Below are 72,089 nucleotides of genomic sequence, written 5' to 3'. Positions count from 1 at the left end.
AAATATGAATGATCACATTTTGGTTATAAAAAAATCAGAACAGGTGGTTTTAAAGTTCCTATTTCACAGGTTCTATATGATTAAGTCCAATTAGTCACTTTAAACCTACGAAATTGTCACTTTAAAAACCATCCAATTTGTTATCGTTCACATTTTGGTAATTAAAATGAACATTGAGCCTGAATCGTAAATTCATCAAAAGTATATCACTTTTTCGTAAATATCCCAAACATACATCCTAAATCTATTTTGCTTGGGTAAATAGTAAATTTAAGTGAATTACAAATTTGTCCGTATTACTTAATTTTAAGGGTATGTTTGATTGCACATGAAAAATAGTATGGAAAATGACAGTTTTCATGGTTTAATTGCATTTTTCATAGAAAATTATTTTTTCACCCACATCCAAAATTCAAACAAAAAAAAAAAAAAGTTGTATTAGACTTTCCTACCGATATAAGTGGAAAAATAAAATCCACCTCTGTTTTCCATCCCCAAGTTATAATTCTAATTTATCTATTCTTCTTCTCCATCACCACCACTACCATATCCACCATCACACTCAACCTCAACCTCACCATTATCGTCACCGTCAGCATTTTTGTCGTCAGTCAGCTTCTTTTTCCTCTCTCTCTCTCTCTCTCCTTCTTTTTCTTCCCTCACCTTCAATGCCGCCACCGCCAACATGTCCTCCCTTCCCTCCCTCTTATTCCTCATCTTCTTTTCTTCTCTTTTTTTTTTCCTTGTTATTTTTTAAAAAAAAATATCAAACAATGAATTCAATTTTTTCCATCCTAATCATTTTTCCATGAAATCAAACACATCCTAAATCCAATTTTAGTGTATCTTGGTGAAAAGTAATTTTTGACTTTTTGGGGATTTCTTAGGACTTTCAGTTCAGATCCTGAAATTAGGGCATGAATGGATTTGATTCCTTGGAATATATCCGATTTAAAAAATGGGTCTAATATGGGTTGATGTCCCTTGACCTAAGTTAGATCTTTATCAATTGGATCTAGGTCAAATACAAATCCATCCCTATATTTGAATGATATATTGCTTTGAAAATTATATTTTTATATTTTTTCAATAAACCTTCCTTCTACTAATATGAATTCTTATTAAAAAATATATATATGAATTATAATGGTAAAATATAATAGTATATCAATTACAAAAGAAATATAGAAGAAAAAAAAAAAAGGTTGAAAGATCCGAAATTATCTAACCCGACTTACCCGAATTAAGTAATTTGGTTGGGTCAGATCCAGATCTGGGTTTAGTGAAAGCTAAATGGTTCGAATGCAGTTTTAACTAATTGAATCCAAGGGCTTTAAGCCCTACCTAAAGTCCATGACCATGAGCAGTAAAAAAAAATTAGTTTGTGGTTGTTGAAATTACAATATTGACCATTTAATCATATTTATTTACTTTGTTGGGATGATTTTTCCTATAACACCATCTCCCAATGGAAATCAATGAAAGCACTACAGGTAAAATCCAGGTTTCTAAAGTTCTAAACTCATCAACTCGACTCATTTTGAATGAATTTTAGTATAGTAACTAAGTTCAAATTCTGTAATTAGTCAGTAGGGATTCAATTTGACTAATTCACGTAAATTCCAAAAGAAAAATTAAAAAAATGTAAAAAAAAATCGAGAAAACCTTGAAAAATATATAAATGATGTTTTCGGATTTCTTACCAAAACCCACCGTCTTCAACCTCTTTAAAGTTTAAAATCGTTTTCAAGATTTTAATGTGAAAAAAAATTAAAATTTTGAGGGGAAAGAGTAAAATTGTTTTCATATTCAACCATTAATCAGAAACATTTCCAAAATTCAGAGAAATTTGGGATTATGAATTTGAGTAGACTAAGTAACCAAACTTGTTTAAACCTATTGTTGATATAGATTAAAAATTCAATTGAGTTATATGTGTGATGTTTAATGTTCCTTTTTTTTAAATAATAAAAATATTTTGATGTATTTCTTAGATTTAATAAATATTGATTTGAGTTCTTGAAATCGTCATGATGACCTATCGTAGTGGTACAGGGGTGTCAATGTGTCAATTCTGGTTTGGTACAACTGTTAATTTTTATCAATTCTGGTTGATATCAATTTCGATTCTCAAATTAATGGATTGAATTTGAGCATAGGAACAAAGTTCATGTACTCTAATTATTCGTGGAAGATTTAATTCGACTAATTCAGATAAATTTGAAAAATCTTTGCAGAAGAATTGAAAATTTTTGAAAAATATAGAAATGATGCTTTTGGATTTCTTAGCAAAACCCATCATCTTCAACCTCACGAAAAACCTTTTTCAAATTGTAATGTGGAAGAAAATGAAATTTTGAGGGGAAAGAGTAAAATTGTTTTCATTTTGTTGTGGATTTGCTAATTTCTTATTCAGAAAATTTTACAAAATTTTGAAAAAATTGGGAGAATTTTGGGACAATGAATTTGCGTAGACTCATTACCAAACTTGTTTAAGCTAATTGCTGATAAAAATTAGAAACTCAGCCAAGTTATATGTGTGATGTTTAATGTTCCTGTTTTTCAAATAACAAAAATATTTTCACATATTTATTATATTTGATATACATTTATTTGATTTCTTCAAATCGGCTTTGGTGACCTATCTTAGTGATCTAGAGGTGGCAATGGGTCAATTCTGGTTCGGTTCCTAAAGGATTAACTAGAATTAGAACCACAGCCATCAACTTTTATCGATTCTTGTTCCTATTGATTTCGATTATCAAATTAATGGAATCATGATCAAAATTGTCAGAATTAACTCCTTAAAAGATTTCAAATCTCCGTAAGTTTTGATTCTTAATTCGATTTCCAAGAGACCCGATTCTTATTGGCTCCAATAAAAAAGAATCCAAATCAAGGTTTAGGATTCTGATTCAGGTCAAATGGGTACCCAATGACACTCCTAGAGGGTGTGAGAGCTTTCAAGGCTTACGACATGAGTTAAATTTGAAATAAAATTAAAAATTGCTAATGTTGTTTTTCAATCCTACTAACCTCTAACATATGAGATTGAATATGAGCAGGCAGAGAAGAGGGTAAATGAGAGAAAGAAACTGAGTTGGGACTTCGTGCACATCAAGCTATAAAGAACTAGATACTTTCTATCACCATTGACGAGACTCGCTTATTATAAAAGCAATATTGGCCCTAGTGCTCCACTTCCGATGAGGATGTTTCGTTTCTAGTGTCAAGTCCGATGTGGCACAATGAATCAACAACAACAACAAAACCTTATCCCAAAGATTGTAGTTGGCTAAATAAATTTTATTCCTTCATTCTACCTTGTCCAAAGCCAAGTCTTTTGTTATTGAAAATATATTTATATTTATTTTCTCCATCTTCTTCTATATTTGTTTTTTATTATTTTTTTAATATAAGTAAAATTATATTATAATAAATTTTGGGTCTCCCTTTTGTCATGATAAGTTATTGTTGGAAATCTCCATCTCGTGATGACATTTATTACTTGATTTAAGATGACTGATTTTGGGAATAAAAAATCAACATAATTTTTTAGAAAGTAAAAGAATAATGAGAATTTGGGATAGAAATATCTAGAGTTTTTTCACAAAGGGTAAAGATTAGATTGAAAATGATGGATTGGAGATATGATTGAATAGACTAAATATAATATATCACATGATTAAAGAGTTTGATAATAACTAGTTTTGAAACGGGGGAGGGGGCTTCAGTCCTTTAAACGCAGACATCCATACCCACCCCATCATAAACTTCAAAAAATTTGTATAAAATGAGGTATTTAGGGTCATCAAATTGATTAGAAGGTTTTCTAATCGATCTCTCATCTAAGGGAGTCAACCAGTACCCAATTGCCCGATGTACCTAAAACCGATTAGTAGGTTTTGGGTCTATCAATATGGACTCAATCATTTTTGGGTCTGGTTCTAGGTAGTTATCGGGCCTCCTAAAATAGTAAATTTATGATATTATAATAAAATTTGTAATCTAATTAAATGCTTACAAAGACAAGTTTTAAAGTAAATATAGTTGAAGTAAAATCAAAATACGAAGAAAATGTGAAGTCTTTATTTTTTAACCTTTTCTCTACATCTACTCTTATTCATTTTTCATATTTTTACAATTTCAACAACAAATTAATGGTTCATACTATAATTTTCTATGATTTTAGTTTCAAAAGTTTGATTTACTTGAAGCATTTATTGTTGATCTTAACTTTCTATTGAAGAATTACAAGATAAATTGTTACATCTTATAAATATATAATTGTCTATTTTATTAGATGTTCATTTTTATTTTATTTTTCTTATTCAAAAATACATAATGCATCTTAGTGAGTACCCGAATAGTGTCGGGTATATGTTGGATCTGTTATTGTTCCAAGGATCTCATACCTGAAACCGAAATCAATAGGAATCAGAATCAAGATTTTATTTAGAGTTCGGTTTTGGGTATATGTGGAACCGACCCATTGATACCCCTACACCCGTCATTTCATCTGAATGTTTCTAAGTTTGTCACCTCGTCTTTCAAGAATCAACATCTTATACGTTGTTGCAAAAATTGACAACAAATAATAAACACCTAATAATGAAAAATAAAGAAGAAAACACAACAAAGATATTTAAGAAGTTCACCATTTTCTGATTTACGTCCTCGGAGGCTATTGATCTGCATTTGGCTACTGTTTTGCTAGTTACCTCCTTTTTGACAATCATTTATGTTTGCTACAGTATGAAATATATCTGCATTTGGATTCAATAATCATTCTGCGAGGCTTCAATTCGGTTAATTTGTGAAAATTTCGTATAAAAATCAACAAAAGTTTGAGAAATATTCAAATGTCGTTTCTGGTTTCCTATCCAAACCTATCATGTTCAACATCCCTAAAAATCCTATCTTGTTCTTGAGAAATGTTGAAGAAAATAATTTTTGAGGGGTGAAGAGTAAAAGTGTAAACTTATTTCGTGATTAGTCGATATAGATCATCGATTATTCAATTAATCTTTATGAATTTTTCATAATATGCAGGGAATTTTGTGACTGAATAGAACACTCTAGTTCTTAAAATCAACGATTGGGCAGATTCATGAGAAATCTAGATATTTGATGATAGCTATAACGTGGATACACTCTCTTTATCCTAAAATGTTCTTGATCTTCTTTGGAGGGTTTGTAGAGGTTTTACTTTTCTTAGGGCCTGGACTAGAATTATTAACATGGTTTTTCTTATGGAAGACTTGTGATGATTTTGATCTTCTCTGGAAGTTTTTCCTCCTCTTTGGACTTGAGCTTGATTGACTTGGTATAATTTCACTTTTAAAGAAGGGCTTGAAGGATTGATCTCTGTGGAGGCTTTGTAAAGGTTTTTCTTTACTTTCTGCTTAAGCTAATCCATCGAGATCAACCTCAAACTTTTGAGATACGGCTATGATGGAGATGATTTTTATTTTTTCTTGACTAATGCTGAAGTGACCTCAAGATTGTACTTCACATCGCACATCTTGACGTGAAAGTGCATAGGAACCACAGATGCTCTTTGACGCGTATCTATGGTTCCTACACACTTTCATGTTAAGATGTGCGATATGAGGTACAATTTTGAGGTCACTCAAGCACGACTCTTTTTTCTTATATTGATTGTTTGAATTTCTATTCCTCGGGATCAATTTATGCATTCAATTCAATGCGGGACCTATGATTACATCAAAAGAACATGGCTGGTCGAGGCTAAGAACACAATATCAATGAGTACATAATGGAGTTCCTTGCAAATGTGAGTGGAGAAAATGATGAGTTCTTCATCCTTAATCTTACAGGATTAGAATGTTTCTAGAGAACCAATTTTCTAGAAGAAAAGACTCTTATCTCGATCGATTAGCTTAAGCATGAAGTAAAGAAAAACCTTTACAAAGCCTCCACAGAGATCAAGCCTTCCAGTCCTCTAAAAGTGAAACTCTACTAAGCCAATCAAGATCAAGTCCAAAGAAGAGAAAAAACTTCCACAGAAGATCAAAATCATCACATGTCTTCCAAAAGAAAAATCACGTCAGTAATTCAAGTTCAGGCCCTAAGAAAAGAAAAACCTCTACAAAGCCTCCAAAGAAGATCAAGTCTGTAAACTTTCAAACACCAAATTTTTAAGGCCAAATCCAAAATCCAATTCATAATTAGTTCTTCATTGTTTTAGTTTCAATATTGAACAAGTTTTGTATGAATCAGTTCATTGTTTTTGTTTCAATATAGGACAAGTTTTGTTCTTTTGTTGTTTGAATAAAATTCCCCAATTTCGCTCGTTCCCACCTCAATTGGATCTAGTTTAGTACGTGCTTTACAAAATATTTATAATAATAAAAAATCATGATCAAGGAATCATTCAACACTGATTATTGTTGCAGAAGTTTTAAATATAAAACAAAACTCCAAAAGATGTAACAGTTTTCAGATCCATAAAAGAAGGTAATTATCCTATGTTACATAGAAAATCAACTAATCATGAAAGCAATTTACACTCGGCGATACATAAATGATACACTAATACTCAGCTCTCTTCACTCAAGGATAGTTGCAGAGCAGTCTCTGCTTCCTTCAGGAATAGGCGAGTGAGTTGTTTTTGCCCTCGTCGATAAATTATACTTGACAACCGGTTTCTGCTCATGAACTTTTCTGCACCCATACCTTCGTTACCACTGCGTCAATTTGTCAAAAATTATGAGCTTATCAGAAAAAAAACAAAGATGCATGAATTTGAAATCAAATAACATTTATTATAAGTTGGACAATGACAATGCATAAGCACCTAGAGCCATCACAGAACATTCATCATCGGCAAAGTATTTCCTATGGAATATCAACAAATTCACATTGTTTTCTACTTTCCATTAATGGCTTGGCCAAGTATTTATATTTTAAATTTTTCTGATTTTCTCAAATATGTGTTACATTTGAGAAGTATCATGATGATACATGCATCACAGATGTAGATTCAAATATTTGTATGAATCTGAAAATATATGTATGTGAAGGTCTAGATAATAGTTACATTACACATAATTGAGATAAGATTTAGATGATGTTTTTCAAATATATCAATAAAAAATAATAAAATATCATAGATGACTCATGAAACCTTCAACGGGTTTCTAAAAAAGAATTAGAACTTGCAAATTATCTTAAATGTCGGAAGAGTCTGTGTAGATTTGGATAAGATTTTCAAAACCACAGATGATTTGATTCAAAACTCAGAAAAGTCAACAGAATCCACAATTCCCTAATGGATTGTTTCACTTGGATGATCAATTCAATGAATCTAGCAACAATAGTCCTTTTGAAGGGAAAATCAAAGACTGAAGAATTCTCACATACCCTTCGAGGAGCTCCGTAACATGAGCCTTTTCAAGAAGCTCAGTGTCAAAAGCTTCTGTTCCAGAACCCTCTTCGAGCTCCATCATCCTGAAATTGAAACTTCTGTGAGTGACTGTAGGTGGAGACTGATTTATGCTTATAAAGTCATGATTTTAATTTAAGAAACTAAAACTAAAGAAAATTACAAGTAATGTGATATATTGTAAGTTTTAGTTCCTCTCTGAATTACTTCTCACTAAGGTTTATAAATGTAAAATAAGTGGGTTGTCACCATCTGACACACAAATGAAACTAGTAGAGAACATGTTTATGCCAATAATTCCTTCTGAGACTTACAAGTAGTTCTATTAACTCCACCAAATAGTGGCCTTCTGACCACATGAGCCCAACAATTGTCAAATTGAGTTCCTTTTAAATACCTTTTTACTTCCTACTTAGTTTGAACGGGAGATGAGTTAGTACAAGATTATAACCTATCTGAACTTTTTGGTCTATCTACCATTGAAATTGGAATAAACAAAGATCAAAGGGAAAGAAAATGAGTACTAAAGGAAGTTATTTAAAGAAGAGAGATTCTACTGCCACACGCCCTTTTGCTAACGTCACCCCAATTCATACATAAATCATGAAAGAAGTAGCACACATATACGGGTGGTGTTAGCAAAAGTTGATGTGGCAATAGAAGCTCTCCTATAGAATTAACAGGAAATAATATGGGATGCTGCCAGAGATTACTTCGTTTGAAGAAGATCAAAAAGCAATTGCAAAGCACCAGAATCCCCACAAGCCTCCCATATTGCTGCACGAACTTCTGTATCAGATGGTTGCCTCCCCTCTCCAGATTCAACAAGCTTAAAAGATAGAAAATTAAAGAAATGAGGATCAAGGACTGCACATAAAAGAACATGAGCACAGAACAAATAGCATGATCGGGAAAAGGATCAAAACTCCCTCCAAAGGCAGACAGAACTTCTATAACTACTTCACAGAAAATGGTATATCTGAGACTTTCTTAAACAGTTCTCCTGACAGTGGTGACAAAACTCTAATTGTCTTTGAAAAACTAGCCATGTAAATGGTAAGTATGAAGAAACATATACTTGTATGTGTGCCCCCCATTAAGATCCACTATCTCTAATAATTAACTACTTGACCAGCATAATTGATGGAGTTAAAGACAAGGAAACACATACTCGTGTTTGTGTGTGTGTGTGTGTAAAATAAAAATAAAATTTTCCAACTTTTTAGTAAAAATCCCAACTATTCAAATAGAAACTATTTTGAGGAAATGCACCTCTTCTAGCAATGATGAAACATTAAGCAGCTCCTCCTCTTTCATGGCTATGGTCCGTAAGGCAGTTAAGAAATCCTCAGGGAAAACTAGTTTGTCCAAATATGGAGGCATCTTGCGCTGACCACTCCAACTATAATCACACAACCGACCATTTGAGAACTTACAATTGTCTTCATTTTGTTGGAGGCCCGTTGAAAAAAATCCATGATCTAGTAATCTTCTAGGTAAAAGACATCTCATCTCACCCTTCTGCAAACACCAATCAGGTCTATCAAGGAAGAAAATTTATAAATAATTATGTCTGAGAAGAAATTAGTATGGATGCACCAATACATAATTTTAGCTATGTTAACTTGAAAACATATGAAAACCTAAATCCACTTAACAATATGGTGAGATGGATGACCTGTATTTCAAGAAGCTGCGCCTTGGAATCAACAAAAGGAACTCTCTGAAAAGCTTCGATGGGATAATGGACCTGTGTTTTTCAGTCAGATCCACTGATGGGCAATTTCATCTTAATAACTACGACAAGGAGGTGCTCAATTTAGGATATTCTTCTCACAACCAAACATGATTTAAAAGGTCAAAGAAAGACAAATATTAAGAGTAACTACTAAACATAAGAAACGTCATTCAAGGGCATTACCATAAGATAGTCGTCTGGATTATTATCAATGACAAATCCATAAAGATATAGTAATTCCTGCAACAAACGAGGAAATGAATGTAGAAGCTTGACTAAGGAATGCATTGCACAGTTATTTGATTTGTAATTGTTGAAAAAGGACACTTTGGAGAAATGAACCATCTATAAATAAAACCTCATTATAGATGACGTGCACATATTCATTTAAGAAAAAAAGGACTAAAATAAGAGAACGTTGAAGGTACCATGTTTTAACACAATGTAAAATAACACAAACTAAAAAAAATTGAAAAAAAGAGCATCCTTTCTTCAAGAATGAATACATTTTTATGCTAAGCAAGGAAGCGGGATTTCATCATAAAATTATTTACATGTGTTTTTGGGGGGACATACCCACTACGGAAAATTACAATCTGAAATTTGGGACATCCATAGAATCACCCAAACATTGCCTTCTAACTATTAGGGGAAGCTTTTCTATTGATGAATAAATTTTATCGGACTTCTTTGCAGTCATTCTTGCCAACGCATCTGCCACATAATTTCCTTCTCTATAAACATGCTTGACCGTCCATCTTACATTCTTTAAGACTTCATTTGACAACATTAACCAATGATCTACATCGTCCAGGGGTAATTAGCACGTTGTTAAACAGACATCAAAATTCCGATGTTCAAAAGTCTGTTCTTCCTCTTGAAGAAAACATATCTAGACACCAATTGAACCAATCTTCTTCTTCTTACCTCATCCACTCAACATGCTTTGTGGGGGATTTTCCAGTCAAATAGTTTAATTTTCAATGCAATCATACTGTTCTAGAAACCCCCCATTTTGTGTGGTCAAAGCTTGGGAACGAAATTGATTCCCGAGCTGATTTTGAAGAGAAATCACCATTTTCTACCGGTTTCCACACCACTCAACCATTCCCATGGTAATCATTTTTTGAGCAACTTCATTTGCTATTTCCCCCCAAATAGCTCCTTACCCTGTCGATGTTCCACTTTCCATCACATAAAATTTCTGATATCAAACATCATTATGGATTGATGGAAACCTTCCTACCAGCAGTCCCACTCCCGACCAGATGTGATGCATCAAGAACGTGCCCCTACCAACATTGATTTAATGTTTCAACAATTTCAGGGTATGCTCCCAATCTGTTGTGATGCATCAAGAACATGCCTCTACCAACATTAATTAAATTTTTTGGTATAAGAAATTAAGAATACTAGTCCCACTCTTTCACAGACTGAGGATTTTATTATTTGTTCTTGTGTTTTACTTGATCTTTTGAATGGGCATACACTTAGAAGTTCCAATGAAGATGCCAATTTGTTGGTCAAGGAGGGCTCACAAAATCATTGTACTTTTGAAACAGCCCTCTAGCATCCCTTTTGACATAATTTCCATACATTATTTATTTAATAAAAAACGATACGCCCAGACACACATGGAATGGACTCTTACTTGACAGCAGAAAGTACCTCATTTCCTTTGTTGCCATAACTAATGGATATCTCTTTGTCAATTTGGAAGGGACTCTGTTCAGCTTTACAATGGGTACAAAATGAATGACTAGTGGTTAGTTAGGTAATATAGATACTTGAACAAAAGCAACAATTAATATTGAACTTGATAAGAGTTGTGTTACTGTGGAAAAAAAAATAACAAATTAAATTGAAAAAAAAAAAAAAAAAACTACTCATAAAAGTTTGAGGAATTAACATCTATATAAATGTTACAACCACTAATGTTTATTTAAAAATAAATAAATATATAAATAAGTCAATAGGTGACCACACAGGTAACATCTTGGAAAGCATAAAATATTTAGGACTACGCAGTCTTTGGTAGATGAGGGAGTTCAAAATTAAATTTATCCATTCAAGAGTAGATTATCATGCAAACAAAAAAAATGGCGAAGTATGAACAAACAGATCATAGACTAATTCCAACAAAAAGCCTGAATCAATACATGCCGATGATAAAAATAAAAATTTTAAAAAGAAAAATGAACTTGAAAGTTGACATTGATTGTAAGTCTCTGGATATTCAATGTGAGATTTTCACATTGCAGAGGACCTCAATGTGAAATCCCATGTATGAGTTTTCTACATATGTTGAATATAACCAAAACATATTTGAAATTTAGAAAAGGGGATTGATTTCTCCATTGAATTTTTACCTCTTGCAAAGAAATTCTGCAATGTAGCTCCCATTTTACTTCATCCCAGACCACAGAATGACAAGATTTCTCCAGAAGAGGGAAAAAGTTCTATAGAAAAATCAATTCCCTTTTGAAAAATTGGATATTACAAGGATATTTAGTGGAAATTTAATACCAGATAGGAGATACATGGAAGCGGGAACTCCAGTTGTCAGTCCTGAACTATCAACTTCCCATGTTGCTGCAGCCTTTAAATCTGAAACAAGAAGCCAAAAACATACATTTATTGGTACTCTCAGGTTTTCGTGGCAATCATTCCCCATGTCTCTTCTACCTGTTTTCCCTACAGAAGAGGTGTTGATATATTTCATAACACTAATGTATTCTGAGTTTTGAAGGCCATGGAACGAGTTCTGCATCTTGAACATCATGCTCACTAACCATAACAAATTAATTTATTTGTAATTATGACAAGATTTGATGTATCTCAATTTTCTTGTACTTCATTTACAATTATGAAAAGATTCAGGGGATTAATTAGATACAATCAATAGCACGTGAGCGTTACATTGACAGGGTAAATGGTATTTTCACTACCCATGGGGTGTGGAATTTGGGGGGAAAATTTATATAAAGAGATCAGAAGCCAATGTGGTGTTTCATCCAGAAAATCCTTCTTTTATATTATACATAATTCAATTACATGATCTCCCTAAATTATTGGAATAAGGCTTGGATGACTATGGTGGAGCTCAATTTGATGTTCTCCAAGCCAAACTTAAGGTCAATGGTCTGATCCCAATTTATTTGCAACCATGATCAGCAGGTAATATTCATTCAATTCTATTTGTTTTTCCTTCGTTTTATTCGAATTTTTTAATCTCAGATCTTTTTTTTTTATTTGATTGATAAGCTAGGGTTAAAGGGCCCCTCCCTCTACAAGATCTCAATGATAATAATTACAAAATAGATCTTCTATCATTATTTTCGAGATCTCTTGACGAACACAAGATGTATCCCCAGCTACAAAGAAACCCTCACCCAACGCTCCAAGATTTTCTACATGATCCCTCTATTAGCTTCAAACCACTAGAATTCGAACCCACAAGATAAAAAGGAATTTTGCAACAACTGAATATCCCTAGTGGTTTCCATATATCTCCGAGCTCCATCGATCTCATTGTTAATGCTCTTAATAGAGTATAGAGAATCAAAACACTAAATCATTTGCCCAAGCTCCTTTCGATTATCAATTTTCAGAGCATCTAAGATTGCATTAAGCTCAATCGATGTGATATCCATCTCGTATGTACTCACCCAACCTGAAAATACAAAATCTCCATGGAAGTTTCTAGCGATTAGCCCTAACCCTCCTTTATTAGAAAATAACGAACCATCCATGTTAATTTTCAGAACGCCTTCATCTGAACATTTTCAAAAGAAATGTTTCACAACAGGTTTTCTAGAGATGCAATTGTTGTAGGGTTCACAATTAATATTATTTATTGGATTTTGTTGGGAGAAAGATTTGAACGCAAGACCTTATTTTCTCTTGAGTGTGGTTGGTGTAGGGTTTTTCTATTTTAGATGAAATCTTAGTTAAAAGAATATTTTCCTTATTTGTGATAGTTGAGAAGTCAAAGATTCTTCTTTTTTCTTTCTGTTTAGTGTTTTTGAGATAACTCTCTGAATATTTAGTCCCACATCGGGTAAATATAAGACTTATGCTTAACTTATAAATGTTCTTACTTTACTACTTGCTTGAGTGTAAAAGAAAAAGAAATTGGGCTTCGCGCGCACATGGGGGCCCAGGGCACCATGGGACTGCATCCATTGTGTTTGGGACCAACCCATAGTGCACATGCGATACGCGCCCTCTTTTGCTCAAATTCGTTAGATCCTTTTTTGCTTAAAAATCTCATCTCAACTCTTGATCTAACCATTACAATTAATCTCTGTGATCATTTGGATTCCCCAACATTTTAGAAACGGTCCTGGTACGCAGTTGACCTGGAAAAGGCACAGAGCCATAGTTCGTTTTCATCGGGTACACAGGAAAGATGTGTGGTTCTAAGCCCTTGCCACGTCAGCCGTGTACACTACCGTGTGCCAAGATTTGATCCTTCTGATAATTACATGGACTCATCTAATCATTTTTATTTTCCAGCCTTCCAGAAATTTTGGAATAATTTGCAGAAGGTTTACATGGCTCCTCAGCCTCGTCATCACTCACAAGTATAATATTACCATCTGCCGGTGATATATAGACTTGGTCGATCACTGCAAAAAGTTTTTTCTAGTAGAAGTTACTTGTGGGATCTCATTGTATGACCTATCTTCTTGAGAGAGGGGGCCTAATGGAGTGCTTGACACGTTGAATGTGAAACTGGCACCTTTCTATCCTGACCTGAGAGCTATGATCTTTTTCTTCTTTTTCAAGTGAAGACCTATCTTTTGAAGCCAACACAACTTCAGGTGGTTTCTCCTTTGATAATGAAGCGATATCTCTTACGCTATGAGTTGAATTGAACATATTTGGTGTTACGAGTCCCTTTGCTTTCTGTTCGTTCAATGATGGTATTTGAACCATAGGTGACTCAATTTCAGGACTCCAAGCATTGGTGTTGGAGGTTATTGCATTGAGGGACCCATGCTCTTTTTGCTTCACACCCGAGGAGTGTAATGGTTTACCAATGAGATGGCTAAAGAAAGTCACCTGGACCACATTAATGCTAGTAGTGGCTACTGCATCTCGTAAATCGTGTTCTTTTTCTTTTCCAGCTTCGAAGGAATGAGATTGTTTCCTAATGGGTCTTGGTACTTGCAAGCTGTCTTTTAAGGCATAGGAACTTCAAGATCTAGTTTTGCCCATCTGTAGATTGCACTTAATTTCCCTACCAAAGCGTCGACAAGGATATTTAATTCACTGATTTCATAGCAGAAGAGGAAAGTTTTGGAACTCCAAGCACATGAGCACAGCTGATTTGCATGATTAAGGCAAACAAATCTATCGACAAAGCCTTATCCCAAAGATTTTTGGTTGGCTAAATAAATCTGATTCCTCCATTCTACCTTGTCCAAAAGCCAAGTCTTTTGTTATTGACAATGAATTTAATATTTGCTTTATCTATCTTTGTCTATGTTCTTTTTTTTTTTAATATAAGTAAAATTATATTATAATAAATTTTGGGTCTTCCTCTTGTCGTGATAAGTTATTGTTGGAATCTCCATCTTGTGATGACATTTTTTACTTGATTTAAGATGACTGATTTTGGGGGATTTTGGGGAGAAAAAATCAACATAATCTTTGAGAATGTTAAAAAACTTACGAAAATTTGGGATAGAAATCTAGGGTTTTTGACAGAGGATCAAGATTAGATTGAAAATGATGGATTGGAGATAAGATTGAATAGACTAAAATTTATCAATTTCTTTCTTTCGGGAAGGCATAGGCACTTTTCGGATAGTTGGTTTAGGTCAAAGAAGAAATCTTTCCTTCCGCAGTAGCTGCCGAATCTTCTACAGATACATGGACAACTGTGTGGACCAATGGACTAACCAACCTTGATCGTTACAAAGGACGATGTTACCACGTTGAGCTTATTGTTGGAGACGAGAACCATTTTTTTTTTAACTGGAGAGGAGAAGCAATATATTTGTTATATTGCAATGGTTGAAGAGTTTGATAATAACTCATTTTGAAAATGGGGTGGGTGGGGGAGGATATCTCAAATATTCATCAAAACGTGGAGAGGTATATGCAAAATGTTTTTCACCTCTGCTCAAACAAGGCCCCCAATTTTTTTTAAGTTTTTCACCCCATTTTTTTTCCTTTGTGGAAATTCGAAATTCCACTATGCTTGGACAATGAAGTTTAGGATAAAGGGGGTGAAAAGAAGAAAGACAATAAAATTGAGAGGGGTGAAGAGAAAATGTAACTCCAGCCAAAAAGGGCATTTATCTGCAATAAAATTGTAGCTCACTAGGACCTAAAGTTGTGTTTTATTATATAGATATAGATATATAAACATAATTTTGTTTTATCTTATACACAAAATGCAATAAATTATGCTTGGTAGACAACATCATGTGCCTTTGATTTTGTTAGGTCACCAAAATGGGGAAAACCTAGGTAATTGACAACCCAAACAGCTAGTAACTAGAGCTTAATGAAAAATTTTACATGTACTATTGATATGTGCCTACAATTTTCCTAGGGCTGACAATGATCCATATTCCACTTCGTTGTAAACTTCGCCAAAACAGTCACTAGGATTCACCAACGTGTATAGGTCGAATCTCGAGTCTTCCGCCACTCAGTCACCAGCCTGGTTTTGCAGACAAAAAGCTTTATTTGCCATTATGGCTAGGTTCAAGGTATTATTGGTCGGTACAACGGAAAATGCATGAACGTTACATAAAAGGGGGTAAAAAGGTATTTTCACTATCTACAGGGCGGAGAAATTAAGGGGGGAAAGGTTATATAAATAGATCACAAGCCCATGTAGTATTTTCATCCAACGTTTTTTTTTATGGTCGATAGCTCAATTAGATAATCTTCATTGAGATGAGCTCCCAAAATCGTTGTAATAAGGCTTTGACGATTATGGTGGAGCTCAATTTCATGACCTCCACTCAAAACTTAAGGTCAATGGCCCGATCCCAACTTATTTGCAACCATGATCAACAGGTAGTATTCATTTAATTGAATTTTTCTTCTTTTTATTGGATTTTTTTAATCTCATGCATGACATAATTTATTCCTAAATAAATACATTATTTTTTAATAAAAGAGAAATGGAGATGCAAGAAGAGGAAAAATAAGAAAGAAAAAAAAAAAGGATCAATTCTGCCTAAGCATTTCTTTTCCTTATTTCCTTCAGTTTTTTTTTTTTTTTTTTTTAAATCCAAATTAGATTTTGATAACCCCCAACACACACACAAACATTGGGTAATCTGTGGGATAAATCCCTGAGTGTGGACCCTAGGGGGTGATTCGAACTCAAGACCTCCACTTCCTGAGGCGTGGTCTTTGAAATCTCACTAGTCCTTTGGTTCGAGATTTATAGGATCATGAAATACTTACTGACGAATACAAAATCCAATGCATATCCCTAACATAAATTTCCATAGTTGGATTTTGAGTTTATGCAATCAGGATTTCGTGTTTCCTTATGATTTCTATTTCATGAATCTAAGGATCCCAATCCATTCAGAAAAGTAAAAGTAAAACCAGTTTTAGGACAAGATCACAGAGTTACCGAACAGGGCATAAACAGTTAGAGAGGAAAAGAATTATTGTTTTTAGCATAAATAAGGGTTGTAATTAAACCACAATTTTTTTTGGTGGTAGGTTATGGTTGTTTTGTGGTCTGAAGAGGGCCCAAAATCTATGTTGATTTTGGTGCAAGAACATGCATTGCCTCGTGGTGCCTGGTAAGTCCTATGAACTTTGTTTGATTGGTCTTAGTTACTTGTTTTAAATTGGTTTTATGAAATTATGGAAAGTAATTGAGTCTGCAACTTGCATGCAAGGCACACCTTACCTATTATTAGAGTATTATGTAGGATGCAACATAATAAGGTGTGTTGCGCTACACCGTATCATTTAAATTAGATTTGAATATTAATTTAAAAGATTGATTTAGATTAGGATGATGAATAGGGATAAATTACTTTTTAGATTTGGAATGATTCATTATTATCTTATAAACCTACGAGGGCTCATTGTAATTTATCTTAGAGAAATAAATCAGTTTCCAATCTTCTTTAATGGGGGCTATAAATGGATTTAGTCATGATTAGATCAGGGTTGATCAGACCATGAATCTACCCAACAAGGGTTGGATTAGGTTTTCTATAGGAGAACATATTTCCTTAACTATTTTTCTTTGGTGGATGGTAAATTGTTGTGAATTACAAATTTTTCCATATTACTTTTACCTTAAATCAAATTTAGTGTATCTTGAGGTGAAAAGTAATTTTTGACCACCCCTTTCGAGAATTCGTAGGACTTTCAAGCCAGATCCTAAAATTAATTAGGGCATAAAATGGGTTGTATGTTATCCGCTGATCCAAATTTTAATTTATCTGGTTTGGGTCCTTGGAGTGTATTCAAATTTAAAAATGGATCGAATGTGGGTTGATGTCCCTTGATTCGAGTTGAATTTGGGTCGGATACGGATTCATCCTATATCCGAATAATATATTGTTTTGAAAATTATATTTTTATGTTCTTTCAAGATATCATGCTTCTACTACTTTAACATAACATGAATTTTTATCAAATAAATGAATTATAACAGTAAAAGAAAATAGTATAGCCAGTAAACAAGAAATATAACAAAAAAAGTTCAACGATATGAAATTATCTGACCTGACTTACCTGGATCAAGTAATTTGGTCGGGTCAGAACCGAGTCCTAATTTAGTGACAGCCAAATGGGTCGGATGCAATTTTAGCTAATAGGATCCGAGTCTGATTCAAATATAGACTTCAAATCAACCAGTTTTAAGCCCTAGCAAAAATGGTCTGATTCGTAAAGTGGAAAGCGGAATAATGTAAAAGTCCATGACCATGAACGGTAAAAAAAAAATATTTAGCAGTTGTTGAAATTACCATATTGACCATTTAATCATATTTATGTCAGGATGAGTTCTCCTCTGACGCAACCTCCCAACACAAATCGATGAAAGCTCTTTAGGTAAAATCCAGGTTTCTAGACTCGGCTCATTTTGATTGAATTTGAGTATAGTAACAAAGTTCAGATTCTGTAATTAGTCGGTTGGGATTCAATTCGACTAAGTTACATAAATTCCAAAAGAGAAAACTTTGAAAAATATACAAATGATGTTTTTTTTATTTCTTACCAAAACCTATCATCTTCAACCTCTTTAAAGTTTAAAACTGTTTTCGAGATTTTAAGATGGAAGAAAATAAATTTTTTAGGGAAAAGAGTAAAATTATTTTCACATTCAACATTTAATTGATGAATTACTAATTAATATGTTTGTGGATTTGCTTATTTCTAATTCAGAAAATTTTGGAATTTTTGAAAAATTTGGGATCATGAATTTGAGTAGATTAAGTACCCAAACTTGTTTAAACCAATTGTTGATACAGATTAAAAACGCAATTGAGTTATATGGGTGATGTTTAATGTTCCTTTTTTAAAATAATAAAAATATTTTGACATATTTACTAAATTTAATATACGTTGATTTGATTTCTTCAAAACATTATGATGACTTATCATGGTGATGTAAGGGTGTCATATTTATTAATTGGAAAATGCTGCAATGACAAAAAAAAATTTACTGCAATTCTCACAAATCTGACATGCCCTAGGCCGTCAAATTTCATAAAATTCGACGGACGCAAAGAGGTTGAATTGGCGTCGAATTTTTCATTGTCAAATTTTTATTTTTGATGGGCTGAAACTGTCAAATTAATGAAGTATGAGAGAAATTCGACAACTCTAAACCATCAAATCTGGTAACATTCAGAATTGTGACCATCCTAGACCGTCAAAATTCAATTTCTAAAATCCGTAGGCCTTGGCTCGTCAATTTTTTTTGTCGAATTTTCTAGTTTTCATGTAGTGAATTCTTATTAATATTGATTTCGGTTCTCAAATTAATGGAATGATGATCGAAATTGTCAAAAACTTACTCCTTAAAAGATTTCAATTCCCGATTCCTATTCTCAATCGTTTCAGTTCCAGGAGACCCAACTCTAATCAGTTCCAATAAGAAGGATTCCAAATTGGGGTTTTGGAATCTGATGTTTTGGACTCTGATGTGAGCTTTCAAGCCTTACAACATTAGTTAAATCACCCCACCCTGAAACATATGAAGTTGCCAATGTTGTTTGTCAATCTCACTAATCTCTAACATATGAAGTTGATGAAGAACAAGCGGAGCTGAATGAAAATGAAGGGATCCAATTTTGATAGAGTATATAGAAAATAGAGAGTAATAGTAAGTAGAAACAAATCATAATAGAGGGAAAAAATTTAATATAATCCAATCATATTCCATCATAATCATCAAAGAAAACATTTGGTATATTATAGTGCCGTTTTCCCACTAATGGAATACCACATAGCAATATAAAAAATTTAAATTATTAAACTTCCTTAATTATAAAATGGATTTTAGGACTAAAAAATTAAAAACATGCCCAATAAAAGATTGGAGTTACTTTGTAATAGAGATAAGTTCTATGCATTATATTAATGTGCATGAGATACATGATATCAATGCTATTTATACCAATTAGGTTCAATTAGGCATGTTAAAATATTAGATTGATTGAGTGTCCTTCTACATTGGTGGATGTTTTAATCTATATAAACCCAATGACGAAATGTAGTCATCATCCAAGAATTCTCAATAAAATCCAGATTTCTTCACTTTGCACTTATCATTCTAACAATCTAGTAATCTTTTGGCAGGTAAGATATCATTTTTCTAATTTATTTGTGAGTAACGATCCAGAACGTTGTCCCATTCTTATAACAATGTTAGGTGTCTATGTCGCACAATTTTATTAGTGTCCAAACACATCGGGCTGTGTGCACGGCTTGGTTAAGAGACCTAGGTGTTTCAAACCCCAACAAAAATGTGTCATGTAGACACCTTACCATTATTATAGTAATGGGACACCGTATTGGATCCCTAGTCTTTATTTTTTCTCACCAAAGAAAGATATAACAAGAATTGCTTCTTGTCAATGCAGTGGCTCAACTTTTGGGGAGGATTCTCATTTTCGATGCCAAGTCCCTTGTGGCAAAATGTCACGACAACATAGCCTTATCCCAAATATTTCTAGTTGTCTAAACAAATCTTGTTCTTCCCTTCTACCTTGTCCAAAGTCAAGTCTTGTGTTATTGCCAGTGAATTTACATTTGTTTTCTCTCTTTTTTTCTATGTATATATATGTTCTTTTGGATACCCTTTTTTTTCTAATAGAGTAAAATTATATTATAATAAAGTTTGGATCATCGTCTTGTCGTGATATGTTATTGTTAGACATCTCCATCTTCTGATAACATTGTTGGCTTGATTGAAGAAAGCTGATTTTGGTAAGAAAAATCAACATAATTTTTTACGAAATAGAAAACATGAGAATTTCCCTATGAAGACTCACTTTCGCTATGTCTCCAGTGGGTTCCAACCAATGCCTATGAGTCGCCGACTCATTCTTCAACAGGCACGCAGTTAGAGCCCAACTAGTATCCTCCCACTGCTGGGGGTCTTACGATTTCATGTTCTATTTCACTCCCTGAAATAGAATTTTGAATTGAAAAATAGGATTTTTGACAAAGGTTCAAGATCAGATTGAAAGTGATGGATTGGAAATACGATTGAATAGATTAAAATTAATGTATCGCATGGATTGGAGAAACATGGAGGGGTCTGTCTAAATCATCCTATTTGTTTATTTTCATGAATAGGCTTTTAGGGTTATCATGGAAACATAATGTTTTTCACCTCCATTCATTTTTTAAGATTTATCATAAACTGAAATTTGACATCAAGAAGTACATTTTTTGAAATCCCTATTTATTAATATTTATCATATAATAAATTTGATCAGATACATTATTTTTCATCGAGATACAAGTAAAAAAGCATCTATGGTTCTATGTGCATCCCCACATCAGGAAAGTGCGAGATGTTGTCTATCTTGAGGTCACTCCAGCACAAATTTTCCAAACTAAATCATCTGTTTCAATTTCAACCTTCTATCTTTGATCATATATAAGCTCAATGGTTTTGAGGTTGCATCTGATCATACAAAGAGATCAGATAGAAAGTCAAGATCATCTTTAAATCTATGGATTAGATCAATGATCATGATTACCTCTCAATTAGACTATGAATCAATCCAGTTCGCATCCCAATAATAGTCATGATCATTTGTCAATACTTTGACTCTTTCAAAGGACACTATATCATCATACATCAAACTTTGATCAATCAATTGTTGAAAAATGCATTACAAAAGAGTTGAACCCATTCTCTTTTCTAGCAAAAGAGAGACTTCAAATAATCTTTTAACGAAATTGGCTTCTACTAAAATAATATATATTAATAAAAACTAGTAGGTGGCACATGCAAATGCACATGTACTAATTTTTCCATATTTTAAATAAAATGTCTAATTTTATATTATTTTAAAATATTTGATAAATTTGGGAGTCCAACTCAAAATCAATAGACAACGAGTGGTGAGGTCCCCCGTATGTGTAGGCCAAACTAAGTCAAAGCACGTGCAGATATGAATTAGGTGATGTGGAGGAGAGCAAGGCCCCCTCTAACACCGTGATAAATTTTGGGGTCCAAGTCAAAACCAATTTGCAATGAGTAGAGAGTACCAGGAACTTACAAGGAGAGATACAAGGCAATAAGTGTCCAATGTGGGACTAAACTCAACAATATTAACTATAATGTGATTTTGTAAAAGACATCAAAAAAATATTTTCGTTATTTTAGAATGTTAAAAACTAATGTGTTTATGTTGATAGTTGATTAGAGCTTAGAAAGTCATCTTTTACATTGATATTTCCATCACTTAGTGTCTCCGATTTTAGACTGGTTAAAATTATCTTTAGAAGAAATTGTTTTGAGACTCTTTTCTCCTTTCTTGTTTTAAGTCAGAAATATTAATCAACTTTGTCTCTGTGCATCGGCCCCTTACTTGCCAAAGGTTTTTTTAGTATTTTATGTGTTGTTTTTATTTGAATAATCTATGATGAACAATGTTGTAGGTGTAATTTTATGTCTTGAGAAAAATGACCTTGATATGAAGGTTAAATATAAATGTAAAGGCGCACATTTTTTATCTTTGAAATTTCAGTGCAACAAACACCTATTTCGATCTTTTCTCATGTGCCTTTGAATGGGGAAAGCCTAAGTAACTAGAAACCTAAATAACTGATAACTTGGGATAGATTTACATTGGGAGCACAGGCTCACACAAGATTTTTTTTTTAAATTTGCATGGTTCTTTTGATATTTTTTATATATTTTGAGTTCGCTACTATAAAATGACATATCATGACACTTGGGATAAAAAATAGATGACGATTTTTGACAAAACAATCATCTAAAGTCCAAATTAAACATGAAATTTGATGGAGAAATTAGCGAAACTTTAAGATGACAATTTTTTGATAAAACGTCTATCTTAAGTGTAGACTTCTGATGATGGTTTTTCAAAAAAAATGTCATCTATAGTATTTGTGGACTAGATGACGGCTTTTAAAAAAATCGTCATTTTTTATTAGCGACTTAAGATGACAGATATTGGGGGAAAAAAATTAGAAATTGTCGTCTTTTTGCTGTAATTTCTCCTTTTTTTTTCCCCCACATAAGATGACAGTTTCTTGAAAATTTGTCATCTAAAGTGTAGACTTTTAGATGAATGGTTCTCAAAACACCTTCATCTATTCTGTTATTATTTTTTTAACCTAATAAAGCATGGCCTCTCATTCACTGTGATACATTCTCTTCTTTCCCTCTCTACAAGAAGAACCTTAGCTAGCTACTTGATCTTCCCCTCTCAAAGTCAAACCTAAATCCATCTCGCCCCTCTAAAAATCGAGCCCAAATTCGATCACTTTCACACAGTTCTTTTTCACCTTCGCCCGTCACATCTTCATCTTCCCCTTCCCCTCTATTTGATCTCTCATGGATCACACCACACCCCTCTTCGCCATCAATAGGTAAGCACTCTAAGGGCGATTAATTATTTCTATTTTACTTTTTTAATTTTTGTTAAAGTTTCTTATTATTTTCCCCAATCTATGTGAGCAGCATATTCTGGATTAAAAGTGGATTTACACTTTTCTAGGGTTTTTATATGAACCGGTTTGGGATTCAAAGTTGCGTGGGGAGAAGCTCAATCTTCGATTTCTTGATATTGCACAGAGGTGAATATCTCTCTCTCTCTCTCTCTCTCTCTCTCTCTCTCTCTCTCACACGCATGCAAGAAACCGTAGACTTGAAATGTGTTGCCTTTGATCGATCCTTAGTGAAATGAGTTTTTTTTTTTTTTTATCATTTCAGTGTTTTTTTTTGTTTTTAATTAAAATCTTAGTAGTTGTGTGAACATGGGATTTTGCTTTATGGGGTTAGATTTAGGTGCTGATTGATTCAGCTTCTTAAAGATGTTGTCAGCTTCTGCTGTTAGAATCTGCTGTCTGAATCTGAAAAGCTGAAAAACTTGTTTGATAGAGCTTTTTAAAACTACTGTGCTGTTGACTAGAATCTGGTAATTACTGTTTGATACAGCTTCTAAAATCTGCTGTAGTAGGGTAAAATGACCAGAATGCCCTTAAGGTTGATAATACAACCAGAATGCATAAAAATTATCAGAATACCCCTATACATATATAATTACACTAAATATATATAAATATAATAAAATTATATAAAAAATTAAAAAAATAATTATTTTAATTTTAAAATGTTTATAATTCTAAAAAAAATATAAAAAATTTTATAATTCTATAGAAATTTCGGCAACATCTCCTCTTAAAAATAGACATATAAAATTTTCCTGATAAACAAAATACATGTATAATACACAATCCAACATAATGTACACATAATGCATCAAAAATTACTAAAATACCTCTATGAATATATAATTACAATAAATATAGATAAATATAATAAAATTGCTTAGCAAAAAAATAATAATAATAATAAAATTCTATTACCAACAAAACAACTCCATTGAAAGAACATATAAGGCTAAAAATATTACCAACAGTAATTTGAATTTAGGGAAGCGTATGGTACTCAGTAATCATACACAATAATAAAGATTCCAATAATAAATATTCATACACAATATAAGAGTTTTCACTAAGATAAATCAAACGGAACTTTGAAGCGAGCAGCCTGCTTCAAATTTTAAATGAACCCTCCTTCATTATAAGACACGTGGAGTTTTGAATTTATTTCATGACCCTACATTTTCACAAAAATTTGAAACATTTTCACAAAATTTTGAAACATTTCCTTGAAATGCCACATGTAATCTAATGGAAAGAGAGTTTCTTCAAAATTTTGAAACGGGATACCCGCAACAAACAGTTTTTTCCTTCAAGAACTAGTCCAATAGTCTAAACTTATTAAATTCAAAAGAAACAAGGTTTATCCTTATCGGGCATAGACATGCTTCTGAACCATATATATACAAGCAAGAATGAAAGTCAATTTTAGAATATTTTATAAGATAGGGTGTTTTGGATACACCTTACACATTTTAAAGAATATTTGAGATACACTTATTTTTTTAAAACTAATGATATGCCCTCCTTGAGTTCAAACTTCCATGATAGACTAATAGAAAATGACCTCAATTCTATCATGTCCAACTTATATTTGAATATTCTAAAATTACATTATCATATTCTTATATTGTTTCCTAGAGATAATATTTTTGAATTTTACTGATGTATATTGGTTAGAAAAATTTTACCAAATATTATCAATATTTGATTTAGGTTTCTAAAAAATGTCTAATTTCCTGTCTGTTCTCCAATTGGAGTTCCGATCTAACCAAAATCTCCTACGATTTACCTCTATAAAGATAATAACAATTAACTTATATTTCTCATCATTTCCTATCCAAAAAAATTATATTAAAGTGAAAATTATCCCCCGAAAATAAAAAAATATATAAACAAATCGACATCAAAATCCAGATTCATTGTAGATCTGGGTTAACAAATTGCCATCGAAAACCCAATTTTATAAAACCCTAAACTATATGAATCTATTGAAGTTGTGGGAACTAAAACCTGAGAAGATATGAATCTATTGTTCGTTTGGGGTTCAAATCTTGGTGAGTTGAGTTGGAGATCGATACTGTGATGGATATACAGGTAAAACCCATTCTCTAAATCAAAAACCCCAAACTAAAAATCGTATTCGATTTACAAAAAAATTGAAATTAAATTAATTTTCGATGTAGAGAGAGAGAGAGACCTGTAAGAGTTGATGCAGAGGTCGAACTCCTTGCAGATCTGTGCGAGATCTGCTGCGAGAGAGAGAGAGCTTTGCGAAGATCTGTGCGAGAGAGAGAGAGCTTTGCGAAGATCTGTGCGAGTTGGAGATTCAACAGCTGTGCGCAGCTGTGTTAGACGATTGAAGACCAAATGAAACAGAGATAGAGGTGTCCGAGAGCGAGAGAGAGGTTCGAAAGAGAGAGAAAGGTTTGAGAAGGCTGCTGTGTGTGCGAGAAAGAGGTTGAACAGAGGTTCAATAGCGCTTCTATCGTCGTGCTGTGAAGGCTGCTATGTGTGCAAGAAAGAGGTTGAAAGAGCTTCTGTCGTCGTGGTTGAACAGAGTTTCTGTCTTCGTCTATTCGATGGAGAAAATAGGGAGGGGTAGAAACGTCTTTTAGATGAACCGTTTATTTGGTATTTCAAACTCCCGCAAACGCAAAATAAAAAAGCTCCCTCAAGCCGCTTCTCTCATTTGCGTTCCAAACCGCAAAATTTTAACGCAAATTCAAAACGCAGCGGCTGGATGCGTTTGATTCAACTTCAAAACACGGCGTTTTGACGCAAACGCCGGTAAAATTTCGTTTAGAAGCGCAATCAATCGCCCCCTTAGATTCTTGAGAGATTTAGAGAAGGAACAAAACAGAACCATTTGATCTCTTTTGGTTTTGTTTGGAAATAGATCTTCTAAAATGGGGCAACTCCTTGCTAATGATGAGTTCATTGCGCTTAAAGTATCTTGAATACAAAATGTTACTCAAGAAATAACTTCTATACAATCTGATTAAGTATTTATAATTAATAAAATTACAAATTTAAGTGTTTGTATTAGATTTTTCTTTTTAAAAATTACTAGAATTCTCTAAAAAGTTTGATTTATTCGACCATCAATGAGGTTAGCACACAACGTAAAAACTGGAAAAATCGACAGAAAATTTTGACTGGCCAAGGGCCATGAATTTTAGAAACTGAATTTTGACAGTCGAGGGCCATCGAAATTTTTTATATTCCCAGATTCGATCGCTTAGAACAGTCAAATTTCTCTCATCTTTCATTAATTTGACAGTTTTGACCTATTGAAAAAAAAAAGTTGACATTGAAAAATTCAACACCAATTCGACCTCTTGATCCGTCGAATTTTATGAAAGTCAACGGCCTTGGGCCATCAAACTTGGGCTTTTTTCACATTGCGGCATGGGTTGAAGTTGCCGCCTGATTGTGTGATTGATTAGAATATAATTGTTGTTGATGGATTATTTCCCAATCTAATGCTTTCATAGTTTCACTACCTTATTTTTTTTAGCATTTCAATTTTACTCCAATACAACATTTGTGCAAATATTTTCAGTGGGATTTGCTTGAACACGTACATAGGTATTTCATTCTTATAAACTTATGATAATTATATCTATATTTGAATTTTTGTTATTTTGTTTGTATCTTTTTTTTTCCCCCCGTTGTATAGAAACCTGAAGAATGATCTGTCACAAGGTCCAAAGGTTAGCAAGGTAACTTATAATTTGGGTCTGATTGTCCCATTAAATGAGATGGTAAACTTCGAAAATCCATTTCTTTATTGATTGAACGATAATGCATTAGTTTGCTTATGGGTCTGGTTCTTAATCCTTGCTGCACAACTTCCATGTTTTTATCATTTTTAACTCATTCCTATCACATTGTAATTGTTAGATAAGTTGACCAAGTATCCCATTTCACTTATATTGTGTGTGATGACAAATAGGAGCAGAAAAATGGTATGTATATAAAACGATGTTACATTTTTATAAATCTGAGCAAATTATGATCTTAATAGTGAATGGGCGTGGATATGAATATTCACCTCATAATTCAAATATTTAGTTTATTGATTTAACTTGTCAACTTTGTAGGAAGGAACAAAAATGGTGGATTACAATGAAGGGATGTGTGCTTCATATTACATGACCCTCATGTTTCCTTTTCGTAGCTAACACACATGATTAATCTATTTGCTTAGTACACACCTTATAAATCCTTAAGGGGTAGTTAGGAAGATGTCACATTCAAAGTGTATTGTATTTGTATAAGTAGAGTGCTCTATGTTTGTACTTGTGAAGCTTGGGAAGCATAAAATTTTTCTGGAGTTTCATCAAGCCAACTGTTGATTGTTGTGCATAGTTTTTGTTTTGAAATTTTAATAAGGTGTTGCTACAATCCGCAATAGTTATACAATCAATTGTTTTAGCTTGACGTGGATGTTCTATGGGTTGCAGGTGAGCATGTGCACTTGAATATAGCTTATTGTGGATGCTCAAAGGTAGCATGTCCTCACTTTGAAAACACCACACATGAATCCTTCTATGAGGATCAATCCTGTAAAATTTTAAGTATATCTCCTATTAATATTTCATCTTTAGGTTGTAGATAAATGGGCATCGAAACCTTTGGAGAGGTTTGAGCTCATCTACTGGAGTGTAGGAGTTGCCACCATTCAATTAAGGTGTAAATAAACACCATAAAAAGTATTTTAAAATTCTGTTTTTTTTTTTTTTTTTTTTGGCTTATATTGACTCACATATTCAAAGGATAAGGGAAAATAATCTAGTTAAAAATCTAAAGTAAGGAGGTTTGATTGAGGAACAAAGAAGTTGTTTGGCACCTTGTCCCTCCCATCCTAAGATGATTACCAACATATGACCATAGGTTAAGATTAGAAAACTCTTTTTGAGTTTTGAAGATAAGGGAAATTATAGATAAAAGTTAAGAAAAATTAATTATAGTTTAATGTTGGAAAATGATCAAATTAAGACAATAAGCAAGCTAGAAACAAAAAAAAAAAAAATGTTTGTTATAATTTTTTTTTAACTTAGGATTTTGGTGGGAATCCAATTGGATTTCACCATCTTGAATCCCAGGGCTCTTTAGAGGGTTATGTACTCACTTGAGAGCATCTTATTATTGATTTAACCTTAAGGAGGTGTCCATGAGTTGGGCACCACCATGAAATGACTATGAATCGTATGCATGAGATGTATCATCTTTGGGACTGTTTTTTGTTTGCTTAAAGAGTTAGGTGTATATTTAGAAAAAATCCCCACCTTTGACCCTTAGCCATTTTAGAAAACAACATAGTTATATGTGTGCACATAATGTATGCATGTAATGGACTTAAAAAGAGAAGTTTACCTTCAATACTCTTTAACTCTTAAGCCATTAAGAAAGAAAATAAGAAAATCTCTACTTTAAAATTTTAAATTTGCAAGGAAAGTAAAGAACAAGTAATCTGGGAATTTAAAACTTGCTAAGAAAATAAAGAAAAAGTATCATAATACTCTTGAGAGCTTATTGAGGGTTTCTAAAAGGAGATTACCTCTAGGAGGTTTTACTCTCTATCTCAAAGTCTCAAACTAAAACAAACTAAAATCTACATTGCTAAAAACAAACTTGCCAAAATGTAAATAAGGGAATAAGTAGAAGATGGAAATTTAAAGGGAGATTACATAAGAACAATCTGAAAAATTATAACTACAACCCCACCTTGGTCTCTTCTTTTTCTTCTTTTTTGATTAGAGCTTCTTGAGTGCTTGGGAAGGGATTTGGACAGAGTTTTGATAGGTTAGAGGGCTTTGAGGAAAGACTTGGATAAAATTTTGATTACTTGAGCTTCTTATCCCTTTTTATTGGATTAGGATCCTATTTATAGGGTTTTTGGAGACCTTTAGGGATAAACTTGTCCTAAATCCTAGTGTTCCCAATATTTTCAACAAAACCTCTAGAGAAACTCCAGATTACCTTTCCTCTCCTTAGTTTTGATGGTTTTTCACTCACCTATAGGTTTCACCAATTATGATTATAAAGAGAATAAAATTGTAAAAGGTCATAGTTTCTAAAAAATTCTTTGAAGAGGGTAAAAGAGTCCTATATCATTAGTCTTGGGTCAAATCCTAAAGAACTAGGCTAGATGGCATGTAAATATGAATTTGGATTTTAGACATTAAGGTCATCTAAAATAGCTAACTCTCTAACAACCTAGGGTTAATCTAGTCTTTGCTCATAAGGTCTAAACAAATATATAGGTTTGGCAAATTTGTTACAAAACATGGAACTTGGTCAAATTACAAAAAACCTTCTAGGATTGAGGATAAGCTTGGAGGGCATAAGGGTAAACTACCTAATTTTGGTTCTAACAAAAAGGGATTAAGATAGTAATTACACTCATGTGGGGACCAATTTGAGCAGGGGGCTTTGTTGGAAGAATAGGAAAATTTACAAGAAATCAAAGTTATAGGATTATTGAAGAATTGAAAGGAAGGGTAAATGAGTAAAAATGATAGATTTTTTTCGAGAAAATTTGTTAAAAAAAGGGGTCTAAAGGATAATTATCCCTAACAAAATTCGAGCTCACATGGACTTGTAACTACCCAACAAAATTAGCCTTAGGTGAATCAAGACCTGAACAAAAATAAGTCTGGCCATGGGTCACCCTTGGAATAGGCAAAAATTACTCTTGGCCATGGGTCACCCTTGGTCAGGCAAAAAATAAGTTTGGCCAATGTTGAGGTGCGGCTAAGTTTAAGATTAAGCTTGGTCAAGGGTGGTGTACGATCAGACTTAATTTTAGAACTTGAAAAATAGCCTCCAGGCCTTGTGGCTACTTGAAACTTGGGTTTCTGAATCCTACTAAAATACACTTGGGTCAAGCCCTTTCTCGAAAAGTTTTTTGTGCTCTCAGGCTTGGCTTAGGCAAAAATGGGTTGCCTACTGGGGTCTTCTCAACATTGAATCTTTCAAATATTAGGTTTTGCATAACTTTGGGTGTTTGAAATTAATTTGTATTAAAGTTCTTAAAAAAATTACAAGCATTGAAAATTGGAATAATATTTGCAAGGTGAGTCAAATGTTACAATTTTTAGTTTTATTTAATAAAATAGTATAATTTAACAAAGCTATTATTGACACACCAAATTTGACTTAGAGCACCCAAAAATGTATGTAAATATTAAAATATTATTACATATTGTTGGTGGCACAACAACAAGCATAGGAAGGAGGAAAATAGTAAGCTTCATGTTGACAATATTTAAAAATAAAAGATTAGACAACGGTTATTTTAAGCACCATAATCTTAAATATTTAAATAAATCATAGTTTTAAAGGTTAGATGAAAGTTTTAATGAAAAATTGCCATCTTTTGTATATTCAACGACGATTTTTTAAACATTTATCATCTTTAATATTAAATATTTATATAAATCAAGGTTTTCAACATTAGATGACAGTTTATTGAAAAACTGTCATCGAATGTACAATAGATAACGGTTTTTTGAAACATTGTCATATTTTTTATATCTATTTTTTTGTCATCTTTTATAGATTAGATGACAATTTTTTAGAAAAACCGTCATTGTATGTGATTAAATCAATGTCAGGTAATTAAAAAATTGTCATCTTTCACATATAATGATGACAATTTCTAAGAAAATCCATCATCTTTTATATTAAGCTATGACGATGGTTTGTTTAAAAACCATCATCTTATCTTCAGGAAAAAATGTCGCCCTTAAACATGTTGATTTTTTTCTTTCAAAAAAAACCATCATTAAAGTCAAAAGATGACGGTTTTTAACAGTCATCTTATACCAATTAGTTAGTAGTTGCCCCACGTTTTCAATTTTTAGTCATTAATTTTAGATACCACATGTGTTTTCCTACAGATGACATACACATTTTGATCTTATTATCCCCTCCATCTTTCGATGAATATTTGAGACACCCCTTTACTTTTGATGATGTGCCCCCATCATTTTGAACGTCGGCTTAATCCCTTTGTAACAAACCCCAAAATTTTCTTTAAACAATTCTCATCTTCTAATTCAAAAGTTTCTTGTAAATGATCTAAATACATTGCATTCAACCTCTAACAAAAAAATCCTTGAATTTTCTCCTCAAAACCACGTATCTTCAAGCACTTCAACGTCTTTGGTCAACTATAATTTGACCTCCCCCCCCCCCCCCTCTCGGGAAAATCTTGGCTCCACATCTATTGTTAGCCAAAGCTTTATGAAGAAAACAACATGCATTGTTGATATGTGGCTACAATTTCCATAGGACTGACATCCATCCATCCATATTCCACTTCGTTGAGAACTCAATTAGAACAACCATTAGTATTTTTTTTAGAAACCAATGTATCTGGACCTTTTAGAGGATCTCACTAATCCTTAAGGCACGTGTATTCATCTCCCCCCATACAAAGCAAGTAATTTCTTGGATTAAATCCCCAAGGGTGGTCCCTAGGGGGTAATTCGAACTCAAGACCTCTGCTTCCTAAAGGTCTTGACCATCTCACCTACCCTTTGGGGTTAGTCATTAGGATTAGCCAACATGGATTGAATCAAATCTCGAGTTTTCTGCCTAGCTGTCACAAGTTTGGTTTTGCAAGCAAATAGATTCATTTGCAATTATGACGAGATTTGATATATCTCACAATTTGCATCGAACGGTCATGGCTATCTCATCAACCCTTTGGGGTTGGTCATTAGGATTGGCCAACATGGATTGAATCCAATCTTGAGTCTTTCGCCTATCTGTCACCAACTTGGTTTTGTAGGCAAATAAATTCATTTGCAATTATGACGAGATTTGATGTATCTCAAATTTTCCATCAAAGGGTCATGGCCATCTCGCCAACTCTTTGGGGTTAGTCATTAGGATTGGCCAACATTGATTGAATTGAATCTCGAGTCTTTCACTTAGCTGCCACCAACTTGGTTTTGTAGGCATATTAATTTATTTGCAATTATGACAAGATTTGATGTATCTCAATTTTCTTGTACTTTATTTACAATTATGAAAAGATTCAGGGGATTAATTAGATACAATCAATAGCACGTGAGCGTTACATTAACAGGGTAAATGGTATTTTCACTACCCATGGGGCGTGGAATTTAGGGGGAAAATTTATATAAAGAGATCAGAAGCCAATGTGGTGTTTCATCCAAAAAAGCCTTCTTTTATATGATACATATCTCAATTACATGATCTCCCTAAATCAGTGGAATAAGGCTTGGATGACTATGGTGGAGCTCAATTGGATGTTCTCCAAGCCAAACTTAAGGTCAATGGTCCGATCCCAATTTATTTGCAACCATGATCAGCAGGTAGTATTCATTCAATTCTATTTGTTTTTCCTTCGTTTTATTCGAATTTTTTAATCTCAAATGTTTTTTTTTATTTGATTGATAAGCTGGGGTTAAAGGGCCCCTCCCTCTACAAGATCTCAATGATAATAATTACAAAATAGATCTTCTATCATTATTTTCGAGATCTCTTGACGAACACAAGATGTATCCCCAGCTACAAAGAAACCCTCACCCAACGCTCAAAGCTTTTCTACATGCTCTATTAGCTTCAAACCACAAGAATTCGAACCCACAAGATAAAAAGGAATTTTGCAACAACTAAATTTCCCTAGTGGTTTCCATATATCCAAGCTCCTTCGATCCAAGCTCTTAATAGAGTATAGAGAATCAAAACAATAAATCATTTGCCCAAACTCCTTTCGATTAGCAATTTTCAGAGCATCTAAGATCGCATTACGCTCAATCGATATGATATCCACCCCGTATGTACTCACCCAACCTGAAAATACAAAATCTCCATGGAAGTTTCTAGCGATTAGCCCTAGCCCTCCTTTATTAGAAAATAACAAACCATCCTTGTTAATTTTTAGAATGCCTTCATCTAGACATTTTCAAAAGAAATGTTTCACAACAGGTTTTCTAGAGATGCAATTGTTGTAGGATTCATAGTTAATATTATTTATTGGATTTTGTTGGGGGAAAGATTTGAACTCAAGACCTTATTTTCTCTTGAGTGAGGTTGGTGTAGGGTTTTTCTATTTTAGATGAAATCTTAATTAAAAGAAAATTTTCCTTATTTGTGATAGTTGAGAAGTCAAAGATTTTCTTTTTTTTCTTTCTCTTGAGTATTGTTGAGATAACTCTCTAAATATTTAGTCCCACATCAAGTAAATATAAAACTTGTGCTCAACTTATAAATATTCTTACTTTCTTACTTGCTTCAGTATAAGACAAAAAGAAACTAGGCCTCGCGTGCACATGGGGGCCCAGGGCACATGGACTGCATCCATTGTGTTTGGGACCAACCCGTTGAAAACCCTTAGTGCGCATGCCCTCTTTTGCTCAAATTCGTTAGATCCTTTTTTGCTTAAAAATCTCATCTTAACCCTTGATCTAACCGTTAGAATCAATCTCTGTGATCATTTGGATTCCCCAACATTTTAGAAACGGTCCTGGTACGCAGCTGACGTGGAAAAGGCACAGAGCCATAGATCGTTTTCATCGGGTACACAGGAAAGATGTGTGGTTCTGTGCCCTTGCCACGTCAGCCGTGTACACTACCGTGTGCCAAGATTTGATCCTTCTGATAATTACATGGACTCATCTAATCATTTTTATTTTCCAGCTTCCAGAAATTTCAGAGTAATTTGCAGAAGGTTTAAATGGCTCCTCAACCTCGTCATCACTCACAAGTATAATATTACCATCTGCTGGTGATATATAGACTTGGTCGATCACCACAAAAAGTTTTTTCTAGTAGAAGTTACTTGTGGGATCTCGTTGTATGACCTATCTTCTTGAGAGAGGGGGCATAATGGAGTGCTTGACACAATTGAATGCGAAACTGGCACCTTTCTATCCTGACCTTAGAGCTATGATCTTTTTCTTCTTTTTCAAGTGAAGACCTATCTTTTGAAGCCAACACAACTTCAGGTGGTTTCTCCTTTGATAATGAAGCGATATCTCTTACGCTATGAGTTGAATTGAACATATTTGGTGTTACGAGTCCCTTTGCTTTCTGTTCGTTCAATGAAGGTATTTGAACCATAGGTGACTCAATTTCAGGAATCCAAGCATTGGTGTTGGAGGTTATAGCATCAAGGGACCCATGCTCTTTTTGCTTCACACCCGAGGAGTGTAATGGTTTACCAATGAGATGGCTAAAGGATGTCACTTGGATCACAGGTGCTTTGGCTTCTTGATATAATTTAGGAGGAATCCCATTAATGCTAGTAGAGGCTACTGCATCTCGTAAATCGTGTTCTTTTTCTTTTCCAGCTTCGAAGGAATGAGATTGTTTCCTAATGGGTCTTGGTACTTGCAAGCTGTCTTTTAAGGCATAGGAACTTCAAGATCTAGTTTTGCCCATCTGTAGATTGCACTTAATTTCCCTACCAAAGCGTCGACAAGGATATTTAATTCACTGATTTCATAGCAGAAGAGGAAAGTTTTGGAACTCCAAGCACATGAGCACAGCTGATTTGCATGATTAAGGCAAACAAATCTATCGACAAAGCCTTATCCCAAAGATTTTTGGTTGGCTAAATAAATCTGATTCCTCCATTCTACCTTGTCCAAAAGCCAAGTCTTTTGTTATTGACAATGAATTTAATATTTGCTTTATCTATCTTTGTCTATGTTCTTTTTTTTTTTTAATATAAGTAAAATTATATTATAATAAATTTTGGGTCTTCCTCTTGTCGTAATAAGTTATTGTTGGAATCTCCATCTTGTGATGACATTTTTTACTTGATTTAAGATGACTGATTTTGGGGGATTTTGGGGAGAAAAAATCAACATAATCTTTGAGAATGTTAAAAAACTTACGAAAATTTGGGATAGAAATCTAGGGTTTTTGACAGAGGATCAAGATTAGATTGAAAATGATGGATTGGAGATAAGATTGAATAAACTAAAATTTATCAATTTCTTTCTTTCGGGAAGGCATAGGCACTTTTCGAATAGTTGGTTTAGGTCAGAGAAGAAATCTTTCCTTCCGCAGTAGCTGCCGAATCTTCTACAGATACATGGACAACTGTGTGGACCAATGGACTAACCAACCTTGATCGTTACAAAGGACGATGTTACCACGTTGAGCTTATTGTTGGAGACGAGAACCATTTTTTTTTTAACTGGAGAGGAGAAGCAATATATTTGTTATGGTTGAAGAGTTTGATAATAACTAGTTTTGAAAATGAGGTGGGTGGGGGAGGATATCTCAAATATTCATCAAAACGTGGAGAGGTATATGCAAAATGTTTTTCACCTCTGCTTAAACAAGGCCCCCAATTTTTTTTAAGTTTTTCATCCCATTTTTTTTTCCTTTGTGGAAATTCAAAATTCCACTATGCTTGGAAAGTGAAATTTAGGAGAAAAGGGGGGGTGAGAAGAAGAAAGACAATAAAATTGAAAGGGATGAAGAAAAAATGTAACTCTAGCCGGAGAGGACATTTATCCGCAATAAAATTGTAGCTCACTAGGACCTAAAGTTGTGTTTTATTATATAGATATATAAACATAATTTTGTTTTATCTCATACACAAAATGCAATAAATTATGCTTGGTAGGCAACATCATGTGCCTTTGATTTTGTTAGGTCACCAAAATGGGGAAAACCTAGGTAATTGACAACCCAAACAGCTAGTAACTAGAGCTTAATGAAAAAATTTACATGTACTATTGATATGTGCCTACGATTTTCCTAGGGCTGACAATGATCCATATTCCACTTCGTTGTAAACTCCGCCAAAACAGTCACTAGGATTCGCCAACGTGTATAGGTCGAATCTAGAGTCTTCCACCACTCAGTCACCAGCCTGGTTTTGCAGGCAAAAAGCTTTATTTGCCATTATGGCTAGGTTCAAGGTATTAATGGTCGGTACAACGGAAAATGCATGAACGTTACATAAAAGAGGGTAAAAAGGTTACATAAATAGATCACAAGCCCATTTAGTATTTTCATCCAACGTTTTTTTTTTTTTTAATGGTCGATAGCTCAATTAGATAATCTTCATTGAGATGAGCTCCCTAAATCGTTGTAATAAGGCTTTGACGATTATGGTGGAGCTCAATTTCATGACCTCCACTCGAAACTTAAGGTCAATGGTCCGATCCCAACTTATTTGCAACCATGATCAACAGGTAGTATTTCATTTAATTGAATTTTTCTTCTTTATATTGGATTTTTTTAATCTCATGCTTGACATAATTTATTCCTAAATCAATACTTTATTTTTTTTAATAAAAGAGAAATGGAGATGCAAGAAGAGGAAAAATAAGAAAAAAAAAAAGGATCAATTCTGCCTGAGCTTTTTTTTTTCCTTTTTTCCTTCAGTTTTTTTTTTTTTTTTTTTTTAATCCAAATTAGATTTTGATAAGCCCCAACACACACACAAACATTTGGTAATTTGTGGGATAAATCCCTGAGGGTGGACCCTAGGGGGTGATTCGAACTCAAGGCCTCCGCTTCCTGAGGCATGGTCTTTGAAATCTCACTAGCCCTTTGGTTCGAGATTTATAGGATCATGAAATACTTACTGAGGAATACAAAATCCAATGCATATCCCTAACATAAATTTCCATAGTTGGATTTTGAGTCTACGCAATCAGGATTTCGTGTTTCCTTATGATTTCTATTTCATGAATCTAAGGATCCCAATCCATTCGGAAAAGTAAAAGTAAAACCAGTTTTAGGACAAGATCACAGAGTTACCAAACAGGGTATAAATAGTTGGAGCCACATTGATTTGCCTGCCCTGAACCAATTTTAGAGAGGAAAAGAATTATTGTTTTTAGCATAAATAAGGGTTGTAAATAAACCACAATTTTTTTTGGTGGTAGGTTATGGTTGTTTTGTGGTCTGAAGAGAGCCCAAAATCTATGTTGATTTTGGTGCAAGAACATGCATTGCCTCATGGAGCCTGGTAAGTTCTATGAACTTTGTTTGATTGGTCTTAGTTACTTGTTTTAAATTGGTTTTATGAAATTATAAAGAGTAATTGAGTCTGCAACTTGCATGCAAGGCACACCTTACCTGTTATTAGAGTAGGAAAATGCTGGAATGACACAAAGGTGACAAAAATGATGTGGTGGTATGCACATAACTGTATAACTGTAGATGCTTATTACTCGTATCTCGCAGAAAAGCATCTACGGTAATGTGCATGACACCACATCATTTTGTCATCTTTGCATCTCCATTTTTGTCACCCCAGCACAACTCATTAGAGTATTATGTAGGATGCAATGTAATAAGGTGTGATGTGCTACACCGTATCATTAAGAATTAGATTTGAATATTAATTTAAAAGATTGATTTAGATTAGGATTTAGTCAGGATGAGATCAGGTTTGACCAAGGACCAATCTGATAAGGATTGGATCAGCAAGAATCTTACCCAACAAGGGTTGGATTAGGTCTTCTAATGGGAAAACATATAGGTTGAGTTACCATTTCGTGAGCTGAAAATGAGTTATTTACAATTCCTGCTAACTGTTCATTTTAATTACCAAAATATGAATGATCACATTTTGGTTATAAAAAAAATCAGAACAGGTGGTTTTAAAGTTCCTATTTCACAGGTTCTATATGATTAAGTCCAATTAGTCACTTTAAACCTACGAAATTGTCACTTTAAAAACCATCCAATTTGTTATCGTTCACATTTTGGTAATTAAAATGAACATTGAGCCTGAATCGTAAATTCATCAAAAGTATATCACTTTTTCGTAAATATCCCAAACATACATCCTAAATCTATTTTGCTTGGGTAAATAGTAAATTTAAGTGAATTACAAATTTGTCCGTATTACTTAATTTTAAGGGTATGTTTGATTGCACATGAAAAATAGTATGGAAAATGACAGTTTTCATGTGTTTAATTGCATTTTTCATAGAAAATTATTTTTCACCCACATCCAAAAATTCAAAAACAAAAAAAAAAAAGTTGTATTAGACTTTCCTACCGATATAAGTGGGAAAATAAAATCCACCTCTGTTTTCCATCCCCAAGTTATAATTCTAATTTATCTATTCTTCTTCTCCATCACCACCACTACCATATCCACCATCACACTCAACCTCAACCTCACCATTATCGTCACCGTCAGCATTTTTGTCGTCAGTCAGCTTCTTTTTCCTCTCTCTCTCTCTCTCTCCTTCTTTTTCTTCCCTCACCTTCAATGCCGCCACCGCCAACATGTCCTCCCTTCCCTTCCCTCTTATTCCTCATCTTCTTTTTCTTCTCTTTTTTTTTTCCTTGTTATTTTTTAAAAAAAATATCAAACAATGAATTCAATTTTTTCCATCCTAATCATTTTTCCATGAAATCAAACACATCCTAAATCCAATTTTAGTGTATCTTGGTGAAAAGTAATTTTTGACTTTTTGGGGATTTCTTAGGACTTTCAGTTCAGATCCTGAAATTAGGGCATGAATGGATTTGATTCCTTGGAATATATCCGATTTAAAAAATGGGTCTAATATGGGTTGATGTCCCTTGACCTAAGTTAGATCTTTATCAATTGGATCTAGGTCAAATACAAATCCATCCCTATATTTGAATGATATATTGCTTTGAAAATTATATTTTTATATTTTTTCAATAAACCTTCCTTCTACTAATATGAATTCTTATTAAAAAATATATATATGAATTATAATGGTAAAATATAATAGTATATCAATTACAAAAGAAATATAGAAGAAAAAAAAAAAAGGTTGAAAGATCCGAAATTATCTAACCCGACTTACCCGAATTAAGTAATTTGGTTGGGTCAGATCCAGATCTGGGTTTAGTGAAAGCTAAATGGTTCGAATGCAGTTTTAACTAATTGAATCCAAGGGCTTTAAGCCCTACCTAAAGTCCATGACCATGAGCAGTAAAAAAAAATTAGTTTGTGGTTGTTGAAATTACAATATTGACCATTTAATCATATTTATTTACTTTGTTGGGATGATTTTTCCTATAACACCATCTCCCAATGGAAATCAATGAAAGCACTACAGGTAAAATCCAGGTTTCTAAAGTTCTAAACTCATCAACTCGACTCATTTTGAATGAATTTTAGTATAGTAACTAAGTTCAAATTCTGTAATTAGTCAGTAGGGATTCAATTTGACTAATTCACGTAAATTCCAAAAGAAAAATTAAAAAAATGTAAAAAAAAATCGAGAAAACCTTGAAAAATATATAAATGATGTTTTCGGATTTCTTACCAAAACCCACCGTCTTCAACCTCTTTAAAGTTTAAAATCGTTTTCAAGATTTTAATGTGAAAAAAAATTAAAATTTTGAGGGGAAAGAGTAAAATTGTTTTCATATTCAACCATTAATCAGAAACATTTCCAAAATTCAGAGAAATTTGGGATTATGAATTTGAGTAGACTAAGTAACCAAACTTGTTTAAACCTATTGTTGATATAGATTAAAAATTCAATTGAGTTATATGTGTGATGTTTAATGTTCCTTTTTTTTAAATAATAAAAATATTTTGATGTATTTCTTAGATTTAATAAATATTGATTTGAGTTCTTGAAATCGTCATGATGACCTATCGTAGTGGTACAGGGGTGTCAATGTGTCAATTCTGGTTTGGTACAACTGTTAATTTTTATCAATTCTGGTTGATATCAATTTCGATTCTCAAATTAATGGATTGAATTTGAGCATAGGAACAAAGTTCATGTACTCTAATTATTCGTGGAAGATTTAATTCGACTAATTCAGATAAATTTGAAAAATCTTTGCAGAAGAATTGAAAATTTTTGAAAAATATAGAAATGATGCTTTTGGATTTCTTAGCAAAACCCATCATCTTCAACCTCACGAAAAACCTTTTTCAAATTGTAATGTGGAAGAAAATGAAATTTTGAGGGGAAAGAGTAAAATTGTTTTCATTTTGTTGTGGATTTGCTAATTTCTTATTCAGAAAATTTTACAAAATTTTGAAAAAATTGGGAGAATTTTGGGACAATGAATTTGCGTAGACTCATTACCAAACTTGTTTAAGCTAATTGCTGATAAAAATTAGAAACTCAGCCAAGTTATATGTGTGATGTTTAATGTTCCTGTTTTTCAAATAACAAAAATATTTTCACATATTTATTATATTTGATATACATTTATTTGATTTCTTCAAATCGGCTTTGGTGACCTATCTTAGTGATCTAGAGGTGGCAATGGGTCAATTCTGGTTCGGTTCCTAAAGGATTAACTAGAATTAGAACCACAGCCATCAACTTTTATCGATTCTTGTTCCTATTGATTTCGATTATCAAATTAATGGAATCATGATCAAAATTGTCAGAATTAACTCCTTAAAAGATTTCAAATCTCCGTAAGTTTTGATTCTTAATTCGATTTCCAAGAGACCCGATTCTTATTGGCTCCAATAAAAAAGAATCCAAATCAAGGTTTAGGATTCTGATTCAGGTCAAATGGGTACCCAATGACACTCCTAGAGGGTGTGAGAGCTTTCAAGGCTTACGACATGAGTTAAATTTGAAATAAAATTAAAAATTGCTAATGTTGTTTTTCAATCCTACTAACCTCTAACATATGAGATTGAATATGAGCAGGCAGAGAAGAGGGTAAATGAGAGAAAGAAACTGAGTTGGGACTTCGTGCACATCAAGCTATAAAGAACTAGATACTTTCTATCACCATTGACGAGACTCGCTTATTATAAAAGCAATATTGGCCCTAGTGCTCCACTTCCGATGAGGATGTTTCGTTTCTAGTGTCAAGTCCGATGTGGCACAATGAATCAACAACAACAACAAAACCTTATCCCAAAGATTGTAGTTGGCTAAATAAATTTTATTCCTTCATTCTACCTTGTCCAAAGCCAAGTCTTTTGTTATTGAAAATATATTTATATTTATTTTCTCCATCTTCTTCTATATTTGTTTTTTATTATTTTTTTAATATAAGTAAAATTATATTATAATAAATTTTGGGTCTCCCTTTTGTCATGATAAGTTATTGTTGGAAATCTCCATCTCGTGATGACATTTATTACTTGATTTAAGATGACTGATTTTGGGAATAAAAAATCAACATAATTTTTTAGAAAGTAAAAGAATAATGAGAATTTGGGATAGAAATATCTAGAGTTTTTTCACAAAGGGTAAAGATTAGATTGAAAATGATGGATTGGAGATATGATTGAATAGACTAAATATAATATATCACATGATTAAAGAGTTTGATAATAACTAGTTTTGAAACGGGGGAGGGGGCTTCAGTCCTTTAAACGCAGACATCCATACCCACCCCATCATAAACTTCAAAAAATTTGTATAAAATGAGGTATTTAGGGTCATCAAATTGATTAGAAGGTTTTCTAATCGATCTCTCATCTAAGGGAGTCAACCAGTACCCAATTGCCCGATGTACCTAAAACCGATTAGTAGGTTTTGGGTCTATCAATATGGACTCAATCATTTTTGGGTCTGGTTCTAGGTAGTTATCGGGCCTCCTAAAATAGTAAATTTATGATATTATAATAAAATTTGTAATCTAATTAAATGCTTACAAAGACAAGTTTTAAAGTAAATATAGTTGAAGTAAAATCAAAATACGAAGAAAATGTGAAGTCTTTATTTTTTAACCTTTTCTCTACATCTACTCTTATTCATTTTTCATATTTTTACAATTTCAACAACAAATTAATGGTTCATACTATAATTTTCTATGATTTTAGTTTCAAAAGTTTGATTTACTTGAAGCATTTATTGTTGATCTTAACTTTCTATTGAAGAATTACAAGATAAATTGTTACATCTTATAAATATATAATTGTCTATTTTATTAGATGTTCATTTTTATTTTATTTTTCTTATTCAAAAATACATAATGCATCTTAGTGAGTACCCGAATAGTGTCGGGTATATGTTGGATCTGTTATTGTTCCAAGGATCTCATACCTGAAACCGAAATCAATAGGAATCAGAATCAAGATTTTATTTAGAGTTCGGTTTTGGGTATATGTGGAACCGACCCATTGATACCCCTACACCCGTCATTTCATCTGAATGTTTCTAAGTTTGTCACCTCGTCTTTCAAGAATCAACATCTTATACGTTGTTGCAAAAATTGACAACAAATAATAAACACCTAATAATGAAAAATAAAGAAGAAAACACAACAAAGATATTTAAGAAGTTCACCATTTTCTGATTTACGTCCTCGGAGGCTATTGATCTGCATTTGGCTACTGTTTTGCTAGTTACCTCCTTTTTGACAATCATTTATGTTTGCTACAGTATGAAATATATCTGCATTTGGATTCAATAATCATTCTGCGAGGCTTCAATTCGGTTAATTTGTGAAAATTTCGTATAAAAATCAACAAAAGTTTGAGAAATATTCAAATGTCGTTTCTGGTTTCCTATCCAAACCTATCATGTTCAACATCCCTAAAAATCCTATCTTGTTCTTGAGAAATGTTGAAGAAAATAATTTTTGAGGGGTGAAGAGTAAAAGTGTAAACTTATTTCGTGATTAGTCGATATAGATCATCGATTATTCAATTAATCTTTATGAATTTTTCATAATATGCAGGGAATTTTGTGACTGAATAGAACACTCTAGTTCTTAAAATCAACGATTGGGCAGATTCATGAGAAATCTAGATATTTGATGATAGCTATAACGTGGATACACTCTCTTTATCCTAAAATGTTCTTGATCTTCTTTGGAGGGTTTGTAGAGGTTTTACTTTTCTTAGGGCCTGGACTAGAATTATTAACATGGTTTTTCTTATGGAAGACTTGTGATGATTTTGATCTTCTCTGGAAGTTTTTCCTCCTCTTTGGACTTGAGCTTGATTGACTTGGTATAATTTCACTTTTAAAGAAGGGCTTGAAGGATTGATCTCTGTGGAGGCTTTGTAAAGGTTTTTCTTTACTTTCTGCTTAAGCTAATCCATCGAGATCAACCTCAAACTTTTGAGATACGGCTATGATGGAGATGATTTTTATTTTTTCTTGACTAATGCTGAAGTGACCTCAAGATTGTACTTCACATCGCACATCTTGACGTGAAAGTGCATAGGAACCACAGATGCTCTTTGACGCGTATCTATGGTTCCTACACACTTTCATGTTAAGATGTGCGATATGAGGTACAATTTTGAGGTCACTCAAGCACGACTCTTTTTTCTTATATTGATTGTTTGAATTTCTATTCCTCGGGATCAATTTATACATTCAATTCAATGCGGGACCTATGATTACATCAAAAGAACATGGCTGGTCGAGGCTAAGAACACGATATCAACGAGTACATAATGGAGTTCCTTGCAAATGTGAGTGGAGAAAATGATGAGTTCTTCATCCTTAATCTTACAGGATTAGAGTGTTTCTAGAGAACCAATTTTCTAGAAGAAAAGACTCTTATCTCGATCGATTAGCTTAAGCATGAAGTAAAGAAAAACCTTTACAAAGCCTCCACAGAGATCAAGCCTTCCAGTCCTCTAAAAGTGAAACTCTACTAAGCCAATCAAGATCAAGTCCAAAGAGGAGAAAAAACTTCCACAGAAGATCAAAATCATCACATGTCTTCGAAAAGAAAAATCACGTCAGTAATTCAAGTTCAGGCCCTAAGAAAAGAAAAACCTCTACAAAGCCTCCAAAGAAGATCAAGTCTGTAAACTTTCAAACACCAAATTTTTAAGGCCAAATCCAAAATCCAATTCATAATTAGTTCTTCATTGTTTTAGTTTCAATATTGAACAAGTTTTGTATGAATCAGTTCATTGTTTTTGTTTCAATATAGGACAAGTTTTGTTCTTTTGTTGTTTGAATAAAATTCCCCAATTTCGCTCGTTCCCACCTCAATTGGATCTAGTTTAGTACGTGCTTTACAAAATATTTATAATAATAAAAAATCATGATCAAGGAATCATTCAACACTGATTATTGTTGCAGAAGTTTTAAATATAAAACAAAACTCCAAAAGATGTAACAGTTTTCAGATCCATAAAAGAAGGTAATTATCCTATGTTACATAGAAAATCAACTAATCATGAAAGCAATTTACACTCGGCGATACATAAATGATACACTAATACTCAGCTCTCTTCACTCAAGGATAGTTGCAGAGCAGTCTCTGCTTCCTTCAGGAATAGGCGAGTGAGTTGTTTTTGCCCTCGTCGATAAATTATACTTGACAACCGGTTTCTGCTCATGAACTTTTCTGCACCCATACCTTCGTTACCACTGCGTCAATTTGTCAAAAATTATGAGCTTATCAGAAAAAAAACAAAGATGCATGAATTTGAAATCAAATAACATTTATTATAAGTTGGACAATGACAATGCATAAGCACCTAGAGCCATCACAGAACATTCATCATCGGCAAAGTATTTCCTATGGAATATCAACAAATTCACATTGTTTTCTACTTTCCATTAATGGCTTGGCCAAGTATTTATATTTTAAATTTTTCTGATTTTCTCAAATATGTGTTACATTTGAGAAGTATCATGATGATACATGCATCACAGATGTAGATTCAAATATTTGTATGAATCTGAAAATATATGTATGTGAAGGTCTAGATAATAGTTACATTACACATAATTGAGATAAGATTTAGATGATGTTTTTCAAATATATCAATAAAAAATAATAAAATATCATAGATGACTCATGAAACCTTCAACGGGTTTCTAAAAAAGAATTAGAACTTGCAAATTATCTTAAATGTCGGAAGAGTCTGTGTAGATTTGGATAAGATTTTCAAAACCACAGATGATTTGATTCAAAACTCAGAAAAGTCAACAGAATCCACAATTCCCTAATGGATTGTTTCACTTGGATGATCAATTCAATGAATCTAGCAACAATAGTCCTTTTGAAGGGAAAATCAAAGACTGAAGAATTCTCACATACCCTTCGAGGAGCTCCGTAACATGAGCCTTTTCAAGAAGCTCAGTGTCAAAAGCTTCTGTTCCAGAACCCTCTTCGAGCTCCATCATCCTGAAATTGAAACTTCTGTGAGTGACTGTAGGTGGAGACTGATTTATGCTTATAAAGTCATGATTTTAATTTAAGAAACTAAAACTAAAGAAAATTACAAGTAATGTGATATATTGTAAGTTTTAGTTCCTCTCTGAATTACTTCTCACTAAGGTTTATAAATGTAAAATAAGTGGGTTGTCACCATCTGACACACAAATGAAACTAGTAGAGAACATGTTTATGCCAATAATTCCTTCTGAGACTTACAAGTAGTTCTATTAACTCCACCAAATAGTGGCCTTCTGACCACATGAGCCCAACAATTGTCAAATTGAGTTCCTTTTAAATACCTTTTTACTTCCTACTTAGTTTGAACGGGAGATGAGTTAGTACAAGATTATAACCTATCTGAACTTTTTGGTCTATCTACCATTGAAATTGGAATAAACAAAGATCAAAGGGAAAGAAAATGAGTACTAAAGGAAGTTATTTAAAGAAGAGAGATTCTACTGCCACACGCCCTTTTGCTAACGTCACCCCAATTCATACATAAATCATGAAAGAAGTAGCACACATATACGGGTGGTGTTAGCAAAAGTTGGTGTGGCAATAGAAGCTCTCCTATAGAATTAACAGGAAATAATATGGGATGCTGCCAGAGATTACTTCGTTTGAAGAAGATCAAAAAGCAATTGCAAAGCACCAGAATCCCCACAAGCCTCCCATATTGCTGCACGAACTTCTGTATCAGATGGTTGCCTCCCCTCTCCAGATTCAACAAGCTTAAAAGATAGAAAATTAAAGAAATGAGGATCAAGGACTGCACATAAAAGAACATGAGCAGCACAGAACAAATAGCATGATCGGGAAAAGGATCAAAACTCCCTCCAAAGGCAGACAGAACTTCTATAACTACTTCACAGAAAATGGTATATCTGAGACTTTCTAAAACAGTTCTCCTGACAGTGGTGACAAAACTCTAATTGTCTTTGAAAAACTAGCCATGTAAATGGTAAGTATGAAGAAACATATACTTGTATGTGTGGCCCCCCATTAAGATCCACTATCTCTAATAATTAACTACTTGACCAGTATAATTGATGGAGTTAAAGACGAGGAAACACATATTCATGTTTGTGTGTGTGTGTGTGTGTGTGTGTGTGTGTGTGTGTGTGTGTGTGTGTGTGTGTAAAATAAAAATAAAATTTTCCAACTTTTTAGCAAAAATCCCAACTATTCAAATAGAAACTATTTTGAGGAAATGCACCTCTTCTAGCAATGATGAAACATTAAGCAGCTCCTCCTCTTTCATGGCTATGGTCCGTAAGGCAGTTAAGAAATCCTCAGGGAAAACTAGTTTGTCCAAATATGGAGGCATCTTGCGCTGACCACTCCAACTATAATCACACAACCGACCATTTGAGAACTTACAATTGTCTTCATTTTGTTGGAGGCCCGTTGAAAAAAATCCATGATCTAGTAATCTTCTAGGTAAAAGACATCTCATCTCACCCTTCTGCAAACACCAATCAGGTCTATCAAGGAAGAAAATTTATAAATAATTATGTCTGAGAAGAAATTAGTATGGATGCACCAATACATAATTTTAGCTATGTTAACTTGAAAACATATGAAAACCTAAATCCACTTAACAATATGGTGAGATGGATGACCTGTATTTCAAGAAGCTGCGCCTTGGAATCAACAAAAGGAACTCTCTGAAAAGCTTCGATGGGATAATGGACCTGTGTTTTTCAGTCAGATCCACTGATGGGCAATTTCATCTTAATAACTACGACAAGGAGGTGCTCAATTTAGGATATTCTTCTCACAACCAAACATGATTTAAAAGGTCAAAGAAAGACAAATATTAAGAGTAACTACTAAACATAAGAAACGTCATTCAAGGGCATTACCATAAGATAGTCGTCTGGATTATTATCAATGACAAATCCATAAAGATATAGTAATTCCTGCAACAAACGAGGAAATGAATGTAGAAGCTTGACTAAGGAATGCATTGCACAGTTATTTGATTTGTAATTGTTGAAAAAGGACACTTTGGAGAAATGAACCATCTATAAATAAAACCTCATTATAGATGACGTGCACATATTCATTTAAGAAAAAAAGGACTAAAATAAGAGAACGTTGAAGGTACAATGTTTTAACACAATGTAAAATAACACAAACTAAAAAAAATTGAAAAAAAGAGCATCCTTTCTTCAAGAATGAATACATTTTTATGCTAAGCAAGGAAGCGGGATTTCATCATAAAATTATTTACATGTGTTTTTGGGGGGACATACCCACTACGGAAAATTACAATCTGAAATTTGGGACATCCATAGAATCACCCAAACATTGCCTTCTAACTATTAGGGGAAGCTTTTCTATTGATGAATAAATTTTATCGGACTTCTTTGCAGTCATTCTTGCCAACGCATCTGCCACATAATTTCCTTCTCTATAAACATGCTTGACCGTCCATCTTACATTCTTTAAGACTTCATTTGACAACATTAACCAATGATCTACATCGTCCAGGGGTAATTAGCACGTTGTTAAACAGACATCAAAATTCCGATGTTCAAAAGTCTGTTCTTCCTCTTGAAGAAAACATATCTAGACACCAATTGAACCAATCTTCTTCTTCTTACCTCATCCACTCAACATGCTTTGTGGGGGATTTTCCAGTCAAATAGTTTAATTTTCAATGCAATCATACTGTTCTAGAAACCCCCCATTTTGTGTGGTCAAAGCTTGGGAACGAAATTGATTCCCGAGCTGATTTTGAAGAGAAATCACCATTTTCTACCGGTTTCCACACCACTCAACCATTCCCATGGAAATCATTTTTTGAGCAACTTCATTTGCTATTTCCCCCCAAATAGCTCCTTACCCTGTCGATGTTCCACTTTCCATCACATAAAATTTCTGATATCAAACATCATTATGGATTGATGGAAACCTTCCTACCAGCAGTCCCACTCCCGACCAGATGTGATGCATCAAGAACGTGCCCCTACCAACATTGATTTAATGTTTCAACAATTTCAGGGTATGCTCCCAATCTGTTGTGATGCATCAAGAACATGCCTCTACCAACATTAATTAAATTTTTTGGTATAAGAAATTAAGAATACTAGTCCCACTCTTTCACAGACTGAGGATTTTATTATTTGTTCTTGTGTTTTACTTGATCTTTTGAATGGGCATACACTTAGAAGTTCCAATGAAGATGCCAATTTGTTGGTCAAGGAGGGCTCACAAAATCATTGTACTTTTGAAACAGCCCTCTAGCATCCTTTTGACATAATTTCCATACATTATTTATTTAATAAAAAACGATACGCCCAGACACACATGGAATGGACTCTTACTTGACAGCAGAAAGTACCTCATTTCCTTTGTTGCCATAACTAATGGATATCTCTTTGTCAATTTGGAAGGGACTCTGTTCAGCTTTACAATGGGTACAAAATGAATGACTAGTGGTTAGTTAGGTAATATAGATACTTGAACAAAAGCAACAATTAATATTGAACTTGATAAGAGTTGTGTTACTGTGGAAAAAAAAAATAACAAATTAAATTGAAAACAAAAAAAAAACTACTCATAAAAGTTTTAGGAATTAACATCTATATAAATGTTACAACCACTAATGTTTATTTAAAAATAAATAAATATATAAATAAGTCAATAGGTGACCACACAGGTAACATCTTGGAAAGCATAAAATATTTAGGACTACGCAGTCTTTGGTAGATGAGGGAGTTCAAAATTAAATTTCTCCATTCAAGAGTAGATTATCATGCAAACAAAAAAATGGCGAAGTATGAACAAACAGATCATAGACTAATTCCAACAAAAAGCCTGAATCAATACATGCCGATGATAAAAATAAAAATTTTAAAAAGAAAAATGAACTTGAAAGTTGACATTGATTGTAAGTCTCTGGATATTCAATGTGAGATTTTCACATTGCAGAGAACCTCAATGTGAAATCCCGTGTATGAGTTTTCTACATATGTTGAATATAACCAAAACATATTTGAAATTTAGAAAAGGGGATTGATTTCTCCATTGAATTTTTACCTCTTGCAAAGAAATTCTGCAATGTAGCTCCCATTTTACTTCATCCCAGACCACAGAATGACAAGATTTCTCCAGAAGAGGGAAAAAGTTCTATAGAAAAATCAATTCCCTTTTGAAAAATTGGATATTACAAGGATATTTAGTGGAAATTTAATACCAGATAGGAGATACATGGAAGCGGGAACTCCAGTTGTCAGTCCTGAACTATCAACTTCCCATGTTGCTGCAGCCTTTAAATCTGAAACAAGAAGCCAAAAACATACATTTATTGGTACTCTCAGGGTTTCGTGGCAATCATTCCCCATGTCTCTTCTACCTGTTTTCCCTACAGAAGAGGTGTTGATATATTCATAACACTAATGTATTCTGAGTTTTGAAGGACATGGAACGAGTTCTGCATCTTGAACATCATGCTCACTAACCATATAAGAAAGCTAGGAACAATATATATAAGAATGGTAGAGATTAGCAATGTACCATGGTTGCAGAAATCAATGCCAGGGACAAGACCCTCGACCCAGATGGATTCTCCTTGTGGAGTAGAAGAAGTTGCTTCAGTAACTTTATTTTCAACCTCACTACCATTGGAGCCTGAAATGACAAGAACGTTTTTCAGTCTCACTTGACCACCAAATTAGTTGTCGAAAACCCGATTCATATCTTTCAATTTTTTTATGATAAAGTAAACTATATCAAAATTAGATAATGGTGAGATGGACAACCAATGAGAAGAATGATAACCACACCTTCTTCATCCTTCCCAGGACTCAACACTTCACTGGGAACTTGAGAAGCGGGAGTGCCAAAATCCTTGTCAAGGGACAGAGAGCAATTATCTAGCTCTTCTAGCATTTGCGGGAACACGCAGGAATGTGGAAAAGGTATGTTCAAAGCACGGGTCCAAAATATGGAGTTTGCCCTACCATACGGCATTGCAAGATGTAGCAATCAAATATATTAGCACAAACATATGAATGAAGCAAATGTGACAGGTATGTCGCATAAGACAAGCTAAAGGCTGGGAAGCAAGGATTATGTTGCATAATATCTTTCAAAGAAAAAAGGATTCATGCTGCTACCCAATAATTCAGATAAGGCATAAATGATACTTAATGCTCGGACTATGTGTCTCCAAACTTTGAAAAACATATCACAGAAATGATTGGCACATGAAATGTAAAGTTCATATCAAAGAACTCTTTGAGAAGATACACACCAGAGGAAATCTTCGAAACGCACCTCGCTGTTAAAAGAAGCAAACAAAATCATTAGTATCCAATTAAGAGGATCTTAAAAAGGAATAGGAATGACAATCAAAAATAAAAATCATAGCTCCAAAATTCTTCAAACTAACTTTTTTTTGGCATAAAACAAGTTTATTTTAGCTCATTGTCTACAGTGGAAAAGCAAGAAAAGTGAGAAAGACTTCATCATTATGAAATTGTGCAGTGAACAACATGATGAGATAAATTTTAATTTCATCAAATGAACAAGGAGAAGTCAACCTATGACCACTGGGCTACAACTGTACTCTAGAAGGGGTACAGTAACAGTGAGAGCACACCATTTATAGTTCAAAAGCATTCCCCCTACTTCACAAAAAATTATAGGCTATCATTTTAATGAGAGATTTCCCAATATAGGTCAAAATAAATCATTGATGCAATTTTTCGTCAAAAAATAAATGACAATCTCTTGTCATGACCTCTACTAAAAATTTATTGACCCAATCAGCTCAAAGGGGTACTAGAAAGTGACACTAAGTCCAGGGATCATCTCATTTGAAGAGACAGTCAACTCTAATGTACTTGATGCACCATAAGAAGAAGAACAGGAAGCACTTTTTTATTAGTAAAAGTGAAAACAAACATTAATTTTCATGTCCTTTAGACCACAATCACCCAATTCGAGTAACAAAATTAAGATGAGATCATGAAATCTACCAATCGATATAATCATGGTTATTCATATCCAATAATACTACTTTATTCTCTGGCATACAAAATTAAGATGAGATTACCAACTTCACCGACCTTTCAATTTCCCCATGAAGAAGTTCCATAACCAAATCCTTCACCTTATCCTCATACAGAGAGTGCAACGTTTTCTTCTGTAATAGAAATAAGTTTCTAATCAAATAAGCTGTATAAAGCTAAAATTCCAAAACTAAGCTAACTAAATAAAAAACACCCGAGTGTTCACCTGCAATTCAGTAGCTCGATATAACGTTGTCCCCTTTAGCTCCATGAGCTCATCATCGGTAAACCAAAGTGGATTTCCAAAGTTGGTTGGAAGCATATCAAGGTACCTGTGATAGTTCCTCAGTTAGTAAGTTCTAAGGCTTAAAAGGACACGTCATAACAGAATAATGGTGAGCTGATGATATTATATTAATAACATCATAACGTTATAATGCGGAACCCACTATTCATTATCACATAACAATAAAAAAATATCCATTCCCAAAATGGGTAAAACGAAATTGAAGTGAAATGGCCTTTAATTTTTATACTTTGACATAGAAATTTGCAATTTTTAAAATATGAACTAATATATCGTCGTTATAACGGCAATTATTATAAAGAAAATGATTGGTTGTTATATGGGGTTGCATTCTATAACAATAACATAATGAGGTTATTGCATTACTATTCTTCGCATCGGCTTACTTACGAATAAATCATGGTAAGAGCATCCGAAAAATATAAATACATTAAATAAATAATTCAAAATGCAAACTTACGGCTTCCACGATGAATTTTTACGAAGACGCTCCACAGTTAGGAATAAATTCATCAAGAACCGATCATCTACTTCTCCTTCTTCAAACATTGCTCTACATTTAGGTCCTAAAGAAGGATCTTGTAGTACTCTCATTGGAGTTATAGCTAAATCTAGCGGAACAACTAGTAAAATTCCTGAAAAATTCAAACTTGAAAAGTAAAATCAGAACTAATTTACGTGAAATGTGTGGAAACGAAAGATGATCGAAAGCTACCGTTACTATCTCCATCACTGTTAGAGTAGAAAATACCGAACCCTTTGTTGGGACCACAGTGTTTGATCTCGCAACCACGAAACTCGACTCTGTTAGCCTGGATTCTAATTCGACAGTTTTAATAGATTCGGGGAAAAAAGTAAACTTTCGATAGAAAATTAGGGATTTTGATAAGAATACTGGACCTGTAACCATTGTAGGAATCGTTCGAGCTTGGCTTCTTCGTTGTTCTCCATTGCTGAGCTCCAACACAGCTTTCGATTTGAAGAGTGGCGACTCCGTATTAGGCCTTGAGACATTCTATTGCCACACCAACTTTTACTAGGAGCACCCTAACTCATCATTCATGTGATATTGGCATTCCAACTTTTACTTTTGACACCCCCCAATTTCTTAAATTATTTATCATCCCCCATTATTAAAGATTAAAACACAGTCTTTAAACATTACAAAGGTCAAGCTCAAATTATAATCTCAACATTACAAAAGTATTTTACACTCACCCAATAATTGTTAACAATTATGGTTAGGTTCATATAAAATCCTAACCCCAAAAATAGAAATCTAACAAAAATAAATAAATAAATAATGAGAGAGCTTATATTGGCACTCTAATCACTTTTACTTATTTTTAATTAGAATAATAAGTAAAAGTTGGGGTGTCAATGGCAACTCTTGAGAATAATTTAGGAGCATAGATCTTGGAGTGCTCTTAGTAAAAGAATAGTGTGACAGAAGCTCTCTTTTCCTTGACTGGGTAGGAGTTTTAGCTTAACAAGACGAAAGCTTCAAGAGTTAAAAAAGTTGCTAATTGATTCAATTCGAACACGTCAAATGTCCCCAAAAGCATTTTAATGATCATAATTCATCATGTATCTCAAAATAAATCACAAATCATTAAAATAAATCTGATTGTTGGATTCCTATATGAGATTTTGCATTTTTTCATGATTCACCAGATCCCAATCGTTATTTTTTATTACAATGTAGATTAATTAATTTAACATCCAATTTTAAAACCATGTTGGGGAAAGAGTTGGAGTGGGACAATTTTACATATTGTCAGACATTTGTTTCAAACATTATTGATGAGAGATTTCAAGTGATTTGATTTGAGAATTTCTTCGGCCTTCATTGTGTCTGTCTCAAACCCGGAATAAGGGAAGAAGATTATGACAGGAAAGTCAACCACCAAACATAAAACCTATGCAATTTCCTAGTATGTCGTAAGAAGAAAATTCTTCATGACGAAATTTAACCATAAGTCAGCTTTCGTGGAGGAAAAAACATTGAAGAAATTTCTCAACATGACTTGAAAAGTTTGAAACTTGTAACTAAGTTTCATGCACATCAGTACACACAATGGCACATCAGCAGTCAGAATGACTCGCTAAAACGAGTGGTAACTATTTTAATCAGAAAAGCATCATCACTCGTCGAACCAACACAATCAAGCCTAATTGAAACAGGTATTGGGCACCAGAGTTCTGCCCCTCAGATTCAGTTACATTTGCATATGTTATATTAGATCACAATCTCAAGTGCAGGAGCCTCTCTTCATCCTTCTGCCTCGATCAAAGCACATTTCAACAAACGAGGGAGGATCTAAGAGACGGAGTGCTCGGGAGATGCGTGCATGATGCCCACCGAATAACCGACTCTGTAACCATGAGATCGAGCTGCTCAAATTCCCCAAGACCAATTGTACGATTCCTTTTGCTGCGAATGCCCAAGGCTCTAGACCCGGTTGTTCCCCCACCCCTTCGACTCTCTATCAACTTATGTTCAGTTTCTCCCACCTCACTAGCGAAACAAACTGAACAATCAGGTTGCATGAAGAGCTTCCCAAGGCTGGCCTCTGCACAGTCCAACAGTATAATAAGGTCTACATCAAAAGTTTCCAAGCAAGAAACATAAATAGGGGAAGAAGAAGAAATATGAATACCTCTCCGAATTGTATTAACAGCTGTCACGTCAACAGTAAAACTCAAAGGATTGTTCCCTTGCTTGACTGGGGAACTTGGGCCAAAAAATGCAAAACTTGGCATTGTAGGAACAGGCGAGGAGAATTCCGGGCTGTTTGATCCGCAACTACGGAATGAAAAGCCTCCGGATACCAAACACGGTGTGGCAGCATCAACCAAGAAAGAAGAAAATGATGATTTGCAAGTGAATGTAGGTGAATGCCTTGGTTGGGCATCAATAGGGGCAGCGGACTCGGAACCAAAGCTGATATCTCGATCTCTGGACATAAATTGGGTGGAAAAAGACCCATGACCTATGTCTAGGTGTCCACAACTTAGGTTTTCACCTTCATGTGATTTGTCTGCCAGTTGCACACGATCCTTCATCCAAGAGTGGTCTGCAAAGGGAAAGATGGCAATATTATGGAGAAAACTCAAAGAAGATCAATCAAATGGGATTCTCAAATCAATCTAAAAAATTGACTTAAGATCAGTGTGACATTTGGCACGAATTCCAGGAATCCCAAATCGCAATATAGGTCATGCAAGTGACTTGCCCATGTCGTACAAAACTACTTTTGATATGGCAAAGACTCTAGTTGCTATGTTGTTGTTCACACACATAAAACAGAGTTTTAGCCCTTGAAACACCACATTTGCAGCTTAAAAAGAATGAATAATCACACCACAGCAAGTATGAAGAATTCGTACTACTTACAGTAATAAAAAGAAATGGGAAAAAAAACGCAGCAGAGTACCAATATTTCTGCTCATGTATTTTTCTGAATCTAGTGCTTTAATTTTGACTTAGCAGGGTTAGAGGGGCATCAGAAAGCGATCCTTTGCTCATTAGCATCAAAAGCTGAAACTTCAGTTTTGAGCCCAATCTAAAAACTAAAACTGAAAAAATCATAAAATTAAACTACACCCCATGATTGTAAAGCAACATCAACAAATATTGTAAAACAGATAGATTTAATAGAAGAAATGAAAAAACAAAGATGTCCTTCAAATAATAAAACTATAAAAATGGAAAAATAGAAAAGAACCTTTCCTCTATCCTTCCTTGATCACAATACAATCCTCTCAAATCCAAAGTTACATAATTTACGATTATTATTATTATTTCAGATTAACAGACAGTTAGACCAAGAACATACCTAGAACCTGCGAAGCAGTGAGCCGTAGAGCAGGATCAGTACAGAGCATTCCAGTGATCAAGTCTTTGGCAGATGCAGATATACGATCCCAAGGGTCGGATGGAAACCGCAAATTGGCAGCCCTAACAGCATCAAAGATCTTCGACTTAGTCTTACCCCAAAAAGGTGGCATCCCACTGAGAAGAATGTAAAGGATAACTCCAGCACTCCATACATCGGCTGCTTGGTTGTAGCCCCCAGCCAATACCTCAGGAGCTATATAAAATGGACTCCCAACAGTCCCAGATAGACTCTGCCCTGCTAAATCAAAGCCCAAAAATGCTTACAATTTACAGCCAAACAGGATCAAAATTGAAAATGAAAAGTGTTATTGTTTATGGAGCCTAATGGCACTTGTCAGCTACGAGCACTCTTCATCATTGAACGTAGTGGAGATGCCAGTCAAGCTTGGAGCTGAACTTGCTGGGGTTACTTTCATAATTTCACTAGTATTATGTAAAATCCTAGTTATGCTTTCATGGGGTATATATTTCTCTGTTTTTTTTTGTTTTTTTTTTTTTTGGTGAAAGGGTGTAATCTGTAACTGTGAGTTTCTTTTCATAGTGGAATGGGGTTGATTCGTGGATGTACCTCAATCTTGAGGGAACCGCGTAAAATCTTTGAGTTCTCTATGTGATTTGCATTTTTTTTACCCCAATTTGTTTCTTGGTTAGATTGCACTTGTTTACTTAACAAAAAGGACAATTAAAAAGAAACACAAGAGCTTACCTGGTTTGATATAGGTGGCAAGACCGAAATCCGCCAATTTAATGGGTGAAGAGGATGCTTTTGTGGCCAAGAGAATGTTCTCTGGCTTCAAATCTCTATGAACAACACCTTTGTCATGACAATACATCACCACCAACATGAGATGCCTAAAAAGAACACGGGCCTCGGACTCTGAGAACCTCCCATGCTTCTCCAACCGATGAAAAAGCTCTCCACCGGCACAAAGCTCCATCACCAGATGCACGTAATCTTCATCCTCGTAAACTGCCTTGAGATCCACAACATTTGGGTGCCCAGATAACCTTGTCATTATTTCAATCTCGAGCTTAACACTACGGAGATCATCTTGTGTGACCAATCTCTCCTTCGCGATGGACTTGCAAGCCAAAATCTCTCCAGTCAACTTATCCAAGCACGTTCGGATAACACCAAACTGTCCCCAGCCCAATTGCTCTCCTAAATGGTACCGATCTTCTAAAGTAGCAATTTGTTCCGAATTCAAAATAGTGTCTATAAGACTCGCTACTCTGTAACAGTTACAGGGATGTGTCAACCATGAAGTGCTGATGCTGTTGCTCTGGGCAACAGCCATACCCAAACTCTCGAACTCTCTATAAGGAAATACTAACCAAGATCTTCACTTCTGTAGTTAAGAAATTTGAATTGGGCTGTTTCTTTTCTTGTTAGATTATACCTTTCTCGGGCAAATGTGAATGCTTGATTCCCAAGTCAAAACGGAGATCATGTGATAGACTGAGTCAAATTCCAAACTTTGAGGCCAAATGGGGAAGCTAAATTGCCAAGTCAAATTCTGAAACAAGCTTCTCACAAATAGTATTTGAAATTTGACAAATAATGTTTTTGATGAGGAATTCAAACGTATTTTGAAAACACCAATTTACAGAAGATCAAAACCCTAATAGAGTTGAGAGTTCCTTCAGCCATTGCTGCCTTGCTGCCCCATCTGGTGCTGAAATTCAAACAAATTAGTTCAAAATCTCAGCTTGAAAATCGCAAAATCATTTCTTTTTTGGTGAAACTAAAACAAAAAATAAAAGCTAAAAACAACCCAATTTCAGAAAATTTTCTACAAATCCTGGGTTTTGCTCTTTTACTAAAGACATGTTTGGATCGTCGTCAAAAATTCCAGTTTGAAAAATCCCAAAATCTTTTCTGTTTGGTGAAATTAGAACAAAAATTAAAAATAAAAAAGAACCCTATTATAGAAAACTTTCCATAAATCTTGGGTTTTGCTCATTTTTTACAAAAGACATGTTTGGATCGCCGATTTTGCTCGAAAACTAAGGATTTCCCGAAAATGAGGATACACCAGGACATAGGTTCTCGTGAAATTAAATTTATAAAAAAAAAAAAAAAAAAAAATCCAACTTCCCCAAAATCGAAGGAGATCACTGTAAACACCCTAGATCTTCGTTAAAAGAACAAAAACTCCATCATTCATGAACTAATAAACCCTAATTAACCTCACCAAGAAAACAACGAACCCGATCCAGATTTTACAGATGCGACACAAATTCAAAAACAGAAACAAAAGACAAACTATAAACCCACATTCAAAATGCTAAGAGAGAGAGAAAGAGAGACCTGGAGGGAACCAAAGCAGAAGAATTTTTAAGTCCGTTGGAGCTCCGCGTGATCCCAAGACCCAACAGATGTTATATGGGTTCTCGTGATCTTCGGTTGGAGCCAATCAACTCTATCAGACCAAGAGATATCTGATAGAATAAGGTCGACTAGAGCACTAAATACATGACTGGAAAGCATATAAATGTGATTGTATTTCCATTTCTCTACATATAAAATATGTCCATTATTTATTATATTTTTCTTGTTATTTTTATGAACATCACTTTCGACCTTTACCTTATCCTTATAAAATTCTTAATTTGTACTAAAATGTTTATTCTTGAATGATATGTGTTTTTTTGTCCATTTTCCTTGCTTGTCTTTATAGATCATCTTAAATAACTTATGTGTATTTATTATCTAAATATTTTTAGATGTACACATTTTTTTATTTGGACTTCTAGATTCTCGACATACTCTCCAACAAATAGTCGAGATAAGAGTAAAAACACAAAATTCTTAAAGCATTTGCAATGAATAAGTTAGTGTACGTGTTAACGTCAAAAAATAAAATTTAACCAGCAAATTTGCTCCAACAAACAAGTTAGTAGACTTGTTAAGGGGTGTTAGATGCTAATGTGTGTGTTAATTGTGGCTAGCAGTTTGGCTAACCACGTCAACTTGCTAATGTGTTAGTTTTAAAAACAATAGTCAATAATGATTATTTAATTAGTTTAAAATTAAAAACCAACAGTTACCAAATGGTGGCTAACATGTGTGAACTAGTGTGTATGTTGGAGTTTTTGGACATGTTAAGTTACTTCACTTGTTAAAAATAGACTAAGATCTCATAAAAATACCTACATGACATCTTTAAGTTGTAGATTTTAACATCTCCATTGGAGATGCTCTTAAAGATTAATATTGACTTATTAGGAATTTGTACAATTTCTTAGAGATACATTTTTCTTGGGAATCTCTACTAGGGCCGCAATTTGGGGTTGGGTCAAACCTGAACCCGATGGGTTGAACCGACTTTGGGTCAAATCTAAGCATGGTTATCTTGGGTTTGGTCTCTGGTACAGGCAACAGAATAAAATGTGTAACTCAAATCGAGTTGGATTTGGGCATAGGAATCAGGTAACCCGATTTGTCCGAACCCAAACTTAATACGACTATAATTTATAAATATTTATTATATCTTAGTTTTTGGCATTGATTTAATATGTATATTTTTGTTTCTCTATATATATCAAACTAACGTATGATTATTTTAATAAAATAAACAATTACATTGTTATTAATGCTTTTGTTTATGAAATTTTACATTGTCATACAATGCAAATGCTTGTCTTGTTGGAAATTACGACCAAGTGAATTAAACTGGTAACTTTAGTTAAACATCATTTTCTTAGTCTTTTTTAAATTTTCCCATAATTTTATATATGTAAATTTTGAAACACAATTTTAGGACAAATAATTATAAATTTTAAGTTCTTTGACGTACCACTTATGTTTATACAACCCGACTTGGGTTAGGTTTGGGTTAAGCATTTGAATTCCAAGGTTGGGTTGAGTATGGGCACGAGTTGGTGTTTGTCAAGTTTGGGTTGATCCCCAACCCACCCAAGTTGCAACCCTAATCTCTCTGTATCTCAACCGTTGGTCGAGGCGAGTGTTTTTTTCATTTTAAAATTTACTACTCATCTTTCTCAACCTATTATTTTCATTTCGTTCAATTTGTGAATATATTTCTTGATAACTCGACATTAAAGTCTATGAAAAAAGTATATTTGATTTTATTATTATTAATTTGATCGACAAGCCATAATAAAAAAAACTGATCAATAAATGTAGATCTCATAATAATATAAGCATGTCCATATATAGTTTATCATAGAAGTGCCATGATTAAAGATGCAGTGCATATATTCCATCGGTGCTTTATTTATATTAAAACCCTTAGTTTATAATGTAGACCTTCATAGATCTATTTTAAATTACTCTCTTTCAGATTACACCTGTTTTACTTATAAATATTATACATCAAAGAATCCGCCATTAAATTTAATTCAATCATAACTAGTGCAAGAATCCTTCTTTCAAATCTATTATAGTTGGAAACTCCAATGTCTCACCACTAACTACTCTATTGATATTTATGAATTCAATGAAAACCCTTTTTCCTTAATAACTCAATAAAAATTATTCACAAATTTATCATCATCTCTCGAAACCCCCATTTTTCATCTAGATTGGAAGATATTCTTGATAATTAACCTTCTCTTTATAAAGATAAATTGGTTATACAATTTCGTTATTTCTTGTCTAAACTTTTTTCCTTATTAACCCCTATAATATCATGATGTATTCATTAATTTTATTTCACGTGCAATTTTTTTTTTTTTTTTTTTTTTGGGTTTTTACGAAAAAGTAATGTAGAACTTCTCCATTTATCTAAGATTCTTTTAATCTTAAAAAATTATTAAGTTTATTCTCACAAGAATGGGAAGCAAGAGTATCTTACATGAGTTTGAACTCCTTCACATATGGAAAACACTAGCCTCAACCCAGTGTTGAGGATTTTTATCAAACTCGCGGTTGAGATAGGAGGAAAAAATATAAATTTCTTAGAGATCAATCTTAACTTTCTAAGGATTAGTGCAGCTTTTACTAGGCGATATGATTTTTTTTATTTTTATATAAGCAAAGATCAAGATAATTTCATTAAAAAAAGATGGTCGAGGTGGCCACCCAAACACACTAGATTGGATGAATTTGCTGGATTTTGAACCATCATTTGGTAAACCTAAGAAGTCAAAAGTAAGATTAATTGGTAATTTATAGAAGTTAGATTAGACCGTTTTTTTATTATAAACTGTAATTACCAAGAGACTAGTAAAAAATTCTAAATATATTTTTACTTGGATTGACGAAATAATTATCATATAATTACATCGAATGTGTCAAATGACATCCATCTTCCATTAGTATGTGATCCATTGTTGACCCATCACTTGGTAAACCTAAGAAGTCAAATGTAAATTAACTGGTAATTTCTAGAAGTTGAGTAGACCCTTTTCTTATTAAAAAATTTAATTACCAAGAAATTAGTAAAAAAATTTAAATATATTTTTTACTTGGATTGACGAAACAATTATCATATAATTACATCGAAGTAATGTGCCAAATGACATAAATCAATCCATCTTCCTATAGTATGTGATCCATTGTTGACCCATCACTTGGTAAACCTAAGAAGTCAAATGTAAATTAACTGGTAATTTCTATAAGTTGATTAGACCATTTTCTTATTAAAAAATTTAATTACCAAGAATCTAGTAAAAAAATTTAAATACATTTTGTACTTGGATTGACGAAACAATTATCATATAATTACATCGAAGTAATGTGCCAAAATGACATAAATCAATCCATCTTCCTATAGTATGTGATCCATTGTTGACCCATCACTTGATAAACCTAAGAAGTCAAATGTAAGATTAATTGGTCATCTTTAGAAGTTGGATTAGACCGTTTTCTTATTATAAACTTTAATTACCAAGAGACTAAATTAAAATTCCAAATATATTTTTACTTGGATTGAGGAAACAATTATCATATAATTACATCGAAGCAATGTGCCACACAACACATATCAATCCATCTTCCTATGGTATGTGATCCATTGTTGGGTTCCAAGAAAAAAGCTTCATAGATGTTAAACTAGTCTAATCTAAAACTTTAGGAAGGAGGGAAAAATAATTATGGTAACTTTTAAAAAATCAACGAATGATTGGACAAAAATTTCTCAAATTGGTTGGATTAGACTCCATTTGGTTGAACTGATTTATATTTAATAATAAAATAACACTAAAATATTTGTACTTATTTTTTTTTCTTCTAAATTATCAGTATTTAATTTTATAAAATGCAAAACTCACACATACATTAATACAAATCCACTCCAACCCGATTGGACCATAGTTTTGATCCGAATTTTAAAATAATAGTTCACATTTCTACTTAGGTCCATGGTATGCTCCAAGTTTAGAACCATGGCTGGTTACCGTCATACTATTACGGTTGCAGCTTTGGTGGGCTAGCTCGAGCTCAGCTCGATTGAAGTGGGTGAGCTTGGGTCAAGTTATGTAGGATATGAGTTGAACTTGAATTAGAATAACTCAATCGACTTTAATTTGAGTTGAGGGCTCAACAACCCAACTCAACCCAAACTCATGGTTATATATATATATAGGGTCCCGTTCAATGGCTAACTTTTTGGCAAAACATTTTTCAAAACATGAGTTAGAAGTTTTGGAACGGGCTGATTTTTGGAGAGGATGATCTCTACGGTGAGGAGATCATCATCACCAAAAATCAGCCAATTCCAAAACTTCTAACCCCATCAAAATAGTTTACAAAAATGGACGGTCCATGATTTTTCAACTTGTAAACATGGGTTAGAAGTTTTGGAATGGGCTGATTTTTGGTGAGAATGATCTCCTCACCGTACAGATCATCCTCACCAAAAATCAGCCCATTCCAAAACTTTTAACTCATGTTTTGAAAAATGTTTTGCCAAAAAGTTAGTCATTGAACGCTACCCATATATATATACATATTATCTTAATTATGTATTTTTTATTATGTTCTTTATATATATTTGTTGTAAGAAAGAAAAAAAAAATTATTTATTGATGATTTTATTTTTTACGGATAATGTTTGTTTGGCTTAAGGATGTTGTCGAGATCTATTACGAGGTGTTAATGATCTACACGCATATGATACTATATTTCTTTTTTACGATATAAAATTTATTTGTTCATCAAAATAAAATTAGACTTATTAGGAAGAAAGTTTGAGTTATTAACTCAAATTTGCTCGGGTTGAGGACTCTGCCACTTGAGTTGAGTCAGGTCTACCTTTCAACCCGCTCAAGTTGTAGTCCAACATGTCATGAATACGTGGACTATTATGTTTGAATCAAAGTCAAGTGCGTTTCATACTTTATTAAAGTTAGCCACGTGTCTCCATAATAGTATTAACTGATTGAATAATTTTACCAAAAAAAATTGAAAATGTTAATAGGGATGCTTTAGCAAAGAACAGCTGTGAAGCAGTTTATACTTGGCTATACGCGTACGTATATTTCGGGTGATGTTGGTTATGGGACCACCGGAAAATATGGTGGTCAAGAGTTTCCCATGTGAGTTTGTCGGAAAAACGAACTTTTCATTTTAATATTAAAAATAAAATATTTTTTGGTTTATTTATGATGTTAAAAGTTCATACGATGAGGTCAGCAGATTGATTAGGGGGTGTTTGGTTGCAGCGGTAATCCTTGGTCTGAGCTGAGCTACTCGGGTGTAATTACTATTTACCTTTCAAAAATATAAAATTCCAAAAGGACTTTTCAATCTCAAACGAGGTTTGAGGAAATCTATATATATATATATTTCCTAGAGATGCTTCATAGGACTGCTAATTCGGAAGATTTTCCAAAGATTTCTTTCTTTCGAGTATGAGAGTATCCTCCCGCATCAGTCGTATTACAAAATATTCATAAGAACTCGACTTCTTTGGCTCAAAATAATAATAATAATCAAAATATATTGGCCATGTTTGAATTTGTTGCATGTCTTTATTTTCAAGAAGAATAATGATTTTCTGAATCCCCCCCCCCCTCCCCTTTGACATACACTCCATGACGTGGCATGAGCTAAAATCATGAATTTTTTCTCGGGATATGTAAGCGTATATTTATGGGGGATGTGCAGTTGTGTATCTCAAGGAAAAATATATGATTCTAGCCCATACCACGTCAAGGAGCATATGTCAGAGAGAGCATGAGAAAATCACGACTCTTTCAAGAATATTCACATAAATGAAAGTGGTGGAAATACACTTTTAAAAATATGTTCAGGGAGTGGTGTTTTTGGTAAATAACTTCTTTTGGGGAACAATATAATGCCAAGAATTATTGGTGAGTAATTATGTTGTCTAGAATCTTTTTTTTACCTTTTGTTAATGATAGTTCTTGTTTCTTTCATTGACTTTTAAGTACTCTTCAATTCACTTAGACGATTAAGTCAATAATGATTACGGCAGAGTAAATGAGTTTTTTTATAATTAAAATTGTGTGTTTTTGTCTCCGTGTAATGTCTATTTATGATTCAATTTTTGTTAGTTGTAGCACATTGCATGTTGTTCATATCACTCAAAAAATGTCGACACGTCAACTTAAAAAGCTTCATGCCCCCCCCCCCCCCCCAACACTAGACATCTGTCAACAAGACACCGCGATTTATGCATATGTACTTATGCAAAAGTTGGGTTCGTCGCCATTTTGTTCACTAGATCCCGAGTTGATACTTAATGGGAGTTTCATCGTACAAATTATTCATTTGTTGGATTTCTCCTAATGATTTGCTCGTCAACATACTTATTGGACGTGGAATGATTAAGTAGTCACATTTTCATCAGATTCTCATAAATCCCAAAAAGCAAGAATCAAATTTAAGTTGCTTCTCGCTTCTAGTCTTTTTCAACTTCTTATGAAAGCATGAAGTGCTTCTCAAATATTTGCCAAATGATAATTGAAATTCATAAAAAGCATTTTCAAATGCAAACGGATTAACATTCAAATGATTTGGCTTTTTAGATGGATATGTTTTCAAGCTGAAATACATAGACCAAGGATTGGAATAATTGATTATGATTCCGATTTGGCATCAATTATGGGAATTCATTTGGATTGGAGTGGATTTGAATATTGTCAAGGTATTCAGGTCAGATTATTTAATTCTGATTTTACATTATGGATATTGATCTCTTGATTCTAGAATCTCCTTTAGTTACATTTTGGGATTTAAAATCATAATCTTCTTTCCTTGATCTCGTTTCTAAAGTTGGGACACAAAATCTTATTCACCCAATCTGAAAAAACACACTTTAGAACAAGAAATGCAAGAATAAAATTTCAAAAAAACCTAAGAAATAGGTCATACATTTTTCTAATTTTAGCCGATTTTTTCTTACTTTGATCGTGAGAAGATTACTTTTATAATCCAAGCCAAACGTAACATCAGATTCTAAAATCCAAACCAAATGGCCCCCAATTGGTTCAAGATTCTTTAGTTGGTAGCCTTTCATTGTGAACAGGAATTAAATTCAACATTTCTAGCCTCTCATCTTATCCATGATTAGGACAGCACACAACCCTCACACAAACAAGTTCCAAGTATTATGGATCCTGTTGTGTGAATAATTAAATAGAAAACAAAGAAGAGTAACACAATTCTCCATATTTCCCAATATTAACTATTTCCATCACCACACATTAAGCTGACAAAATGTCAATTATTTGACTTTGAAATGTTGAGTGGAAACAAAGTCAAAGCAAGTGGGCCCAGGAAATTTGGATTAGGGATGTTGGCCACTTAGGATGTTAAAATGGCCCATGTGTCACCCACACGTGGTACCAAATTACAAGCATTCTTTGCTCCATGGGTGGTACTTGATTCCACATAAATGAATGGTTGGGGATCTTTGTGAGACACATCTAGTGTGCGTCCCACCTTTGCATGTTTGATTTTGTTCTTTTTGTGCGGCCGTTCTTATTAAAATGTAGACATTTTATTGCTGAGTGCCACCAAAGAAGGTAGTTCTAATTTGATCATGGATGTGAGCGTGTATTCTGTACGCCTGGAGTTGGGTAACAACACTGCATCTCTATTTTTCCACGTGGCAAACTTATCCTGCCAAATTACCATGAATGTTTGTAGGGTTGGCAATGGGTCGGATAATATCCACTTACCCTACCCATCAGATACAAGTTGTTTGGATATGCATCATATGATCTGATCCGAAGATCCATTAGATATCTGCTTAAAATTTGGGTATGGGTCGGATATGGATATCCTTTAAAAAGTGGATACATACGGATATGCATGCATGTTGCATCTATGGTCCTTACCAGTTTAATTTACAGCCTGCAATGAAGTTTGTTGGGCTGTCAATGTGCCGAGCTAAATAAAAATTCCATACGTCACAGGCCAGCCCAATTCACAAGTATCAGGCCTACTTAGGGGTCCACTAATACATTTTCTTCTAACCCAACCTAAAAGAGAATCGGGCCTATCCAGCCTGATAAATAAATGGGCCCTAATATGAAGTTTTACAAACCCAGTCCACGATGAGCCGACATAGCCCTACAGCTTGCTGTAAGATTGATTGGAGATATATTGAATTTTTATTTGGATCATTGGATTAAACCATGTACTTGCATTCAATCCTAAAAAGAATAAATCAGCTTTGCAGTAACTGCAATTCGATTATCACATTTTTATGTTCACTTGGAAGGTTGAAGAGCACAAGAAGAAATTTGTAAGCTAGATGAAGTAGGGCTTAAAACGAGTTGGGTTCGATTATCACATTTTTAGACCAACTAGTTAAAACCATATCCAAACTTCTTTTTTAACTTTCATTAAACCTATATCCTGATCCGATCTGATTGAATTAATTGATTCAGATTGGATAATTTTAAATCATTCAAGGTTATTTCAAGTAAATTTGTTAAATGTATTGTCAAAATGTGACTTGAACTTAAGACCTCTCCCCCTTTTAAGAGAAGCATTGATTTTCTACCCCCAACACTTGTTGGTTAATGAAAAATATAAAAATACAACATACAAAACAATACATCATTCGAATATAGACGGTTATAGGGATGGATTTGTATCCGGTCCAGATTTGACTCTAATCAAAGGACATCAACCCATATCCAACCCATATTTTAATTCGAATATACTTAAAAGAACCAAACCTGCTAAATTCAAATCACTCAAATTTCGTATAACAGAACCCATTTTAAACCCTAAGATGAAGTGATTATGGTTTAAAATCTTGTTATGGGATTCATGGAAAATGAATTAAGAGATAGACTAGAGACATTCGTTAATGTCGAGTTTTGGTCATCAACTAGGTCGTGACACTATATATACATATAGGATCAGGATCCGTGTACACACATATCTACTCATATATCTATAACGTGTTTTGTCTTATGTGGGTTAAAAGTTTTGGATTGAACTGATTTTTGGTGAGGATAATCTTTATGATGAGGAGATCATCCTTATCAAAAATCAGATGATTCTAAAATTTCTATCCCCATATTTATGAGTTGAAGAATTGTCGACCTTCAATTTTTTGTAAATCAATTTTGATGAGGTTAAAAGTTTTGGATGGAGCTGATTTTTGGTGAGGATGATCTCCTCATCATAAAGATCATCCTCACAAAAAATCAACTCAATCCGAAACTTTTAGCCACTAGGACAAAACACGTTGTAGATATGAGTTCATGGAACCGGACCCATATATATATATGGGAAATGTTCAGCAACAAACATTTTGGCAAAACATTTTTCAAAACATGGGTTAGAGGTTTTGGAATGGGCTGATTTTTGGTGACGATGATCTCCTCATCATAGAGATCATCCTCACCAAAAATCAGCTCATTCCAAAACCTCTAACCCCATCAAAAATGGTTTACAAAAGATGGACGGTTCACGATTTTTCAACTTGTAAACATGGGGCTAGAAGTTTTGGAATGGGCTGATTTTTGGTGAGGATGATCTCCTCACCGTAGAGATCGTCGTCACCAAAAATCAGCCCATTCCAAAACCTCTAACCCATGTGTTTGAAAAATGTTTTGCCAAAATGTTTGTTGCTGAACGGGACCATATATATATGGGTCGGGTTCCTGCAACACACATTGCGACACATATAGACAACGTGTTTGTCTTATATGGGCAAAAATGTTTGGAATGGGCTGATTTTTTGTGAGGATGATCTCTGTGATGAGGGGATCATCCTGGCAAAAAATCGTCCCATTCCAAAACTTGTAACCCCATCAAAATTGATTTACAAAAATTGGACGGTATATAATTTTTCAACAAAAATTAGATGGTCTAGAAGTTTCATAATGAACAGATTTTTGGCAAGGATGATCTCCTCACCACAGAGATCATCCTCACAAAAAATCAGCCCATTCCAAACATTTTTGTTCATATAAGACAAAACACGTTGTCTATACGTGTGTTGAAATGGTGGTTGTTTGAACCTGACCCTATATATATATATATATATATATATATATATATATATATATATATATATATATATATATTTTGTTGAGATAATGTGAAATTTTGAACCATGATTTTGATCATTCAATTAGACTGAAATTTTTATACAACATGCTGAGTCATGAATGTTTGGGTTGTCAATGTATCTGATCAGACCCAAAAATCGATTTCTTCCGACCCAATATGTTTGGAGCTGGTTTAAGGATTTGGGTTCCATTAAGGATCCGATTTTATAATCTATCGGATTGGTTCTGAATCAACCATATATTGCATATCAAATTATATTAAACATTTTGTTTAAATGTATGAAATTTATCTATATATTGCATATCAAATTGGATTTGATCTCTTCCAAACCCAATCCGAAAAGGTCCAATTCTTAACAGATTGATTTTAGGTCCAATTCGATTCTTATCGGATTGGTGCAGTATCAACCTGATCCAATCCATTTGACAGCCCTAATTGACAAGGGTGGATGACTTTTATTGGTGTCGTTAAACACAATCAACGTCCAACGAATGCCCTCTTGATTGTGTTTGAAGATTCTTCAACTGAAGTTAGGAGTTAGGACTTAGGACTTGGGAGACTTGCAAGCTTGCGTGCGCTTCACGTTCTCTAGGACATCGATTCCCAAATTAAAATTATCAAGATACCCCTAAGAGTTGGCAAACCGATTCCAATGAGTTAACTCAAAATCGGACAAGAGAATGGTAAACATCAAAATTGTAAAATTACAAAAAGAAACATCATCAATAATCATTGATAATGTCATAAAACATTAAAACCATAAATTGGCTTTGTACCGCCAAATTGGGCTTTACAGCCCAAGATGGACCTCTACTCTTGGACCTGACTGAAAAACACGTGGTCCGAAATGCCCGGCCGGCCGATCAATTCGCTCATCAGACCCACACACCTAATAAGATGTTCAACCAATGATCAGACCAGCAAACCCATCAAAAATGGCTTATCGACAACGATCCAAATATTTCACCATCTTAGCCTCTCTCCACCGTATAACAAGGTTGGGACGATAATGACAAAGTCGAGATTCAGGAACAATTCAATAAGGGAAACTTTCACGAAAAAACTAGTAAATGACGGCAAAGTCAAGGAAAAATCGAGAAATTTTAAAATGTAAAAAATATATATATAACTATGAAAATATAAAAAAATGTACACTTTCATGGGTTAAAGAAGATTACAAACATTTTATATGATAAAACTGTGCTTTTATATTAAGCATAATATTAAACACAATAAAAAAAAAGGTACTCTTCAAACTTCACAAATAAGTTGGGATAAATAAATTGCCGAATTTAATTCGTAATTATGGGCTGATTCTGTCCTTTTTGGAATGCTAATTCTACTTTGTTCATTATAGATAAAATCGATACAGCTTCAAATAGAAGAATATATTGTCATTGAACTAAAAACAAGGTGCAGAGAACAATGCAGAAACTCATAAACAGAAAATCACATTCTATCAAACCGATTACAGTACTAAATCTTGATGTGGGAAATGGATGGCAGTGGCGGGTAACAGAGGAAATCATTATTTGTAGAGAGAGTTTTTCTTTTTGTAACTTAATTCTGTTTTCTGCAAATTGCCTACACTACACAGAAAATAGTAAGAATCTCTCCATGAGGTCAATCAATAAACTTTATTTGGCATATTTGAGACCATTTGCATAACTATGTACAAAACGAGTTATATACTAGCAAGAACGAAAGCGAATGTAACATTGATTGATTCTATGTACAAGGCAATTAGGAAAGGATTGCAATGGATAAGTGTGTTTCTTCTTAGAACATCACAATAGAAGATAGGAACAAATTGGTGCTCTTGAGTAGCCATTTTTTTTTCAAACTCAACTTGCAAGCTTGAAAGCGTCTATGAAGAGGCCATAGGTGAACCCCATCTTAAAATTGTTGAGTAAAGCAAGTGGGAAGGTTACCTTGGGGCGGCTGTAATAAAATCTAGTCACATACTCTGTGAGTAGAACACACACGACTGCAGCAATCACATCGTTCACTCCTAAAGCTCCGAATGATAAAGAGATGGTCTGTGCCACATAAAACCCACCCAATAGGGAGATCCCTCCAAATAGTGCCCTCCTTGAAGGACTTTTGAAGTAGTTCCTCGAGAGCTCAGGCAAGAACCGAATTACGTCAACCAGCCTCCGAGGCCCCTCATTCTCTTGTACAGCTCGGATGCTAAGATATCCAGGCAAAGATCTCGATGTGAACACTCTGCGTCTGCCGACTGAAGCCCTAGTCTTAGTACTTAAGCTGAGGTTTATAAGACATGGAGAGATTAAACTCAACCCGCCTGACATGGAAGATCTTATAATGGGATGACAATCGAAGGGCTCTATGAAAAACAAGAGAATTAAAACTTCAGCGCGACCCAATATAATGAAATAGAATTATAGACTTACTCTTGGTGAGAAAATAATATTCTGATGCACAAGCAAGCAACACACTCAGTAACTACAGAGTTTGTATGTTTAATAAAAGATACATCGAACTTTCATACAATCATCTAACAGATATAATTAGTCAGATGGTTGATTATCCAAAAAATATGATTTTTTTGGTCTATTTCCAATACCCATTGATTGGCACCCTAAAATTTCCCCCAGTTTATAATAAAAAAAAAAAGAATTTTTTTTTTTTGGTTTAAGTAGAGATGGTCTTAGGCCAAGGAAGAGTGGACTGGCGAAATAGGACTGCTTATGCTCTACATGGGACCAACTGAACAACACTAAAGTTCATCCATATATTTCTTTCCATCTTTCATTTATATCTTTTATACTACAAGAGATCAACAGTGTTAAAAAATTGGTGGCTTAGTTACTAAAAGACTTGAATTTCTCCAATATTTTCTTTAGAGTCATGCTAGAGTGACCTCAAGCTGGAACCTCGTATCACACTTCTTGAGATGAAAGTAGATAGGAACCATAGATGCTTTTTCACCTGTAACTTGATGAAAAGCATCTATGGTTCCCATACACTTTCACGTCAAGAAGTGCGATATGAGTTTCCAGCCTGAGGTCACTTCAGCATTATTCTCTTTTTTTTATTATTAATGGGTAAGTTGGACTTGAACCCAAGACCTCAAAGTTGTTTTGCAATGTGTCAAACCAACTGAGCTATGGGTCTAAGCCTGAATTTCTCCAATATTGATTATTGAACCAATCAACAATTGCATAAAAAAGCAGTTTTTTAAAAGACATTTACAATAAAATCATCAAAACAAAAGAAGACGCAGAAACCCATATGGGAATTCAACAAGAATATTATCAGGCATGCTAAATTCAAAAATGATTTTTTTTTTCTTACTTGCCTCTTTTGGGAGCTAACTGCAGTTCAATGCAAGAGCAACCTGAGAAACAATAGAACTGAAGAATCAGGAACTCTTGAATTTAATTAGCTAAAACACCCGATTTTAAGAACCTTAAAAATCCATTTTCAAGATGACACTAAATCCTTAAATGAGAACACAAATGAAGAGGGACGGATGACCCATTTCTCTTCTTCTCTGAATTGAGCACTCTTTAGTCGGTCCAATTCAGATTTTAGTGTGCAAATTATCTTAATGAGTAGAAATACAGAGAAACCCATCAGTATTTCACCTAGTTTTTCTTGAGGGATTCGAAAACTCTTACCTACAAGGTTTGAGCTTTGGTTTTTGACCTAATAACCCTGTTTGGAACTATGAGTCGGTCTGCGTTTTAGTTACCAAAATTGAGAAATCGAGAGAGAGAGAGAGGGTTTACCTCACGAGTCACGACTGCTTATAGCGAGTGGGGCTGTAGAACGAGTCGACGCACGTCCCTGCAGAAGTGAGAAGGGAGAGAGCAAGTAGAGAGAGAGAAAGGGTAACATATGTAAATAGGTAGGACTTTGGAGATTGAACCGTTGGACTATTGGTCAATGGGCTACCTGAATGGTTGAGAGCCCACAATGTTGGGCTGGAGACCGTAAGAAATGTAAATCAGTTGGACTTTTCTATCAATGGATTGAAAACAAT

The 72,089-nt window shown here is 33.8% G+C and overlaps 4 protein-coding genes and 2 long non-coding RNA genes across 13 annotated transcripts; 2 read left to right on the top strand and 4 right to left on the bottom strand.

The window, feature by feature from the left end:
- Positions 1-6,382: 6,382 nt before the first annotated feature.
- On the bottom strand, positions 6,383-11,936 carry LOC147389627 (uncharacterized). The gene is made up of 8 exons (XM_086418212.1): positions 11,673-11,936; positions 10,815-10,879; positions 9,330-9,386; positions 9,087-9,158; positions 8,681-8,929; positions 8,122-8,237; positions 7,387-7,473; positions 6,383-6,710 (listed from the first exon to the last, which is right to left on the bottom strand). Exons 1-8 carry the CDS (start codon positions 11,926-11,928, stop codon positions 6,563-6,565), a joined length of 1,050 nt encoding a protein of 349 aa, XP_086274338.1. The 5' UTR covers positions 11,929-11,936; the 3' UTR covers positions 6,383-6,562.
- Positions 11,937-15,998: 4,062 nt separating this feature from the next.
- Positions 15,999-35,049, top strand: LOC147389626 (uncharacterized). Of its 6 annotated transcripts, XR_015170573.1 has the most exons (8): positions 15,999-16,187; positions 16,851-16,933; positions 18,147-18,200; positions 20,237-23,228; positions 23,357-23,435; positions 27,773-27,886; positions 33,987-34,294; positions 34,427-35,046. It is a non-coding gene; the product is annotated as an uncharacterized LOC147389626 (long non-coding RNA). The 6 variants fall into 6 exon arrangements; XR_015170574.1 differs by having other exon boundaries at positions 23,320-23,435; positions 33,987-35,049; XR_015170576.1 differs by having other exon boundaries at positions 27,773-27,816; positions 33,987-35,048.
- Positions 35,050-36,337: 1,288 nt separating this feature from the next.
- Positions 36,338-41,616, top strand: LOC147389625 (uncharacterized). Its single transcript, XR_015170582.1, has 3 exons — positions 36,338-36,502; positions 37,202-37,284; positions 40,940-41,616. It is a non-coding gene; the product is annotated as an uncharacterized LOC147389625 (long non-coding RNA).
- A 2,640-nt stretch (positions 41,617-44,256) lies between these two features.
- LOC147389624 (SET domain-containing protein) lies at positions 44,257-52,761 on the bottom strand. Its single transcript, XM_086418907.1, has 16 exons — positions 52,611-52,761; positions 52,426-52,522; positions 52,171-52,345; positions 51,630-51,735; positions 51,461-51,537; positions 50,644-50,670; positions 50,174-50,346; positions 49,905-50,018; positions 49,585-49,665; positions 48,730-48,794; positions 47,246-47,302; positions 47,003-47,074; positions 46,597-46,845; positions 45,996-46,111; positions 45,261-45,347; positions 44,257-44,584 (listed from the first exon to the last, which is right to left on the bottom strand). Exons 1-16 carry the CDS (start codon positions 52,722-52,724, stop codon positions 44,437-44,439), a joined length of 1,758 nt encoding a protein of 585 aa, XP_086275033.1. The 5' UTR covers positions 52,725-52,761; the 3' UTR covers positions 44,257-44,436.
- A 1,040-nt stretch (positions 52,762-53,801) lies between these two features.
- On the bottom strand, positions 53,802-58,105 carry PEPKR1 (phosphoenolpyruvate carboxylase-related kinase 1). Of its 2 annotated transcripts, none has more exons than XM_086418929.1 (5): positions 57,923-58,105; positions 56,318-57,287; positions 55,550-55,846; positions 54,371-54,787; positions 53,802-54,283 (listed from the first exon to the last, which is right to left on the bottom strand). In XM_086418929.1, exons 2-5 carry the CDS (start codon positions 56,907-56,909, stop codon positions 54,012-54,014), a joined length of 1,578 nt encoding a protein of 525 aa, XP_086275055.1. In that variant the 5' UTR covers positions 56,910-57,287; positions 57,923-58,105; the 3' UTR covers positions 53,802-54,011. The 2 variants fall into 2 exon arrangements, with proteins under 2 accessions (XP_086275055.1, XP_086275056.1); XM_086418930.1 differs by having other exon boundaries at positions 56,318-57,281.
- Positions 58,106-69,753: 11,648 nt separating this feature from the next.
- On the bottom strand, positions 69,754-71,955 carry NPQ6 (YCF20-like protein (DUF565)). 2 transcript variants are annotated; one of them, XM_086419625.1, is made up of 3 exons: positions 71,836-71,955; positions 71,399-71,441; positions 69,754-70,427 (listed from the first exon to the last, which is right to left on the bottom strand). In XM_086419625.1, exon 3 carries the CDS (start codon positions 70,390-70,392, stop codon positions 69,925-69,927), a length of 468 nt encoding a protein of 155 aa, XP_086275751.1. In that variant the 5' UTR covers positions 70,393-70,427; positions 71,399-71,441; positions 71,836-71,955; the 3' UTR covers positions 69,754-69,924. The 2 variants fall into 2 exon arrangements, with proteins under 2 accessions (XP_086275751.1, XP_086275750.1); XM_086419624.1 differs by having other exon boundaries at positions 71,403-71,441.
- Between the last annotated feature and the right edge of the window lie 134 nt (positions 71,956-72,089).

This window comes from Akebia trifoliata, chromosome 12 (genome assembly GCF_017979445.1).
Source record: "Akebia trifoliata isolate Shusen 1 chromosome 12, ASM1797944v1, whole genome shotgun sequence".
NCBI lineage: Eukaryota > Viridiplantae > Streptophyta > Magnoliopsida > Ranunculales > Lardizabalaceae > Akebia > Akebia trifoliata.
Note: the sequence above shows the minus strand (reverse complement) of the source record. Positions and strands in the feature narration are given on the sequence as shown.

Excerpts from the sequence above, each read along its gene's own strand:
- LOC147389627 (XM_086418212.1), bottom strand. The coding sequence starts at position 11,928 with ATGATGTTCAAGATGCAGAACTCGTTCCATGGCCTTCAAAACTCAGAA. Across the intron at positions 9,159-9,329 it reads ATCCAGACGACTATCTTATG|GTCCATTATCCCATCGAAGC; the intron begins GTAATGCCCTTG and ends TGAAAAACACAG. Across the intron at positions 8,930-9,086 it reads CGCAGCTTCTTGAAATACAG|AAGGGTGAGATGAGATGTCT; the intron begins GTCATCCATCTC and ends TGGTGTTTGCAG.
- LOC147389624 (XM_086418907.1), bottom strand. The coding sequence starts at position 52,724 with ATGTCTCAAGGCCTAATACGGAGTCGCCACTCTTCAAATCGAAAGCTG. Across the intron at positions 50,671-51,460 it reads CTTCATGGGGAAATTGAAAG|CGAGGTGCGTTTCGAAGATT; the intron begins GTCGGTGAAGTT and ends TTCTTTTAACAG. Across the intron at positions 46,112-46,596 it reads TTTCATCATTGCTAGAAGAG|CTTGTTGAATCTGGAGAGGG; the intron begins GTGCATTTCCTC and ends CTATCTTTTAAG.
- PEPKR1 (XM_086418929.1), bottom strand. The coding sequence starts at position 56,909 with ATGGCTGTTGCCCAGAGCAACAGCATCAGCACTTCATGGTTGACACAT. Across the intron at positions 54,788-55,549 it reads CACTGCTTCGCAGGTTCTAG|ACCACTCTTGGATGAAGGAT; the intron begins GTATGTTCTTGG and ends TTCCCTTTGCAG. Across the intron at positions 54,284-54,370 it reads TGTTAATACAATTCGGAGAG|AGGCCAGCCTTGGGAAGCTC; the intron begins GTATTCATATTT and ends TGGACTGTGCAG.
- NPQ6 (XM_086419625.1), bottom strand. The coding sequence starts at position 70,392 with ATGTCAGGCGGGTTGAGTTTAATCTCTCCATGTCTTATAAACCTCAGC.